The following is a 64,093-nucleotide window of genomic DNA, read 5'->3' on the forward strand; positions in this document are numbered from 1 at the left end:
AGGAGAGGTGGTGGTGAGGGCAGAAGTAAGATAAAATTCTTTTTGCTGTTCACCAACATTAACTTCTTCATACCTGGAATTTCTCGACTTCTTGGGAGGACGACCATTTCCATTTCAAGTAGCGGGAGTATTCCTCTTTCCTTTGTTGTTGAACCCGTTGTTCCTTTGACTGCCATTTCCCTTGTAGTTGTTATGGTTGTCATAATCTCTTGGAGTATTCTTCTTGTGAGGACACTCTCTAGCGAAGTGGCCAAACCTGTTAAAATTGAAGCATCTTCCTTTCCTTGCTTCTTTGAATCCCTGCTTGAACCCTTGACCTTGTCTTCTAGGACCAACATTGTTCTTCCTCTTAGCATGAGCGGAGAAGGCGGTAGGATTGCTTCCATTGGAGGGTTTGTCTCTTTCCATCATCCTTATTTCTTCTTGAGTGCATCTAGCTAATAATTCATCAAATCTCGAAATCTTATCATTGTTGAGGATGGTAGTGTTGAACACATCCCATTCTCTTGTAAGGCTTCCAAGTGCAATAAGAGTGAGCTCCTTGTCACCAGTGACTTCTCCAATAGATAGGAGATCATTCTTGATCTCGGTAATCCTCATGAAGTAGGATTGGATGGATTCTCCTCTCCTCCTCTATCAATCTTGATGTCTTTCAACTTGTTCTTGAGAAAGAGAACTTGATTCGCATTATTCACTTTGAACATCCCAACCAACTTGTTATACATCTCTTTAGATGTTTCCAAATCGGAAATATAGGCAACCGAAGGCTTGTGAATAGAATCAAGAATAATTTTCTTAGCTTTAACCTCATCTTTCTTGTACTTTGTTTATGCAGTTGTGGATGCATTTGAAGGAGGCTCCACTACTCTTCCTTTGACATAGTCCATGGCATCATTTTCTTCCAATGTCACATCTAGAGACATCTTCTATGCATGATAGTCGGATTTTTCCTTAAGCTTGTCCTCATATTTGAAGTAAGATGTAGTTGTCATTGGGACTAGTTCCAAGTTCTTGTCCAACAACTTCTCTTAGTGATTTCTTTTCCTCACTCTTGCTTGGGCTTTGTCTTCACTTGTGCTCTGATACCATGTTAATTTTAGATAACGATGGTATGTTCTATGCTTTAGCACAATTTACTTCAATGTTCCTTATCAACCCAATGACAGTTTCCAATTATTTCTAGTAGCAATCACATTAACTTAAACGCATTGACAGTAAATGCAGATAGAACATAAAAACATGTGCAAAAGACAAGCCAAGACAAGAGGACACAAGATTTGGCGGATGCCAGGGAAAAAACCCCATGTGGGGGAAACCCTTTGATCAAATCTTCTTATTATTGTTCAATAGTTGAATAGAGAGAGGGAGTACAAATATCAAACTCACTTGCCCAAAACAATCCTGTCAAAATCAACAGTCAATTGCAGCCCTAGCTAGAAAGTCAACGTTGATCAAAGCAACTCCAAAATGTCCTCCAAGCAGCTCGGTCAACAACAGAACAATTCGGCCTTTCAAGAGAGTCAAAGTCAGCTCAAAACAACGCGGTCAACCCAGTCAAAGGAGAGATAAAATACAGTGGTAAATTTTGCAGTCAAATTTGAAGTCAACACTAAAGTCAACCTTGGTCAAACTGTCCCAAATTCGAAATATGTGCCAATAAATGTGGCCTTTAAAAATTGGATTTCTGCCCTAAAAAACGAAGTCAACGTTGGTCAAAGGAGCCCTGGCCAACGTTGGTCAACACTGGTATGATTTCTTGAAATTTGGCCAATAAACAAACCCAAAAATTCGTCCTTCTATCACACGTGCGAAGTAGAGAAGGTTGCCTCCAAGCTGTACGAACCAATCAAGAGAGGAGAGAGAGAAATATGTGATGAGATGAGTGATGTCCAAATGAGGAGAGAGGTCACTCCTATTTATACACTTCATTGAGGGTGAGGAGACACATCTATTGGGATTTTGAGCCTACATTTGACTGAGGCAGACCTTGACAATTTGTGCATGAGAGAGAATAAATTAAAAATTCCATTTCTGCTTCTCAGATAGAGATGATCTTTATATGAAAATTGGACCTCTCGAAAAGAGGAATCCAATGCAATAATCATCTCCATCATATGAGTTGTCCTAAGGTGGAATTTGGCCCTAGTTGCCAATTTTAACACGTCTTAGAAGGTGTGACCATCCTCATCTGGTCTATGGATCAATTGCCATATCTCTAAGAGTGTTGAGGCTGACCATGGGCATGCTGGGTCCAGTGTATGTTATCTTGATGAATCATCATATAGCGTGTAAAGTGGCAGAAAATCCTGGTGCAGGAGGTGTCCAAGGGTGCAAATGTCATGTTACTACTGCTCAAAGACCTAAACTCTCAATGCCTCACCTGTGGGTGTCAATATGCTCCTCGAATGCCTTGGGTAACTGTTGGTAAGGTGCTTGAGACTTGGACTGCTGAACCACTTGACAATCACAAAATAAATTCTAATGAAAGCAAACAGACATCAGGTACAATAATCATGTTTGCATTTAAGTGAACCAAACTTGAAAGCAAAGGGCTATTTAACACTTCAAATAAGACTTCCCTTTCAAAATTAAGGCTTTGAACTTGCAATGGTGTTAACTCCCTAGGTATGAGTGGCTAATGGACAACCCTATTAGGTGTTACTAGCCCTTAAGGGAAAGTAACATTTCCTTTTCCACCCTTCAATCAATAGGTGTTAGTGAATAATAATGATGGAACAGAGGGGAGAAGACTTCATGGCCAAGTGCCATGGTCAAAGGGGACAAACATGATGGGGATCTTCATCCTGGGTGTGTAAGTTTGAGGACGGAACAATCGTGGTTGCATGAATTACCAACTCAACCTTTGTTTTTCCACCCCTCTTGTGCGTCTTTTACTTTCGTGATTTTTCTTTGTATTACTGTTCATAGCTCTAAGGGTTAGAGCTTGATTTGAATGATGTATAGCAATTATTACCCCCTTAATAATGAGGCAACTCGTTGCCCATAGGGGTTGGGACATGTAAGTGTTCCTTTATGATGTGAAGGAGCAACATGTGCTCAAGAGCTGGGTGATGGCCACAATATGTGAGGTAAAGCTCATGCTAGGATTTTTCCCTCGTGCTAATGTGTATGTCCTAACCATCTTTTGCATTTTGATATTCTTTTGTTTTACATAGTGGCTATTATTTGCTCTTTCCTTTTCTTTAGCTACATCAACCTCCCTCCGGAAAAGTTCCAGGCCCTACCCAGGTATGAGGATGTATGGGTGCCAATCTTTGAGAACCAATGGTCAGTTGAACTCGAAGAATGGCGGTGGAATAAGGCTTGTAATGTAAAATGGAAGGTTGTAAGTATGGAATAGGGATAGATGGGACTACACTCCCATTGGGCCATTTGGGGAGTTCCCACTGGACTATGATTGAAGAATAACCCCCCATTTAAGGTGAGGGAGCAAGATCATGGTCAAAACCTCTCTTCCTTCTAAGTTGTGCCATAATCCATGTCAAAATCGCAAATAAAAACAAGCATAAGCACCTGATTGCAAAATGCATAAAGTACCTTTTGATTGGAGGCCCACCTTCGTTCATGTGCTCTTGCTAGATTGGTGAGTAACATATCACTGATGTAGTTGGGAGAGATACAAATGGCACATCGTCATCAGCTAGTGGTGGTTGTTAGGGGCTGCTGGCTGGTTGGAAGAGATGATGAGAGACACAAAGGTAGAGGTGTGTTCTCTTTTGGTGCAAATGTCCATATATGATCCACTTTTAGCTATTTACCCATATATGATTCTCGGTTCTCCTCTATTTAGGTTTTATTATTTTTAGTGTTTGCATAATATGTACTTTCTAGTGCATAAGATTATTCATAATATTATCTCCCAACCTTTTGTGTGTATTTAATATTTTTTATTATGTTTTGTTTAATGCCATGTGGAGAATCACTGACGAAACTACTAAAATTTCTTTATGAGAGAAAGGTTGTTGTAAAGTTCAAAGGAAGATACAAAGGTTGAGGTGTGCTCTTTTTTGGTGCAAAATTTATGTATGATTTGTTAATAAATCCTTCTCATTTCAAATACCACATTTCTCCTCCCTCTATCTATTTAGGGTTGATGAGTTTTAATGTTTGCATAAGTTGTACTTTCTAATGCATAAGAATAATAATATTGTTGGGCTCTAATTAAGATTATTTTTAAGGTGTGATATTTGTTACATGTTTTTCAAAACATTTTGTGTGTATTTAATATTACTCATTGTTGAGAAATCTAGGGCAGCTAGGGTGATTTCTCTTACTTTGATAACTGCTCATGATATTTTTTCAATTAACTTTGATGTAATTGTAGTTAACTTCTTCTTTTACTTGATTATTATTGTGTTCTTATCACCAAACAACTACCAAACTATGAAGATCAATGAGACAAGAGGACACAAAATATAGGTTGCTAGCCAGGGCCAAAACCTCTCCCATTAAGAGGAAAACCCACAAGAATTCTTCTCTTATAGAATCTTCAAATGATGAATTCCAACACCTAAGACACTTTACAAAGATCCCTCCCTAACCAAGTCAACCTCTCCTTTTGGTGAGCTTGTCTTTCACAAAGTCAACCCAAGTCAAACTGCTCAAATTGTTGTAACTTTTTCTCTAGATCATAATTTCGGACCTGCAATTTCTTGTTTGCAACTTCAGCCTTAGTGTAGAAACCCTAGCTTGCACGTGTGAGTTGAATTTGGTAAGATAAGTTTCCTCCTTCCCTCGCTTAAGGTGCTTCTTCGTCCTTTGTAATTCGGTTTGCAAACTTGATTCTTTTAGCACCAAATTTCGGCTTCTTGATAGGTGTGCAATTCGGTTTTGCATCAACAAATTGATGCCCTAATCTCTTCACACGTGTGGGAAATGGTAGCCCAAAAACAATCCTTAAATGCTTTAATTTTTCTCTTTATGTTTCCCTCTCCTTCATTGGTTATCCTTGTCTTTCTTGTGCTTCATCAAACTTTCTTTTTTTAGATGCTCTCTTGATGAGGTCGAGTTCTTCCTTATATATAGGCTTTCTTATGATGTTCGAACAACCCTAATGAGGCCGATTTGTCACTGCTAGGCCAACTTGTCTTCTAACAAGCCGACTTGGTCTTGGAGGAGGACATTTGACTCTAAATAAATTCCTTTTACATGATACAACATGCCCAATAGTGTCTTCACATATGACAATGACTTCCTTGACTTTTTGAGTTCATGACAAGGCCCTAGAAGCAATCAATGGGTGCTTTACCTATAAATAAATTAACCTAGAGTAGGAAATCCATGCTGTTGATAATAATAATAAATTTTATTCTCTTTTACATCAAATACATAAAATCAATATTACATAAGACATTGTGAAGACAGAACCAAAGTACATTTTCCAACACTCCCTCTTAACTAGGTAGGTATTCATAATACATAGATGGTACATGGACATTCTTATACTGAAGAATTCTCATAAGAAGATTTGGATTGATAAGCCATCTCATAAGCTATCTATTCAGCTTATATTAGTGCATCTCATCATATCAACCAACATTGTCTTATAGCAGGGCCTTGACCAACAACTCTATCTCTCCACTAGATTAGAGCACAATGCTGGGGAGACAGTGACTTATAAACACCTTCATCATTGTCTCTCAAGGCACATACCCCATTTGGATGCTCAATGTATGTCCTTTTAGGACCATTCATGTCCTGGATTTCCACATCCTCAAGGAATTTCCTCTTCAACTACTCTTGTCTATTGGATGCCCTACCTCATCCTCAAAGAGTATCATAATTTAGATGCTTACCCAATCCTCCATTCTTTCTTCATGACACGAAGACAAAAATGATATGTCTATCTCTCCTTTCAACTAGGGAGGATCTACTCATTCCTATAAAAGGAATATAATACCCAAACTCCTTAAATAGAGGACAGGATCATCTTATTTGCCATGCCTCTTAGAACTACTTTGTTGCCATTAGGAGCTTTAAACTCCTTTTCCAGTGCCTAGTAGTCCATTGTGTGCATTCCCAACGAATACAACCATTGAACCCCCAATACCATATTGATGTCTGCAAGATCTATCACATAAAAATCACTAGTGAAAGTATAAATACTGAGTGTTACACTCAAATCTGGTATCATTCGGGTGCAATCCAAATTGTATCCATCCGCAACTATTACATTCAAGCCTTTGAATTCTTCGGTGGGGAGTTCTCTTTGTAGCCACTAATGCTACATCGATGAAATTGTGTGTGGCTCCTCCATCAATTAGTGATGTGATGTGTTGCCCCTTGACAACTCCTCTGACCCTAAAGGTATAATACTTGGGTGTGTTGGAAGGGGTTGCATTTTGACTTGTGGTCAAGGCTTCTTCTCTCCACTGGTATTTTCCTTTTCTTTCGCTTCTTCTTGTGGTGGTTCTTCCTTGGAATTACTAGGTCTTTCTTCTTCCTTTGCTTCTTGTTGCGGAGGTTCTTCTTCATCATTTGAGATGAGTTCTTCTCCTTCTTCCTCATTATCAGAGGCTACTTCTATGTATTGGATTTTCCCTTCGCCATTGTAGTGATGTCCTGGTTCCCATGGCTCCTTGCACGTGTAACATAGCTTCTTTCTCCTAAGTTCACTTCGGGTTTCGATATCCAACTTGTCTCTTTGAGGCCCATCGCGTTGGAAAAGCCTTCTTTCCTTGTCCTTTGGGGGAATAATAGGCTTGGGTGGAATCTTAGACTTTATTGATGCATTTCCCATATCTCGAGTCTTTTTGATAGCCTTTTGAAGTGTTGTGTGATTGAATGCCTTGACCCAACCCTATAGAGGTTCGGCTAAGGCCTCTGTAAAGAGCATGACTAACCTTTCCTGAGATATATCTGTTACCTTGAAAACGGTTCGTTCAAATTCTGTAATGAATTCCTCTGGCGTTCTTGTCTGTTTTATTAATGCTAATTCCTTGAAATGTATGTCTCGATGCTTCTGATCGAATCTATCTATCAACTATTAAGTGAAATCCTTGAAAGAAACAATATTTGCATGTCCTAGTGAAACTAATCCATGATACCGCCATTCATGGGCTTCCCGTTCCAGATGTAACGTGGCGAATTAGATTGCATCTGTCTCTAACATTGGGTTGAGCCTAAAATAGGTGTCTAGTTTTTGCACCCAAGCTCTTGCTGAACACTTAGATGATCTGTCAAACGAAGGTAGAGGAAGTTTACTCACCTTGCGTGCTAGTTCCCAATTAAGCTGCCCCCGGGGTCTATTCCTGTACTTGAAGTTTCTGTATTCATTGAAGGTCATATCTGCTGGAGTGTTCTCATCCATTCTTGCATTTTCCTGAATATACGCGTTAAGAAGTTGATTCAGATCAACTGCTTCTTGGGTTGTCACCCCTTGATTGTTTGTGAATTGGGGAAGTAATGGCTGATTGCTCCATCTGCTATTTGCATGGTTATTAGGCAAACCAGGATTATGATTACCACTACCTTCACTGGTGGTTCTATTATTGGCAACAACATTTTGCTGTCATGTAAGATGAGCAATTAGTTGAGCAAGTTGTTGCTGTCCTTGAGCCAAAACTTGTGCAATCTCTTGCTGCCCTTGAATCATTTGTTGTCCTTGTTGTTGCAATTGCTGGTTCATTTGATGTTTTCCATGGAGTAATTTGTTCAATAGAATACCAGGGTCGTGTTCTCCTTGCCCTGCTCTATCCCCCATGTTTGAACACTGAGTACCCTTCTTTCTTCTTCCAATGATGTTGCTTGTATCCGCAGGAAGCATACAAGGCTCATATACTCACAGCTGGCAGGATGCTAGTGCTATGATACCATTGTAATGTACTAGGGTAATTTTTCCCTAGGTTTTCTTGCACATTTAGAGTGTTATTTACAATTTCCCTTCTAATTTGCAAAGTAGCGTTTAGTACAAAATTTGAAACTTAGTATACACGGTATGACGAAGTATTTCAGTTCAACCAAATAAACAATATTAATTACATTTACTGTTCAAATAAGCTAACAAGTCCAACACAATTTTTAGTTCCCAAGTTCTAGGATTCAACAGAAGGAACTACAAATCCATCAATACAACAATACTTCAAAACAATCCAACACAACAAAGTTAATTGCATTTACTGTTCAAATAAGCTAACCAGTCCAACACAACTTTTAGTTCCCACTTTCCCAAGGTCTTAGTTTTTTCTTTGTAGTGCTTTTGTTTCTATTGACTAAATAGTTAGCTCTTTCTCTTTGTGTAATGTGCTAGGGTAATTTTGCCCTAGGTTTCCTTGCACATTCAGAGTGTTGTTTAGAATTTCCCTTCTAATTTGCAAAGTTAAAGTAGCATTTAGTACGAAATTCAAAACTTAGTATCCACAGTAGTAATATGACAAGGTGTTTCAGTGCAACCGAACAAATAGCATTAATTGCATTTACTGTTCAAATAAGCTAACCAATCCAACACAACTTTTAATTCCAAAGTTCTAGAATTCAACAGAAGAAACTACAAATCCATCAATACAATAATACGTCAAAACAATCTAATTGCCCTGGCTTTGCGTGGGTTTTGAGCCCTCCGTTCTATCCAATTCACTTGCCAGGTTAAGATACATGGCAATTCAGGATCCACACAATCCTTGGTGCAAGAATTCAACAGAGGAACTACAAATATTTCAATACAACAATATGTCAAAATAATCTAATTGCCCTGGCTTTGCCAGGGTTTTGAGCCCTTCATTCTATCCAATTCCCTTGTCATGTTAAGATACGTGGCAATTCAGGATCCACACAATCCTTAGTGCACCTGGAGTAGGGGTTATGTTGCCTCAAACCTAGATTTCGGGCCTCTGTGGTTCTGCTACAAATTTTGCTCAATATTCGTACACTGCTCTACTTCAACGAGGGTTTTTTTGATGGTTCATTCAGCTCCCAAGTGGTCTCAATCCACATCCAGTGTCCAAAATTCTGCTCTCTGCCACAACGAGGATATTTGGCTTCTTGGTTCTGCATTTGCCTACAATAAGAGCCTCTGAACAGATATTTTTGAAACCCTAGGTATATTTTGCTCCTTCAAATAGGTGATTCCCTGCTACAGAAGGCCCATGCAAGGGTACGTAATTGTTCAGACTTCAAAAAGGGAAATCTCTCATTAGGGGCCTTGCGAGGTTGTCCTTGAGTGCACAAAACTTTGCTTAATCAACAGAAACATCCACCAAATTCCTGTCCTGTCTCAAAAGCATAGAGCAATTGATAAAGAGTTGATGCAAAATTCCGTTGACTGTAAGAAACGAGTTTCTGTGGCCAGAACAAGAGAATAAACAAGACAAACTTTGTTGCCTCTTCAATTAGTCGTTTTGTGCCCAAAATGAAGGTTCAGGGAGGGTTTTGTATTCCTTTTAGATATTCAAGTGCCAGACCAAAAATCCAGGCCATAGGAAATTTCGCTGCCTCCTCAAATGTTTTCCTGTGCCAAAATCAAAGTGAAGAAAGATAGAAATGTGTCAACTAGGGTGGAATCTTTCACCACCGAAATTGACAAGGATCAAGGGGTCTTAAAACCCTCAGAGCTAATGCTCAAGAAACAGTAAGACGATCCACACTTGATGATCCAAAATGAATTCATCTCTCTCATATTTATAGATTTCCTAGAGGGGTCCTTTTAATATGATTGAGTAATATTTATTCCTAGCCCCAATTTTGGGTTCCTTTGCCCGACTGACCCAAAAATCGCCCAACAATGGGATTTTTTTTGTGGTTTTCCCCTTTTTGGAGGACTATAGCCTACAAAGATTGATAGGCTACTTTGTCACATTCGTCCTCAATTCGTAGGGGACGTTACACTTCGTTTAGTATAGGCAAGAGCTGCTTTTGTACTCCCACTCTGCATTTTTACATAGGATGGACTTTTGAGGCCCATTGACCAACTTGGTGGTCACTTGTTGGATATTAATAAAATTATCTTATCCTATCGCGTAATGCACAATTTACATCGAACTATTGGCAGAGCTCTCATAGCTCATTAGCCACATTACCTCATTCCAGGTTTTTGCAAACCAAATTATAAGTGCTAATCAGATTCCAGGTCGTGAATAGACTGCATTTTGGTTTTTTTTAATTTGTTCTAAAATGCTTTCTTTAACTATTAATACAAGCATGAAATGCCCGGTCGACAGTTTATACAAAAAAGGGCCTCCAAATGCAATGACCACAAGCAGTAGCTAGGATCAAAATCAGGTTTGCCAAAAGTGCCCTCTAGACTTTCATCAGTTCCTTGCGCATACAATAGTGGCATAAAAAATCCAATATGACCCGCAGTCCAAAAGAACAGAAGTCCAATATCATTAAGCAACAGTTAGGATGAGGCCAACATTGGTGGGTGGATCATCATGATCCTCTAAGGTTGGCCCCCAACCATCTGCAGTGGGTTCAGGATCAGTGTCCATCAGTTGTTGGCTATCATTATTGGGGTCTAATGGCTTTTAAGCACCATAGATTGTGAGAGCAAGCGTGGCGACATTTTGGCGTTCTTGACGGAACTCCCAAATTTGCATATTACTGTCCTACATGTAAATAATTTGGAAAAACTGACAATTGGTTAAAATGCAATATTTATCGAAGCAATACGAAATAATTTAATAATTCTTGAAATGTATTGAAAAACTTATCTACACGTTAATGTTGAGAATTATGAATACTTAAAATTGCTATAAGCATTGTTGAATCATGTCTATCTCCCAAAAGGAAGCCCATGAAACCATCTCTCCAGTGAGTTGATTATGAAGATTTAGTGGTTTAAAGCAAATTTTCTAGTATCAGAGGAGATGTGGTGATTACTTGAGTGTGGATTTTGCAAATTTTCTAAATTTATTCATATGCCAGACTTGTTTCTTTTGTAGAGCACACTATATTTACCTTTCATACAATGGATAGAATTATATTATGACATTTTTTTCTCTTCTAATGAACAACAAGTGGCAATGGATTGCAACTTGAGTTTTTGGAACCATACTAAGTCCACTATCCAAATAGAATTATCGCACCCTCATGAACAGGGGCTTGCACATTTCTTAATGAGCCTCTTCTAATTGCGAACATTCAAATCCATTCAATAATTCAAATCCATTCAATGATAGGACCGCACTTAGTTCTCTTTTTTTTTATTACCTATATATGTATGTATGTATAAAGTTCCATCTTGTACTTCATTATTTAAATATTGAAGTTAGTAGCTATTGTGCAAATATTTGGGTGTAATGTAAATTTTAAAGATAGTGTTGAAATATGTAACTAGGTCTGGTCTTCATAATGACATGTGTAATTATGATTTTATGTAATTAATGAAAAGAAGGAAAATAAAATTATTTTATGCTTGAGTCACGGGTTTCATGCTCAAGGAATTTTATTTTACATTATTATTATTATTATTATCATCTAATTTTAAGGTCAAGGCCAAGCCAGACACCACATTGGTATACGAGACCCCTTTGTTTGTGGGACAAGGGACCCACCTCCGCACAGTGATTTGACTACTAAGTCTACGAAGGCATACATACTCTACCCCCCTCTGGTTTTGAACCTGTGACCTCTTAGGAGGAAAAACTTGCTTTTAGCCATTAGGTCCACTCAAGTTGTATGTAGATGAAGCTCCCATAGTGAGCTATTAGGTTTGGCCATTAAGTCATAAAGTCAATTGAGTCAATCTCATGTATTGGAGACCCATTTGGGCATGTTACACATTGTAAAAGAAAAATTATTTGAGTCATTAGAAGAGTCAAAAGCCCTCCAAAACCTTGTCACAAGTACCCCATCAAGTCGACCTTCAAAAGATGTAGGTCATTCTAGAAAGAGATGTCGGCCTAGGCATGAGGACAAGTCAACTTATTTTCATGGGCAATCTACTATATAAAGGAGGACTTGCCCTCACTTGTAGAGCATTCATTTAAGCATCAAAATTAGAAGAGGAGGTGCGATAAAGACAAAAGAAGAGCCTCTCATCAAGCAAAGAAGGAAGAAGAAGAAGCTGAAGTGTTTTGGGTCTGTTTTGGGGCAAATATCTCTCACACGTGAGGAGGATTAGTACAATCTCTTGCAGAAGAAGTTGAGTTATCACAGTCATTCTAGGAGGCCGAATCAAGGAAGAAATCAAGTCCCTTTCAAGACAAATTGTAGAAGAAAGAGACACTATCCAAGCAATAAGGGCATCAAAGGATAAAATCATTGATTATCTCTCACACATGCTACAACTAGGGCTTCTGAAGAGGCCGAGAATTGCAGGTCTATGACAATAGGCTGAAATCTGAAGAGAAGCCGAGATCTATGGTGAAGCAATCAATTTGACTAGCGTTGATTCAAAGAAGGAGGATTGTTTCAAGGAGGCCTTGTGACTTGATCTTGGAGAGGTTGTTAGGTCAAGGGTCTTGGTCTTGGAATTCATCAATTGAATATTCTATAAGAAGAAGAAGAATTTGTTTAGGTTTTCCTCTCAAGTTGGAGAGGTTTTGGCCTTGATTGATTGCCTACATTTTGTGTCCTTTGTCTCCTGATTATTTATGATTTGGTAGCTGCTTAATGATAAAAAACATGAATACAATCAAGAGAAGAAAGAAGCTAATGAAGATTAAGTAAAATTGCATCACAAACAATTATCATTGCAAGGGAAATCACCTCATCTCTCTGCCCTAGAATTCTCAACATGGTATCAGAGCTAAGGTGACAAGTCAAGGAAGGGCAGCTCGATAAGGGACATTCAAGCACTCAAACACTGAAGTTCTAGAAAGACATCAAGGGCATCAAAGAATCAAGAAGATCTTCTCATCTCCAAGAAGACAAGGGCTACATCATCATCTTGAAGGAAAGTGTCAAAACCTTAGATCATTTAAAGAAGAAGCCTACATTAGAAGCATTCTTGGATCCTCGCTCAAATCATCATCACAAGAAAGGAGAACTCAAAGACCCTATCTCCAAGAACTACTATCCGAAGCATATTAAAGTATACTCATCCAAGGGAAGCAAGAAGAAAGGAGCTGTTGGCATCATCAAAATATTCAAGGTGATCTCCCTGTCTTCGGAGTCAAGGACCACTTTTGAAGAAAACCATATTCATCAAGAAGAAGTTTTCTATTATCTATATCATCATCAAATTCAAGAAGGCAGCAGGGGTTGAAGGAGCATCTTCACAAGTAAATATATTTATGTCTACATCTGAATTTGTCAAAATGTCTTTTTGCAAGGAAAGTAACAAGTTGGTTGGGGCTTCAAATTTTATTGCATGGAAGAAATCACAGATTTGAACCTCATAGAAAATGAGGTCATGGAACATGTTAAAGTTGCAAGATATATGAAAGGGGAAGTAACAACCCAAAGGATTCTCATAGAATCCATCAAGGATCCCCTCATTCCCTATGTATCAAAATTAGAAACATGAAAAGAAATATATGACAAACTTGTAGAATTGTTCTCCATAAGCACTGTAGGAGAAGTAATCTCGTTAAGGCAAGAACTCTACAAGATGAAGATATCAAAAGAAGAAGGAATAACCTCATACTTTATGAGCATATCAGAAATAAGAGATCAACTACAAGGATTGGGAGAGAGAATTTCGGACAAAGAGGTGACTACCATATTGCTCAATGCACTACCGGAAGAATGGGGCAACTTCACGTCAAGTATCTATGGGAAGAAGGAAGCTACTCCATTTAATGATTTGTGGTCACGATGCAAAATTGAAGAAACCAGGTTGAAGGCAAAATTTGACGTAGGATGAAATGAGCAAACTCAAGCATATGTTGCTATGGCAAAAAGAAAAGGGGAGTTTGGGAAATTTTGTCCTCAGAAAAGAAAGAAGAATATGGCAAAGGTTCAATCCTACAAATGTCAAGAATATGGGCACTACAAGAGAGATTGTCCTAAGCTTAAGAAGGACAACAACAAAAGAGGAAGGGAAGAAGCCCATATCACTGAAGAGGCGGAGGAAGCTAAAAAGAAGAAATCCAAGAAGCAAGAAGTAAAAGATATCTACTATGATTGAGATAGTCTTCCTCACCTTTTCCAAGTTTCTGTTTTAAGTTTTTTTCAGTTGTGGTAGGAATCATTAGAAGCATGATAGGATGCATCATGTTAGGAGATGGCATCAAGAAAGCATATGATTAAAGCAAGAGCTCGTGACATCATCATAAGAAGCTTGACAGATAGCTGAAGTAGAAATCTATAACAATAGAAGAAAGTAGCTCTCAATAACCTCATTGGAAGCATAAGTAGTACTTATGTATAAAAGAAAGTCATCTAGTATAGAGCTTATCATACATCATTCAAAAAGAGCATTTGCATAATGAGGATGATCAAGATCCTCCGTTGGAATCTTCATTAGAAGGTTCACCTACTGGAACCTACTGGAAGGAACAAGTGTCTCGCTGGGACTTCCAACTTGTATGGGATTTATGGGATAATAGTATGATGTCAAAAAATGTGAAGCAGGTCAAGGGATTCAAGTTCTTTAATCAAGGAAACTGCTGAAGGAAGTCTAGGTGACAAAAAGAAAGAGATGAGGTATGTGTGCTTCTATTTGATAAAATAGAGTCATGTCATATGGTTGCAGATATCATGAATAAGTGCTCTACCTCATGAGCATGATAAAAAAAAGGATTTCCTCCTTTGAAAGGATGCATGAAGGCATGGTTCACACATTGAATAGATGAAATCAACATAATATGTCCTCATATGAAATATGAGGTGGTTTACAAAGTTGAAGAAACTATGATTGGAAGTTCCTGGGAGGAAATGCGTGAAAAAAAAAGGAAGAGATCGTGAAAAATGCAACTATGGAGAAGGAAACCAACATCTAAGGACTAAAAGATTTGACTATGATATCTCCATGGGAAAGATATGAAGATCCTGATAAAGTCTGAAAAAGAAAGAGACTCTTGACATTGTATATATATTTTTTTGGAGATGTGTCAATATATATGTAGGATGTTGATGCAAACAAGGAGATGTCATGATGAAAGACCATCACAAAAGTATTTTTGAGTTAATGTTCATTTTTGTATTTTTGAACAATATCTGGATGGGCTAATGCCAAGGGAAGATCTGTAGATGTTATCTACAATTGACACTTGTGTGGTAGGATGAAAGATCTTGAGGGAAACATGATACGAAGAAGGTAGCAAGGCATGAAGGGAAGGCCATATATGAACTAATAGATCACTTTCCAATAAAAGAAAGGATGACATGACTGACATGATTGATGAATGAAAGTGATGGATGGTCGGTTCCCTACGAAGAAGTCCCAAATGGATGAAAACTCCTGAATAGAGAAAAAAATTCATGACATCGAAAGGAGGAGCTCGTCAAGCAACTGGTTGTCCCATAATCTCCACCTAAAGAGTTGCTGGAAGCAAGTCCTTGGTCAAGAGGGAGCTTGGTCAAGTCCCTGATTAAGAGGGAGCTTGGGTGCATTCCTTTTATAGGAATGGGTACATTCCTTCACTGGAATAGGCATATCCTCCTTAATTCAGAGGGAGAGATAGACACATCATTATTGTCTTCACCTGGGAAGATAGAATGGAGGATTGGGTAAGCATCTGGCATCCAATACTCTTTGAGGATGTGGTAGGGCATCCAAGATAAGAGTAGTCATAGAGGACTGATATTCTTTGAGGATTGGGAATCCAAGATAAGAATATTCCTGGTGGAACATACTCTGAGAGAACCCGGGTGGGGTATGTTCTGAGAGAGACAATGATGAGGGTGTCTATAAATCATTTGTCTCGCCAACATTGTGCTTTGATCTTGTGGAGAGATAGAGCGGTTAGTCAAGGCCTTGCTATATGAAAATGCTGGATGATATGATGTTAAATAGATGGGTTACCAATCCAACTCTTCCTATGAGAATTCTTCAGATTGAGAATGTCCAAGTACCTTATATGGATTATGAATACCTCCCTAGTTAAGAGGGAGTGTTGAAATATGTAACTAGGTTCAATCTTCATAATGACATTTTTATGTAATTATGATTTTATGTAATTAATGAAAAGAAGGAAAATAAAATTATTTTATGCTTGAGTCATGGGTTTCATGCTCAAGGAATTTTATTTTATTGATAAAGCAACTATTAGGTTTGTTCATTAAGTCATAAAGTCAATTGAGTCAATGTCATGTATTGGAGACCCATTTGGGCATGTTACACGTTGTAAAGGAAAAATTATTTGAGTCATTAGAAGAGTCAAAAATCCTCCAAGACCTTGTCACAAGTACTCTGTCAAGTCGGCCTTCAAAAGAAGATGCAGATCATTCTAGAAAGAGAAGTCAGCCCAGGCATGAGGACAAGTTGGCTTATTTTTATGGGCAGACTACTATATAAAAGAGGACTCGGCCTCACTTGTAGAGCATTCATTCAAGCATCCGAATTAGAAGAGGAAGTGCGATAAACACAAAAGAAGAGCCACTCATCAAGCAAAGAAGGAAGAAGAAGAAGCTGAAGTGTTTTGGGGCAAATATCTCTCACACATGCAAGGAGGATTAGTACCATCTGTTGCAGAAGAAGCTGAGTTATCACAGTTATTCTGGGAGGCCGAATGAAGGAAGAAATCAAGTCCCTTTCAAGCCAAATTGCACAAGAAAGAGACACTATCCAAATGAGAAGGGAATCAAAGGATAAAATCATTGTTTATCTCTCACACGTGCTGTAACTAGGGTTTTTGAAGAGGCCAAGAATTGCAGGTCTGTGACAATAGGCCGAAATCTGAAGAGAATCCTTGTGACTTGGTCTTGGAGGGGTTGTTAGGTCAAGGGTCTTGGTCTTGGAATTCATCAATTGAAGATTCTATAAGAAGAATTTGTTTGGGTTTTCCTCTCACGTTGGAGAGGTTTTGGCCCTGGCTGATTGCCTACATTTTGTGTCCTTTGTCTCATGATAATTTATGATCTGGCAGTTGTTTGATGATAGAAAACATTAATACAATCAAGAGAAGAAAGAAGCTAATAAAGATTAAGTAAAATGGCATCACAAACAGTTATCATTGCAAGAGAAATCACCTCATCTCTCTGCCCTAGATTTCTCAACAAGAAGCGCGTGTTATATTTGCTACATCTCATTGTCCTATGAACTTCATCATAAAATTTGAAATTGTCAATCTAAGACACTAGGGCTGATTTGGGGCAAAGCCCAGTTGGACACAAGGGTCAAAGCTTATCTGTTAGTTTGTGAAGTCTTCATGCTTGATCTGGCAAAGACTTGGCAAATGGAAAATACAAAAGTTACACATAATTTCCAGAAAAATATATAATTTGCATTGAAATTTGATATGGAGGTTTACACTGTACATAATGCAAAAATGACCATGGCATGAAGCAAATGAAAAAAACTAATAAATCATTGGATGCAACAAAGCTTTGAAAATATTTAAAAAATTGCTGCTACAGTTAAGAAAAATTAAGCTTTGAATATAAGTTCTGATCTTGTGCTCTAGCTGACATTCTGGTGAAAAATCTCAAAATAAATTCTGAATTTTGAAACTGTATTGCAGCTGGAAGCTGCTCTAATCTTGAAGAAATGAGTTAAGGACTCCAATACTGTAAAAATCTATGTCCTAGCTGCTAGCTGGTGAAAATCACACTGAAAAATGGTGCAAATTTGTGCCCTAGCAGCTAGCTGGTGAAATTTAGTCTGAAAATTGGTGCAAATTCAGGCTGATCTTTAAAAGGTCTTATGCATATTTTGAGGACATGTCATCTAAGAAGACCCCATGATGAAGAATACCTAGTCTGGAGGTAGTTAGTTGTTTTAGATGGAGGATGGAACATCCACTTGAAGCCCTTACAGCCCTTAAATCAATTTTTTTTGGAAGACCCTTGATTGAATTAGGTTCAATACAAATTAGGTCTGAAGTAGAAGCCAGTATTCTGGTGTCAAAGCAACAAACCTGCATTTAGTGTTTCAAATGGCTTTAAAGGAAGTGCCATTCCAGTATTCAAGAGGTATGCAAGCAATTGTACCCAGATAGGGAATAAAAATAATGATCTGGTATATGGATTGAACCTGGTTGCTAAGGCCTCATAAAAGGCCAACCTTCCCCATAACCAGGGTCCTTTATGAATGACACACTCTGTCATTTTTGGAGACGAATTCTAGGATAAAAAATCCGTTGGCATGGGTGGATCACCATGGATTCCTGCAGTAAGCCTTCCCCATGTATCAGTTATCTAGGCCTGAATATCTATCAACTTCTTCCCCATGTATCAGTTATCTTGGCCTGAATATCTATCAACGTTGGCCGTACATTGTTGAATATGCATATTAGTCCTTGCGCATGGTAATAATCTTTTTCCATCTTGCCCATGGATGGATCAAGACTTACCACTGACACCAAGGCTGTGGACTTTGGTACAGAAGTATGTGATTGCTGGATTCCTCGGATTAGAAGTGAATCCGTTCAGTAAAATTTTTGTGGGATAGACAGTTTTATATGGATATGTATTATTTGTACTTTTGTTTACGCTGTATCCAGATATATTGTATTTAAAATTCATAAAGGGTGTATTAAGATTTCTACGTTTGATAGCATTTGCATTGCATGTTCATGTGTCTCTTATTCCAGCCACGTTATATCCAAACTTCTCTAATATATTCTTGTATCTGTATCTTGTTGAAAATAGTAGCGATAAAATGATTCCTCTAATATATTCTTGTATGTGTATCTTGTTGAAAATAGTAGTGAGAAAGTGATTCCTTGATTTGTGTCTTAATTCAATTCAAGTAGTCAAATTCGAGTTTCTTCTTTGTCATACTTGATTTCCTAAAAATTAGGAGATTCCCTATAAATTAGGATGAGTTCCTATAATTTAGGATGAGTTCCTATAATTTAGGAATTAGTCCCTAAAAATTAGGATGAGTTAGTTTGGAAACTGAAGAACAAGTGGAGTTAGCCTCCTAAATTTTAGGAGGATCTAGTTAACTAGTTCTGTTGACTTTTGTTAACTAGAAAAGCTCTAGTTCAATTCCTTAATTAGGGACTTGGTTCCTTGGGTTTGCGCTAGGAATTCGTAGCAGAGGAGGAGCAAGGGAAGAGGGCAGCATGATCAACATTCTTACAATGGTTTCAAACTTAGGATAAGCAGGGAGAAGGGTGTATTCACCAAGTGAAACAATTGTATTTGTAAGAGTTTAATTGCTCAATTTCTATCAATAAACAGAGGGTTTTCCCAGTTGGTTCCCTATAAAAATTGTCTTGAATTGTGTTTATTTTTGCTCCTATTCCGCTGCAAAGTTTAGTAGAGAAATTTTGTGTTTATATGAGAAGAAATTATATTTCAGGTTGCTCATATTAGCAGATCAGAATTTTGTGGGTTTTCTACATGGTATCAGAGTAGTGAACAAAATCTAGACCAGCACACAGAGAATGTTGTCTTGAAAGTTTTAGGTCAGCAGTTCATGGTCCACGAGTGCAATGATCTCTCAAGGAGTGGGTATGCATGAGTTCCGAGTTCTGTCAAGTATTTGACAAAGAGACCTTAACTAGTTCTGTTGACTTTTGTTAACTAGAAAAGCTCTAGTTCAATTCCTTAATTAGGGACTTGGTTCCTTGGGGTTTGTGCTAGGAATTTGTAGCAGAGGAGGAGCGAGGGAAGAGGATCACATTCTTGCAAGGGTTTCAAACTTAGGATAAGCAGGGAGAAGGGTGTATTCACCAAGTGAAACGATTGTATTTGTAAGAGTTTAATTGCTCAATTTCTATAAATAAACAAGCAGAGGGTTTTCCCAGTTGGGTTCCCTATAAAAGGTTTGTGTCTTGAATTGTGTTTACTTTTGCTCCTATTCTGCTGCAAAGTTTAGTAGAGAAATTCTGTGTTTATATGAGAAGAAATTATATTTCAGGTTGTTCATATTAGCAGATCTTAATTTTGTGGGTTTTCTACATGGTATCAGAGTAGTGAACAAAATCTAGACCAGCACACGGAGAATGTTGTCTTGAAAGTTTTAGGTCAGAAGTTCATGGATCCACGAGTGCAATGATCTCTCAAGGAGTGGGTATGCATGAGTTCCGAGTTCTGTCAAGTATTTGACAAAGAGACCTAGATGTGCAAGGGCAACAAAGGTTATGGAGAGATACTGCTAGGTGGAAGACTGTCCTAGTGGTGCTTGGATAGACATTTGAAGCAGCCTAAGAACAAGAAGTGTATGGACTGTTAGTGGTTGATTTGCAAGCCCTAGATCAGTTGAAGAGTTCACTGTGTGTGGGCAGTTTTGGAGGCCTTGAGGAGAGTGATAATAGGGTGATCAAACAGGGCCAAAACCTCTCCCACTTGAGAGGAAAACTCGAACAAAATTCTTCTTCTTATAGAGACTTCAATTGACGAATACCAAGACCAAGACGAAGTGATTCTTGCACTTCTTTTCTCACTTCAGACCTTGACCAAAATTATGTCCTTGAGTGAAGTTGAGCTGCCCTATATATAGTGTTTTGTCCATCACAAATAAGACTACTTGAACTGGTGCCTAGGCGGACTTGTCTTCTCTGGAATCATCTTATTCCTTCTAGTAGGCCGACTTCAAGGAGGTGCCTTAACTTGGCCTTGGAGAATCTTTGACTCTTTCATTGATTCATATACAAATGTAACATGCCCAAGAAGGGTACTTCATACATGACATTGACTCAATTTGACTTTATGATCAATCCTAAGGGCTCACAATGGGAGCCATAACTAAAAATAAAATTCTTTGCTCATGAAACCTATGAGGCAAGCATTACAAAAATAATTTTATTTTCTTTACATAAAATCACAATTACACATGTCATTATGAAGACCAAACCTAGTTACACTTCTCAACAGTATTGATATGCAATCCATGGTAATGTTAAATTTTTAAAGTAAAAGTGACATTCTCCTTTATCTTTCATTTTCATCCTTTTACTTAAATTTTTAACATTACCATGAAATGACTCAGGATGTTTGACAGTGGTTTCAACCTCATTGGATTTCATATGGTGGAGAAAGTATAATTTTTGATCTCACTGGTTCTGACCTCATTGGATTTCCTATGGTGGAGAAAATAGAATTTTAGATCTCATTCAAAATCCAGTAGACTTATAAATTTTTCAAGATGTCAGGATTGGGGGAATTGCAATGTTTCCATTGGGTTTTGTCATGTACTAGGGTATGGAACTCATATTTAATCAAGAGCACCAAGCCCTCTATGGACCTTGATGTTAGTGACATTGGTTGTTGAACTCCTATATCATGACCCTACTAAAAATCTGCCCATCACTCAAACAAAGCCTTGACTTGACATGCTACATTTTTTCTATCTTATGTCAATGCTTAGAGGGTGATATTAATGACAAAGATCCCAAGATAGGCAATGATTTTGATGATATGTAGGTATTTGTTGTAGCACGATTTTTTTGGATTTTAGAGGTCATCTGGAGCCTATTTTTTTATGTATGTTCGGTTCAGAGATGGATTGCACTCGATGCTATTTTGGTTATGTGCACCCTTACATGCTATATAAATGAGAACTTGTAATTTGTAGACCTGTGATTGATGAAGATTATAACTACTAGATGAATGATGTTATATGGTTTAATCCATGGTTTTTATGTTTTTTATCACTAATTCATTATTCTACATGCTTTTGTTGACATAAATGAATCAAAATATATAAAATTATATATTATATAAAATTCGCTCCCGACCGGGGAGATTTTGAAAATGTCGCTCCCCACTCCCGCTTCTGCTCTTGCTCCCAAGCAACCATGTTCCATGTTGCCATTTGTTGCGTGAATCATTGCCTTGACAGTCTCCACTCTGATCTATTCTTCCTTTTTGTGAACTTTATTCAGAAGGCTATGGAAGAAAAAATTATAACCAGGAAAAGAATACAAGGACAAGATGCTGGCCAAAAATGAAAATAGTAATAATATTGAAGGGAGTGCTACCTCTCAAACTAGCAGGGGTCCTATAGAGAAACTACTAGGTCAAGTGGCAACAATGGAGCAATAACCCACTGTCACCTCACCTATAACTCCCTGCTCTTTACGGACTTTCACCGATGGGAGGAGACCTGGTATAAGAGAAATCACAAGGATGAATAGATCATTTAATGGATGGAGGGTGATTCTTAGAGCCTATTCATAAGAGACTCGATTATATGGCTTACTTGCTTAAGAAGCAAGGTGATGGGCTCTCTAGGAAGGGCTAAGAGGATACATAAGCCTAGGTTTGGAGAATATCCCTTGACAAGAAGCTTACTAGATCTAACAATCCTTGTGGAGAAATGGCTTCTATGCAATCCTTGTGGAGAAATAGCTTCTATGCAATCCTTGTGGAATCTGAATTATAAAGTTGCGGGACCACAAAGGACCAAAGCGTAAGCAAACCAGGTCAGCGATATGGAGTTGATCAACACTGAAGGGGTTTGACCTGTTTAGGGAGGAAACTAGGATCAAAGGACAATTTTTCTTTTGAAATACAAATGCGATGAGCCAAGTGAGGACACTAACTCAAATCAACCTAGGGAAAGAGATGGTCTTGTGGCTAGGGTTTGCTATATCTCAGGATTCCACTGTCAGATTTGCCTCAAACTTGGAGGAATTGTTGAGAAAACCTCAACACACCAGTGGACCAAAATTCAAGGGTTTTGGATGTCTACAAAGGATTTTGTTTGATTCCCTAGGTGACCTACTAGGGTTAGGCCTAGAAAGAGGGGAAAATGCGAGAAAAATATTCGTTTGAATGACCACCAAGAGGCTAGATTAGTGCCTTGCCCTAGGAGAGATGGAGTCAAGGTAATTTTGAAATTTGGGGAGACTTTTACCCAATCAAGGAGTCCTTAGGCAACTTTGCATGGCAAGTTAGGGCATGAACTTGGCTACCAAAGGATTTTATACTTTGATGTGCAATAATTGATGACTAAGTTGCATCGGAACGGATATAGGAACAGATACAGATACGGGGCTTGAAATGGATACGGAAAATTTTCAAAAACTCTGGATACTTAATGAAATTATATATTTTTCTAATGAATTTGATAACACTAACACAAATTCAACATAGTGAATTTGAATTTGTAAATAGAATGTTGCACAGTATCTTGGTCTAGACACTAAAGGAGTCATGACATAGAAATATTGTTTAGTATCACCAAATATGATGTAAATTTAATCATTGTAAATAACAACACCTACACATTTTAAATTTCACTGTATTCTAGTAGCTACAACAAAAGATGCTCTGAAATTCATAGAAAGAAGTAAGCTGGATTTATTTATTCACAACCTAAGATCACATGACCAAGAATCAAGATGCCACAATTAAGCAATTAAGTATTGTGAAGTATGATACTAGTAAAGAAATGTTGAGAAATTTAGCCTAACACAAAGAAACTACTTCCACCAGTCAACTTTGTGGATAACAATTTTCCTTCTTGATTTCATAGATACCTTATGAGTTTCCATTCCAAATTTCAAGTTTCCATCCTTTAGATCTGGCATTGTTGAAACCTTGTTGGCAAATACCTCTATCATGTCATGAATACTTTTTTAAGATAAATGTTCTCTTTTAGATGAGCTGTAAGCAGTGGATATAAGGTTTGCAAAGAATTCAACTGCATATACTTGCTCTAGACAAACAAACATGGAATATATTCTTGCAATAAAGTGCCTAGAACATTGGATACTTGGAAAACTGGAAACCTGGAAACTTGGAAATGTATCCAAATTTTTTGGAAACAGATCAAATTTTCTTGAAACTCCTTTGAAATGTTTCCGATCTTAGGCCAGTTGTTTTCAAAAAAGTGAAACATGGCAGAAACGTTTCCATGTTGTTTCCAAGCCGTTTCGGACGTGTTTCTGTATCCGAAACACCTAACAATGTTTTCGGGAGTTGGGGGTAGCGTTTCTGGTAACTTTGATTGATGACTTATCAAGGTGTATTCAATGAAATCAAATCTCTATGAACATTCACTCGTTATACATGACAATGTAACATATGCAACACTTCAAAAGTCCAAAATTTCCACAATTTTGCATAGGTTAGGGAAAATTTCAGATCTAGACAACAGAAATCCCATACATTATTCATGTGATAAGATAAATGTAAAGAATGACATGAAAAAGAGCACTTACATGTACAATGAGTATATCCAATCATCAAATCAAAACAAATTTGAAGCTCTAAGACCAAGAGAATAGTATCCAAACATCAAAATTCATCCATGAAACCAAACTCGTTCTCCAAAAGGGAATGCAAAATTCTCACAAGAGCTACTAATCCAATCCAAGTGATGATGAGAGTAATGAATGAGCCTCTCATCTATTTATATCCTTCCTAAAAAGTTTGATTTGCCTAATTTGGCCTAATTAAGCCCCAGACAATAAAATAATGTGCAATAATAACATCCATTGGTGACAAGTGCAACAAGATAGCTCAATAATACAAAATTAAGCTTCTCAAGAGGGAAAAATAATAAACATGATGAGTTGTTGGGCCATTGAGGAGGCGTAGTGGAGTCCAAAGTATGCCAAGTTGAGAGAATGGGTTCCAAACACAGTGATCAAGGGGTTGGACCCTTGATATCCATGCAAGTCACATGTGGTGTCCCCAAGTGGGTGTGGAGGCACAATGACATCCTCATGGGTCTCCAAGTAGATCGACAATGCCTATAAACCATCTGTAAGGGTTAGAATGATGACATAAGCCTCCCTTTGTCTCCCATGGTGAGACACATCCTCGTCTAGGCCCTGGAACATCAACCAAGTGTATGGTACAACCATGAAGCCAACTGGGCGTGGTGATCCAGGTGCATCATCCTCATTCAAAAAGGTGGAACACGAGCAGTCAATGAATGGTGTTGGGGATCCATGAGGTGTTCTCTGTTATGGTGGAGGCCCATGGCTCTCAAACCCTCACCCTACAAGTGCCAATGTGATACTCTGGAGGGCTTGGACCTCGTAAAAGGAGACCAAACCCCAATTGGAGACCCATCTGCAATCCTGCATAAGATCCAATGCGTCCCCTTGCCCTCTAGTACAACAAACCATTAGAGTACTCAAGTAAAAGAGCTTACAAATCATCGAATCAAATTGACACTTCATGGTGGCATGCCCTTCCATAGTGGGCTTTTGCATGTATATGTGTCTCCAAGCTCAATAAGAGGGTTAACTGAGGACCCTATTAGGTGGTTTCAGCCTTTAAAGGGGGTGACATGTCCATGGTACATCCATCAAGTGGTAGGTGGCATTTGATATAACGATGTAATGAAGTGGGGATCAGGGGAAGGCTCCAAGCCACATGCCATGGTACAAGGGTAGCTGTAATAGGGGAAGCCCACACTTGGGTATATGAGTGTAGGAGGGAGCAATCGTGGTACATGAGTTACCCCGACCTTTGTTTTTCCACTCTTCATATGCCTTTTTCCTTTGATTGATTTTTCTTCATAACTATTCAAGGCTCTAGCGGATGAGAGCATGATGTGTAGGATACTGCAATAGATACACCCTTTAAGGTGGGGCAACTCATTACCCACTAGGGTTGGGACAATCATGGGTTCCTTAATGTGGAGGGGGCTCATCTAGGGCCCATAGGAACCAGGGTGATGGCCATAGATTAGGGGTAGAGCTCATGTTTGACTTTTGCCCATGTGCTAAGTTTGTATGTTCTGACCATATTTTGCATTTTGTGGTTCATTTCCGGTTGTAAGTGGCCAAATTATGCTTTTTCTTTTTTTTTAGCTGCATCTACCTTTGGGGCATTGTTTCAGGCCCGACCCAAGGTGTGGGCAAGGGGCAGGGGAGGCTAGCCCTATGTGTACCCAGATGGGAAAAGTGATAAATAGGGTTATAAAATGGGCGGAGGGGAGTGATGTATATGGTGTCGGGAAGTGGGACCACACAACCAAAATTGGGATTTCCCATGTAGTGCCATCCCTAAAGCTAATAGCCAGTAAAGGAGATCCTGCAGGACTAGGATACAAGGCTAATGCCAAAATTGGGCAGAGGAGACAAGAGGACAGACCTAGCCCACTCTTTCTGCCGAATTCCCCCACCAATCCATTCCCAAAAGTATCCATGTTAAGTAAACAAAATTACTCAACTACACCAATGAAAAGCCATACCTTCGAGGTAGGGAGGCCCACCTTCAAACATATGATCATAACAGATGGGCGAGGGACCACATGGCGGGATCACTTGGCAGAGATAGTGGCACATGAACATCGAGCTATCTGGTGGATGTGAGGGGCTGTTGGTTGTCGGCTGAGGACCATCTAGATAAAATTTTCTCCTATGGATGCTACCCATAGGTGGTGGATAACATGGAGAAAAAGTATCATTGGAAGTACCTATCTCTTGATTTAGGAAGAAAGTGCTGAGGATTGTCAACTCCCTTTTTGACAAATTTGTGACTTCTATTGAGGTGGATGCTCATTGTCATCATCATCAACATTGACTGTTGATGCATGCTGCTTTCTATTCCTTTTGTTTTGAGGACATTAGGAGGCATAATGTCCAAAATTATAGCAAATAAGCCATCTCACAAATTGTAGGTGTAGATCCAAGGGTTCTCTTCTTCTATCCCTCAAGGTAGATTTAGCGCGAGTTCTAATTGGGTATCATTCCCATTTCTAAAACTAGTAGATGTGCCAATGGTCATATGTCATTCCCAAGATGAACTTAAGATCTTTTGGGCACCTCAAAATATTGGTATTTTGAAGGAGAGAGGACTAATAGGTAAATTTACAACTCTTTGGCCTAGTCCTAACTCTGTTGTTGAATGGAATGCTATCATGTGTTTGGAAGCACCACTGTCCACCAACCAAATATCACTATTTGTAATGGAATTTGTGAGTGTGGAAACAAGGACTTTCTCTTGACTCCCTAAACTTCCTCCTGAAGATTTCTAGCGCCATTCAATCTCTCTTCAATTTTGAGGCTTGACACCATTTAGTAGGAGATCTAAAATCGAGTAAAGCTGTTGAACACTTGTCTCTTATGTTGAATTCAATGGCTGCTCTTTCAACAAAGCTTTGATACCATGTTGAATTTTCTACAACGTACATAATAGAATTCTATTTTTTGCTAGGTAATTACTTCCTAATGATTTTGCACATAGTATTCTTTTGCCATTGATATCATTGAGCAATTACACTTAAGAAAAGATCAACAGTAAATCCAATGGAAATAGTAAAGATCATATAACGATAGCCATGCACCATAGAGACAATATTTTTACCATGGAAAACCCAACCTTGGGAGTTTACCATGGGAAAACTAACCTTGGGAGAAAACCCAACAACTTTTCTTTAGGAGACATTATTCTTCAACAAAGTCCACAAATACATTTGTCTAGAAATTTGTGCCAATGTCCAAGTCAAAAACATCAGTCAAACTTTGTCAAACTCCAACAAGTCAACGCTCGTCAAACCAACCAAAATAGCCAAAAGTCAACATTGGTCAAATAGCTTGTGGTCAAATTCAACTTTGTGGTCAAAGTTTGACTTGCGGCCTATGGTCAACTCCTACAGCTTGTGGTTTACTACTGTGGTTGCGGTCAACTTTTGTGTAGCTATGGTCAACTCATGCAGCTTGGTCAAATCTCAATCAAGTATCTCAGTCAATAGCTGTCAAACTCAACCCTCCATCACACGTGTGGCTGCCTAATGAAGAAAGATAGACCTCAGAAATGATAGAAATCTAAGTATAGTGTTGTACAAGCAATATTTTATGAAATATGAGGTTAGTAGTACTTTTAAATTTATTCTTCCATCATCAAATAATTATACTTAAGAAATTAATCAACAATAGTAAGTAGAAAGCAAAGATCACAATGCACAATCAGCGACACCAGATCTTAGGTCCAAGATTAGGGCAAAACCCCACAAGGGGGAAAACCCAAACAACTTATCTTAGAGAGATCCTTCAACATTACATCTAACCAGAAGAGGGCTTCCATAAGTGCTTCGGTCTCCAATGCCATTGTTTGCAATGCTTAGTAAGATCATGAAGAAAAGAAGAATCCTTTTTCCATATCCAATGGATAAAGCTCCTTATCAAGTTTGTACTTCAATCCACAAGGACTGTGATGGCAGGCTTGAAATTCAGACATATAACAAGTTTGAGGTCACTTTGGACTTCGACCTCTCCATGGTCCTGAGATCAACCAAGCATACTTTGAATTACTGTTCAGATTTAGGGCTTCGTCACTAGGTCTCGACCTAGTCATTCTTCTAACCAGCAAGAGATTATAAGAAGAACATTGCTCAAGGATACCTCTAGGTCTCGGCCTAGAATCATTAAGATCTCCGCAGTAGTATAAGCTCAGATCACTACTATAGTAGAATATAGTAGCATAAATTGGACCTCAGTCAAGTATAAGCTCAAACTTCTGCACTTACTCTTCAACTCAGACAGAGAGAATAGACTAGGATTAATTCGGACCATCAACCTTAGTTATCTTAGACCAGAATTAACCTTTGACTTTAGACTGTAACTAGAAGCCCTAGATTGAGAATTTAGACCTTCATTATGTGCCATGGAATTGCACTTCGAGAAAATTTCGGATTAGGTTCTCAGAGATGAATGTAGGATCTTGGCCTTGCAAACTTGGATCTATTCATTGGCCACAAAACTTTGGACTTTAGAACTTCGACCTTCCTCTTGGAGAGAATAACATCATGAGAGAGAGATAAGACTTCACTTGTTGATGCCCTTAATCTTTTGGAAAGCCTCCTCTTGGAGGAACAAACCTTATCTTAGAGATCATCGAATTGTACTTAGAGAGGAATGGATGATGCCACTAAATAGTTGATGGAGTGATCCAAATGGGTGGGTCTTTAGATAAGCCGACTTGACATTATTTGAAAATTCAAATTTTACATTTTTCCCTCTTTACTTTGGAGCCAACTTAGCCACTTTTGAAGTCGGCCTAACACTTGTGGAGCCTCTTGTTTATTTAATAATTTTCTTCCTTTCATGCCATGTAAAGTATGTCTTACAAAAATATATTTTGATCATTACAATGGCATGAAGAACATGCTACAAGAATAATAATTTGTTTTTCCATAAAACATTTTATGAAGACCGACTATAGCTACATTTTGAACAAGAAAAATCTGATTTCTTCTTGTTCAGACTTGCTCTTGCTTGAGGGAGAAAATGAGAGGTCACAATGCTTATTTATACAAGTAGAGTCAAATGGGATGAAATACCCCAACTTCCAAGGGGCACGCCCCTTCATGAGCTGGGTCGACTTGATGCTCCAAAAATCAAAATTTTAATTTAATATTTCATAATTTTTTTAGGCCGACTTGTTAGAAAATCCAAGGAGCTGGCAGTTAATTTTTTTTCCTTATTATGACATTAACTTGTGATGTTCTTGTTATTATTATTAGATCTTTCAATTCATCTTTTCTTATTATGAAGACTAATGCCAAACAATAAATGGAAGAGGACACAAGATGTAGGCACGCTGCCATGGCAAAACACCCCTCGAGGGGAAAACCTAGTGTCAAATTTTTCCTTCAGTAGATTCAAAAGATGAGATAACCAAGACCCTTAAAACTCGAGACTACCTCCATAAGTCATCCTTCTTTCACTGTGTCACTGTAGTTGTACCGAGACTTCATCACTATTCATCACGATTTCATTACTGTAAGGATACTGAGATCTTCACCATTGTGGTTACACTGAGACTTGTGATAACAATAGTACCGAAATTCTTACTGACATTTCACCGAGAGTGTGACACTGTGGTGAGCCTTCATCACTATGTTATTACTGAAATAAGATAGTACTGAAACTAGGATAGTAGTGAGACTGTGATGGCACCAAAATCGTTATCACTGTAATAGCCCGAAATTGACACCGTAATAGTCTGAAATTGACGCTGTAATGGTCCGAAACTTCTACTCTGAGATGGCACCGAAACTCCCTTCTGAGATCCGAACTTATCACTGTAAAGATACTGAAATATGCATCTCTGAAATCTTATCCGAATTGTTCTGAGTTGATGTAATGTGAAGTTCCCAGGTTTGTATATATAGTGGTGCGTCCATAGTAAATGAGCCGACATGATCATCATGAACAATTGTGTCTCCATTTTATGATTAGGCCAACTTGTGGATAATCTATTTGAAGCTGACTTGAATACTTCGAGCTGGTGACTTGCTGAAGAGGATGACTTGATGGAAGAGTCTTTGACCCAACAATAAATGACTTTGACAATAACCTAAAGCCTACAATGGAGGCTTGACCTATAATTGACCCAAGCATGAAACCCATGCTTTAATAAGTCAATTCAAAATAATAATAAAATTCTTTTCACTTTCTCTTGACAAATATTTTGACTTCAAGTACAATAATGAAGATCGAACCTAGTTACGTTTTCCAACACTTCCTCTTAACTAGAGAGGTATTCATATTTACATATAATCAAAGAGGTACATGGAAGATCTCAACACATCATCTATGAAGAAGTCTAGGCACAACAATGCCATGGACTAGATTCCTAACCAGGGCAATCTATTTGGGTGAGATTAAGATGGACTCAAACTTTCAACGTCTCTAGGTACCATCAGGTTTACTTGCTAACCGTCAACCCAGAAATCCAAGTGCGTGTCAAAGCTCAATGACCAACGCCTCCCTTCCAACTTCGGGACCTAGACATCAACACAAAGTGTCGGCTAGAAGTCTTCCTAGGCAATGCTTCACTCACAAAGCCTATCCTTGATCTAGCAGATCAAGGACAACAAATCTCTACCGATCAAACTGCTCAGTAACCAACATGCTATCAAAACCTTCGAGAGATTTACCTGTACAAAAACAACCCCAATCAATAATATACTTTATCATGTACATAATCAAATACAAACCTTCGGGGTACTTGATGTTGCTTCTCAATTTTCCATTGTAGGACTATCAACTGAATCTTTGACAGAAGATTCCTCAATCATACACTTTTCTTTCCTACTTCATATGCAACAACATATTCTTCAATCAGATCTTTCTTTCCTTCTTTCAGCAACACCTCAAAATGCATTCTCCAATTTCCTTCTCTCACTCATGGCCTTCACTAGAACTTACAGTTGTTAGTCCTGGTCTAGTGCATGACACATGAAGTAGAGAACCATATCTGTCACTTCCTCTTAATCAGAGAGGATCTAATCAATTACTGTACAAAGAACCCACCACCTTGTTTGTGGGACAAGGGACCCACCTTCGCACAACGATTTGACTGCAAAGTTTACGAAGGCATACATACTCTACCCCCCTCTTGTTTTGAACTTGTGACCTCTTAGGAGGAAACACATGCTCTTAACCATTAGGCCCACTCAAGCATGAAGTTAGCCATATCAAAATCTTATAACAACGAAAGCATTTAGACTTTACAAACATAATCAACGATAGACTATATTTCAATACTTCAACTTCTTGCCCAGGTTTAGTTACAAACCTTAACTCACATTCATAGCTCATCAATCAAACTCATTATATCTAGGGTTTCAATATTCTTTTAATGATTAAATTCCTTCATATAAAAAACCCTAGAAAAAAATCAAATCAATGAATCTAATAACTTTCAGAAATCATATGTTAGACTCCTCACTAAGATTTCATACATATCCTAGATTTCATACATGAGCTTCAACAATCAAAACCAATCAACATCATGACTAGCATCTACTAGGGTTTGAAACAAATCAAATCAATGAATCTAATAACTTTCAGAATTCATATGTTAGACTCCTCACTAAGATTTCATACATATCCTAGATTTCATACATGAGCTTCAACGATCAAAACCAATCAACATCAGGACTAGCATCTACTAGGGTTTGATATTCACCTAGGGTTTTCTCATTTACACAATCTTAACAATCACTATGTAGATTCATAAATTGTCTTATCACACATACTTAGAAGAGTTAAGTATTGCTAGGGTTTATTTGCAAGACCCTAGATTTTCAAAACATCATCCTAGACCATCAAACTTTGACTAGGGCTTGTTTCCAAACCCTAGGACTCATGACCATTAACACTTAGGTCAACACATATATCTAGGAATTCATCAGCATATCATAAGCACATCATATGTCAGACACTATTAATATGTTAGACATATATCGACCTAGAACACGTTAGGGTTTCAACCATATGGACACATACCTAGGGTTTCAATCATAAGACTCTAAATACATAACAAGGGTTTTGCTTATAGACCCAACCAAACCCTAAAGATCTAGGGTTTCATAACATAACAAAGCAAACCCTACTGTACCATAGATTTCAAAGGTTCGGGTCTCAGACAAACATCATCCAACCTTAACAAGTTAGGTTTTTCATGATCATACCGAAATCCCAAACATGACATCATCAACAAAAACGTCACATAGCATTTCCCAAACCCTAAGCAATTTTAGGGTTTCAAATATTGACATTATCATACCCTTAGGTTAGGATTTTCTAGAGAGCTTGTCTAAGGTTCTACAAGGACAATTAATGATGTAAGGAGGGTAGATTTATCAAGTGAGGATTCACCTAAAACAAGAATCATTATGATTCAAGATAGCTAGACATGACGATGTTAGTAATGTAATGCAAACTTCAAAAATAGGATGATCATACCTTTAAGAGAATCTTGTCAGGAGTATAGTTTGAGACATACCTGGAGATACTTCTTGGCAAACCTGATAAAAATTCCTTGAAGTGTTAAGCCATCATCTTTTATACCTGTAGAACATACTTACAAGCACAACATGTGATACCAAAGACATAATTTAATTTCTTAAATTAGATCTTCTACATAATCATGGAGGAGGGAATCTTTCAAACATCAGTGGGACCTTTTATTTGATATCCTAGAAAACCCTAGAAGATAAGGATATAAGCTATCTAGGGATTACAATCTTCATCCTAGTCTAACTATAAGCAAGAATCATTTAGAAGAACATACGTACCTTGTGATTACATACCTCTAATTTGGTAACTTGTTGTAGTAACAATACTTACTTGGTTCCTTGTACTCGGATCCTCAAAGAGTTCTTTCAAGTTGGTTCCTTGGACTATCAATTTTATTTTTCTTAGGACAAACTTTGAATTCTTTATGTGATGACACAGTTCATTAAGGTGTCTTATTTTGTGCTTCGTTCCTATGATGACTAAGATTTCTTCATTGTGGTAATACCGAATTGAAATAACACCGAACTGAGGGAGAATACTATCGAATGGGAGCATAACATCGAACTATGGAAGCATAGAGATCATCTTTCCACCGAGCTCTTTGTAATGACAATGAAACATTTTATTCGAACTGGTTATCTCTGTTATTTTTCTTCACGAGATCATATCACTTCAATGGCATTAAGTACGAGATCTTTGTCACTGTGGAGGCAAGCCTAAAACATTTAATCTTCCACTGATTATATTACACTGAAACTTCACCAAAATGCATCTACTATGACATCGAATTGAGGTCACTTAATTCCACCGAAAGTCATTTGAGATTATATAGCGAAGTTATATCTTTATTGTGCCTTTACTGAAATGTCCATACTGTGCCTTTACCAAGAATGTTAAGACTCCATTCTGGAAAAGGTCCGAACTTCTTTCTCCTTCATACTTGATGTCTTCAATATGGTGAATGGACTAGCTCACTGAAATATGGTGAATGGACTAGTTTCATCCTTTCAAGTTACCTCAGAATATTAGCCCAGAAATATCCTTGGGATCTTGATATTGATCTTCAATGCAAACATATCTTTTTATCAAGAATACTTCAAAGTGATCTTCACACTGCCCTTGATCATAGCTCTGATTCCATGTTGGAAAACCCAAGGAGTTGGCAGTTAATTGATTTCCTTATTATGACATTAACTTGTGATGTTCTTGTTATTATTATTAGATATTTCGATTTATCTTTTCTTGTCATCAAGACTAATGCCAAACAATAAATAGAAGAGGACACAAGATGTAGGCATGCTGCTAGGGAAAAACCCCCTTGAGGGGAAAACCCAGTCACAATTTCTTCCTTTAGTAGATTCAAAAGACGAGACAATCAAGGCCCTTACAACTCGAGATTGCCTCCATCAAGTCATCCTTCTTTCATTGTGTCACTGTAGTTGTATCGAGACTTCATCGCTATTCATCACGATTTCATAACTGTAAAGATACTGAGATCTTCACCATTGTGGTTACATCGAGACCTGCGATAACAATAGTACCGAAATTCTTACTAAGATTTCACCGAGATTGTGACACTGTGGTGAGCCTTCATCATAGTAGCGAGACTGTGATGGCACCAAAATCGTGATCACTGTAATAGCTCGAAATTGACATTGTAATAGTCCGAAATTCACACTGTAATAATCCGAAACTTCTACTTTGAGATGTCACTGAAACTCCCTTCTGAGATCTGAACTTATCACTGTAGAGATACTGAAATACGCATCTCTGAAATCTTATCCGAACTGTTCTGAGTTGATGTAATGCGAAGTTCCCAGGTTTGTATATATAGTGGTACGTCCATAGTAAATGAGCCGACATGATCATCATAAACATGTGTCTCTCCATTTTATGATTAGGCCGAGTTGTGGATAATCTATTTGAAGCTGACTTGAATACTTAGAGTTGGTGACTTGCTGAAGAGGATGACTTGATGGAAGAGTCTTTGACCCAACAATAAATGACTTTGAAAATAACCTAAAGCCTACAATGGAGGCTTCACTTATAATTTACCCAAGCATGAAACCCATGCTTTAATAAGTCAATTCAAAATAATAATAAAATTCTTTTCACTTTCTTTTTGACAAATATTTTGACTTCAAGTACAATAATGAAGATTGAACCTAGTTACATTTTCCAACACAACATAGGCTTGTGGGAATGCCTTTCAATGCTATGAAAAATCAACAATGGATGTGAGGGTTCTAAGTGAAAACTTAGCAATCACAATAGCCCTCTTGCAAATCATGTGAACCATCTCAATAGGGGTTGGCCTTGATCCTTAGTACAAGTCAACTCTATCCTTTCCTACACCCCTATTCTTTGCACACCCAACTACAAGTTGACTTGAGCCCCTTCAACACAAGTTGGCTCACCATCCTTGTTTAGATTAAACATCTAAGGTAGTCTTAGAAGTGTTAGGCCATGTTGGCCCTACAAATTCTCTCTCAACATTATATATATATAGGCATGAATTCTGTTGTATTTACAAATGGCAATGTTCCTTTAATGTGGCCATGCCTTCTTTTATTTTCCTTGCTGTATCTCCAACACAACTTGTGTATTCCAACAACATGTTCTTTAGAATATGAGTCCATTTGATTAGTAACCCTACATCTAAACAAAGAGTCCAGTGTCGGTTTGTATTTGGTAGCGAAGAGAACCTTTCGATATAACTCATTCTTTGTATTTGGTAGCCAAGAGAACCATGTTGAGATTTGTAGCTTGGGAGGTACTCCAAGCCCTAGGGTTTGAGGTTTGGAGGAAGGAGCACCACAAATGTGCTTTGTGGGCTTAGAACCTAGGCTTGGGTTTTTGTACCCAAAGGTGTGGGGCCAAAACCATGAAGAATTTCATTGATTTGACTCTTGGAGATGGAAGAGGACTCTTAGAGAAGAAAGAGGCAACTTCAAGCACCAAGATCAGAGCTCTAGAAACAAAGATATTATTTTTTATATAATTCTGTTGGGCTAGAGGCATTAAAAGTCAAGTCGGCTTGCGTAGATTAGTGTCCTCAAGGCATGTGTTGGAGCCCAAGTGAATGTGTATAAATCAGTGTTTTTAAAACCGGAACCGGTGACCGAACCGGTCCACCTAGCTAACCGGTTTACCGACCGGAACCGGTCTAACCGGGACTGGTTTGGTCTAAACGAACCGGTTTTTAAAAAATACATTAAATAATTAATTTTTAATGAAACAAAACTATTTTTAAGATGTAAAACCATGATTCCAAGCCAATAGAGACAAAATATGCAAAGTTTGCTCATTTATATACCATGCAAAGGTGAATATATCAAAATGGCACCGAGTGCAATACATATCATCGACAAAATAGCAAAATACATAAGAAATGAGGCTCTAAATGGCCTATAAAGTCCAAAAACAATGCTGCAAGCTATGAGGCCATTGGCCTACTACAAGTCTACAGTGTACACATGATCAATCATCAAGTCCATCACCACTACTAGACACAGGATCATCATCAGGAGCTACATAGACATCATCTGGTTCAGAGTCTGAGGATGCCTCTGCCTCATCTGCAACATCAGTATCAATGCCACCAATGACAATAGAAGTGGACCTAGTGGAAGCACGAGTTTGTCGACCTGCACGACTAGTGCCTTCCATTGGTTCCTTGCCTTTCCTTGATGCCGCTACTGATCCTGGTTCTGATGCCGCCACATAATTTGCCTCATCCTCCGCTAAAGCCATGTCGATATCAAAATCAGCCTCAAACACAGGATCTTCAGTCTCCTCCACCCATTCTGATGTTGGATCAATATCGTCCAACACAATGGGATCTAGATCAGGTGATTTGCTCATCATTTGGTTCCTCCTCAGTCGAAGGTTGTATTGCACAAAAACAAGATCATTTAACCGTTTTTGTTCCAAACGGTTTCTCTTCTTCGTGTGTATGCGCTCAAAAACAGACCAATTGCGCTCACAACCTGAAGCACTGCAAGTTTGACTGAGGACTCTAATTGCAAACCTTTGCAATTGAGGACACTGGCCACCAAATGACTCCCACCAATGTGCTGCAAAGAAAAAGACAATAATTAGTAACTTAGTTTATAATTTGAATTGTAAAGAACGTAAACAATTTTAACTTGAAATGAAAAACAAAATGGAAATTGGAATTGCTTACCTGGTTGGTCCACATCTCTTGCCATCTTTGCCAAGTTTTTGCCAAAAGTACCACTTGCTTGATTGAAAATAGTAAGCTGTCTATGTATATCCAACTGGTCTACATGGTTAGGGACCATGCGCTCCAAGCAATCAATCAATCCAGCTCTGACCTCCCCATCATGCTGATCTCCTAGCCGATTTTTATAGTGATACCTTGGGTTCAAAAAATACCCGGCTGCATGTATAGGACGATGGAGTTGATTGTTCCATCTGTTATCAATGATCTCCCATATACGGCCATATTTAGCTAACCTGTCATTGTAAGCTGCCCGTATCTGCTCCTTTGCCTGATCCATAGCTTCATAAATGTAGCCCATGGCCAATCTTTCCCCATCCACCAACCTTAGCACCTTAACAAGGGGCTCGGTAATTTTCACAAGCTCTACAGACCTTTTCCAAAAATAAGTGTCTAACACTTTCTTTTTGGTGTCTTTTCCATCTGGTCTACGAGCCCACCGAGATTCAGACCATTCATCAGAGGAAAACATTTTCTGCAAGTTTCTATGTTGACCATTGAGACATTGCAACGTGAGGAAGTGAGTTGCAAATCTCGTAATTGCAGGCCTAACAAGCTCTTTGCCTCCAGTGTGTTTCCTCATTAGGCTCAATACCCATGAGTGGTTGTAAATGTATTTTGTAATGCACTTGGCATGCTCTACAGTGTTTTTTACCCACTCCACCTTGCCTATATCCTCAAGCATGAGGTCTATGCAATGTGCAGCACATGGAGTCCAAAATATGGTCTTATATTTGGCCTCAAGCATCTTTCCAGCAAGAACATAGTTTGAGGCATTATCAGTGATGACCTGCACAACATGCTGCTCCCCAACTTCCTGAATAATGTTATCCAAAAGCTCAAATAGAAGGCTTGCATCCTTTACCCTATCAGATGCATCAACTGATTTCAAAAACATGGTTCCTTGAGGGCAAGAAACAAGGAAATTAATGATAGTGCGGTTCTTTCCATCGGTCCATCCATCTGACATAATGGAACAACCTGTTTTGACCCATGACTCTCTAAACTCAGTCAAATACTCATCAATGGAAGATATCTCTTTTTGCAAAAGAGCTCCCCTCAAGTCATGCATACTAGGGCCTTTGAAGCCCTTTCCTGCAGCTATAACAGAGTCCCACATAGCTTGGTAATAAGGTGAGCGAGCAACATTAAATGGGATATCTGAATCATACCACCATCTAGCAATGTATTGGTGAGAAGTTTCTTTGCATTGTTTTTTCCAATGCTGATCCAAAGTGGGTTGAGAACTTGGCTGGGAGGAAGTGGGATTAGATTTAGAAGAAGCAATGGTGGCAGAAGATGAGAAATAACTTTGGATGTTTGGTCTCTTTGGTCCTTTTGATGGTTGGCCAACTCCAACAGAAGGATGAACATAGTGAAAGGGGTCATTGGTGGAAGGGATAGAAGTGGAGTCTTGAATCTCATAATCATCATACCCACTCTGTTTCATAAGATTCATGGTTTCCATTAATTCCCTCTTCCTTGCAATTTCATCTTGGATGGCCTTCTCCCTAGCCTTATCCTCATAAAATTTTTCAAGCTTGGCAATGTATTCTGCCCTAATAGGACCTAACAGTTCTTTTGGTGCATCACATGGCTTTACTTGGCCTCTTACCCCAGCCAAGTGTTGTTTCAACCTAAGAATACCCCCACCTCCAATAGATTTATGGCATAATTTGCATATCATTTTTCCCTCAATTACATCACAATGAGCCCATGCACTGTCCTTTCCTTTTGGAGCCATGTTTGCTTGAAATAATAACAATTTGCAAATAAATCTGCCATTTAAAAAAAAAATTGCAGCTAAGGAACATGGAAAACCAATGATAAATGTAGGAAAAAAAATGCACATGCAAGCTACAAAATTTGATAGCATAGAGCTAGAGAGTTCATAGGCTTAGCATAGATGATAGATCATTGAAGTGAGAAGTTTATAGCACAAAAAAAATAATTCATGGACAGCAGACCCAAATGAGGAATTATCAAGTGCAAATCCTTACCTGGAAATGCAAAGTAGCTCCCTTAGCCTCCTCTTGATGATGGCAACTCCACTGACAGCTACACACTATCTCCAAAATAGCTCCAACTCCAACTCCAAGATGACTATTTCAGCAAAAACTCCACACTCTCCAAGCTCACAAACAAACTCACAAACACTCACAAACACTCCAAATCAGTTGTGTGAGACAAATGAGAGTGAGAGGGGTGTCTTATAGCAAGTGTGAGGGTGTTTTTGGAGGGAAAATCCCTTTCCCTCACCCCCAAAACCCCTAAACCGCCCTCAGTTCCAAAAAACCGCTGCGCTTTTTGCTTGACCGGCGGCCTGTCCATAAATCGGCCGGTTTAGGACGGAACCGGCCGGTTAGCAATAAACCGGCCGGTTCCGCCCTAAACCGGCCGGTTTTTACCGGTTAGGGCAATTTTCCGGGCAAAGGGTGCTGTAAACCGGGTTTTTTCACCGGTTCTGACCGGTGAGCCTCCCAACCGGCCGGTTAGGCCGGTAACCAGTTGGACCGGAACGGTTTTTAAAACTATGGTATAAATATAGGTGACGTTGGAGCTCATTAAGCAATCCAAGAAGCAACAAAACATAAGATACATTTTTGTTCTGGGACACAGATCAGGAGCAGACCTTAAGCTAAGGAGAGAAAACTTGTTTTGTATTTCTTGTGATTATTTGAGGGCTGAGTTGATATGAGTGCAAGCCGAGGCTGGAAGGAAGGGTTCTGGGCAGTTTGGTGTGGTTTTTGTGTGTGGGCAGATCTCCAAAAGGAGTCGCAGACCTGTACTCTTGATTGGAGAAGGGGTGAAGCCCTATACCTCAAGTTGGAGGGGTCTGTAAGGCCTAAACAAGGGTTGGAACACATCAACAATAGCGTATGGGAGTAGGTGGCTAAGGGAGGAAGGCCGCAACAGTAGGAGGCCTGTTGGAGCTTGCAATTAGGGTTGACATGAACTGTAGGTTTGCCCTAACTAGACCACAGACTTAACAACAATGTAGACCAACTCAGAAAGGTATGTTGTTATGTGTTTTATGTTAGTTTGTTGCTAGTGGATGAGTGGTCTAGGTTGGACAGATTTGGTTGGGTGTTGCAAGGTTGTTGGAGGGCAGCAAGGAGGTGCTCAAGGTAGCCCTAAGTGCAGTGCAGGGAAGGACACTTGGATTGTTAGGAGAGGTAGGTTGTTTTGGTAAGCTCATGATCGATTCTTGAAGGACAAAGGAAGGAGGTCAAGGGAGTAGATTACATTGGCCCAAGTTCATTGTTGGAGAAGGACATCTTGCAGTGATAGGTGGCAACCCTCCAACCCAAAGTTTGTCTTCATTAGAGTAGCGCAAGAAGGCATTAGAGGGAAGAAGTCCCAAAGGAGCTGAGGAGCAACAGTGGGCAGTTGAGAGTTGTTCACAAACGGAGTTGTGAATAACTTAACACGAGTCTCTATGTGTTGATGGACTAACGATCAACTAGAGCGAAGTTGGAGAGCTGTGTTCCTTGAGCTAAAGGAGTAGGATCATTGATAGAGGCAGGAGTTGCAGATTGGGAGCACAAGAACCAATAGTTGTGTTCAGGGTACGATTGAGGAGCTGTGATGGTGCACAACATGAACTAGATGATCAGTGTATCTTGTTCTTCTATTCTTGTATCAATGGATGTGTGAGGGCCATTATACTTGGTACAAGAGCCCTAGAATGTTGGATTAAAGTTGTTAATATAACAAGTTGGGTTATTGAAATTTGTAAAAAGTTGTCTATATTTGTGCACATGTTGATTTACTGTTGTTTATATTCTGTTGTGCAAAGTAGTTTGTTGTGATACTTGGATTGGCAGTGTCAATGATTGTCAGATTCTAACCTAGACTCTAGTATCGTGGAAAAACAACATGGTATCAGAGCTACTTTGAAGAGCCAATTATTTAGAATGTGCAAAACGAAGTACAACTTAAGAGGGAGTTGGTCACATTGTTGTTGAAGGGCTCACAACAATGTCGAAGCTGCAAGTAGGTCTTCGGTATGAGGATAGGTTGGAAGGCTTGTTCAATTATAGTCCATGGAAGGAACAAATCAAGTTGGTTTTGATGGTGAATAAGATCTGGGACTTTGCCGAGAAAGAAATCTAGAAGCCAACAGACCCTAAGGAGCTGGAAGTGTACAAAGAGTTGGATACGGAGGCGAATTTGAGCATCCCAGATGGCGTCAAGGATTCCTTAATACCTCATATGTCTGGGAAGAACATTGCGCATGAGATGTGGTAAGCTCTTCAGAATCTGTTCCAGAATAAGAACGAGAATTGGTATTGGTATTACAAGATATGTTGAAGGCCATCGAGATGACACAGGGTGAAGGGGTGACTTTGTATTTGATGAGGTTGTCTCAGGTTCAAGATGAGATTGTTGCCATCAATGAGACTGTTTCAAATTCTGAGATTGTAAGGATTGCCTTGAAGGGGTTTACTCCAGATTGGAAGCTGTTCATCAAGGGGATCATTTCCATGGACAAGTTGCTAGACTAGAACAGGTTGTAGGATGACTTCATTCAAGAAGAGTTGCGAGATGAGGATTTTAATCCGAACAAGAAGGCTTATGATGATGGTGTGGCATTTGCAGCAAGAATGAAGGGGAAAAAAAAGAAGGACTTAAGTAAGATCAAGTGTTTCAATTGAGGTGAGTTTGGTCATTTTTCGACGAAGTGTCCGAGCAAGAAGCAGGGAGATGATGAGAAGAAGAAGGGGAAGCAGGTTGTAGGTGTCACCACTTCAACTGAGATTGATCATCTCTCCAGGAGATTGGAGAGTGGGGACTTTGAATTGATCTCTCATTTCTCTCAGGGTACCATCGACGAGGCTGCATGGTATGTGGATAATGGTGCGTGGAAGCACATGACGGGTTCACATGATGTATTTGAGACTCTAGTTGAGTGGAACTCGAAGATGCACATGGTGTTGGGCAACAAGAGTTAGAAAGAGATTAGGGGATCAAGCGTCGTGCCATTCAACATGGAGTGATGTCAAGGGATGCGAGTTCAGGATGTACTGTTTGTAGCAGAACTGAGGTATAACGTGTTGTCTCAATGATAGAGTAGAAGGGGTTTGAGGTGTTGTTCCAGGGTGGAAAGGCGAGACTCAACCCAGAGGCTCTAGCTTTGCAAGTGTTGTGATTGGGGTTAGAGAGCATGGATAGGTTGATGGGAAAACCTATAGATCATGAGAAGAAGAGGGAAGAGGAGGTACAGGTTCTAGAGGTTCAAAGGGAGCCAAGTTCTAGTGGGAGTTTGCAGGTTCAGAGGGAGAATATGCAGCTTCAGAAGAGTGCGTGGTTAGTGGGGAGCAAGGGTGTTTCTACATTTGGCAATAAGGAATCATGGAATGGTCTGAAAGCATTTCAGGAGAGGAAGAAGAAGCAAGAGGCTTCTAGTGACACAGTGACACTTTCGAGAAGGGCATAGTTCATGCTAAAGGGTTTGTTGTAGTTATGAGTGCTAGGAGTCGGGCTAGTGTTGTCAACAGTGACAGTGATAGATGAGTTACTTCCTAGTCTTGGAAGTACCTCCCTCGTTAAGAGGGAGTGTTGAGATTGGTAGCTTGGGAGGTACACCAAGCCCTAGGGTTTAGGGTTTGGAGGAAGGACGACCACAAATGTGCTTTTTGGGCTTAGATCACAAGCTTGGGATTTTGTACCCAAAGGTGTCGAGCTAGAACCATGAGGAGTTTCATTGATTTGACTCTTTGAGATGGAAGAGGACTCTTAGAGAAGAAAGATGCAACTTAAAGAACCAAGATCAGAGCTCTAGAAACGAAGATATTTTTTATATGATTCTGCTCTGTTAGAGGCACTAAAAGCTGTTGAATTTTGGTAGCATTGGATGTGCTCTAGCCATGAAAATTGGTGGAGAGGCAAAGGCACATGAGATCTCCAAAACCCAAAAATCGTTTGGGGAAATTTCACTCTGATGGAGAGATATTAAAATAATTAATATTTTTAATGAGACCTTAAGTCTAAACTTAGGAAAATTAAAATATTAATGTGTATTAATATAATATGGGTGAGAAAGTTCTAAATAACAAGGATCAAGCCAAAGCTAATCTTAGCCTTTGATTAGGGACTTAATCTCGACCGTCGGATCATCATCGGGAAAAGTATAAGAGGAGGCTTGAGGGTCAGTTGGAGACACCAAGAAACTTGAGAGATCAGTCAGTTCGATTTTCTGGGGCGTGGTTTGATCCAAAAATGGATCTTGGATAAACATCTAAGTCTAAAAGACTTCATATAAGAGGTAAAAGGTGCCAAATGGCACAGATCCTTTGTAAATCAGAGGAAAATGAAAATCGTAGGCTGCTCTCGGAAATAGTCTCATTGCAGAGATCTCCTCATTTTGAATCCAACGCAACTTGAATGGGCGAAAGCAGACTTCAAATGAAGAAGTTATCATAAAAAGAAATTCCCCTTTCTTCTTTGGGAAAGAGTAAAAAATCTGAAGAAATAAGGCCTATCGGAGGCTTAAGTCAACAATAAACAGGAGCCGTCAGATCTGGCCAATCAACGGTCTAGATCCGATCAGCAAATCGCATCGGCGGTGACAAGCGGAAGCAATTGAAGGCATAACATGCGATGGGATCGGGCCGATGCAATATCGCGATCGTTGAGGACCTCAAGGCAATCCAAAGCACAAGAGGTTTGTTGTAAGAGGTTGCTTAAATAAGAGCTCTTTATTTATCTTGTTGAAGTTTCTTTGTTCATTGGCATAATGACAATTTCTACAAGTGGGTCCTCAAATTGTGCTCTCTTCACAAGATTCTTTGATGAAGACATGAAGCAAGAATTGTCCACCATGATGGATATGGTGAGAGAAATGTATGAGGATGGAAGGAAGAGCAACATACTTAGAGAATAGTTGAATTCCATGAAGGAAGAGAAGCATTTGCTTTCTGACAAATTGTAGGAAATGGAGAGGCAACTTCATATTGCAAATATGAACCTGAAAAGGATGCATGAGTTGGAGACACAAGTCTTTGTTGCCCAAGAAGCCTTAGTCAAGTATCAGCGTGAAGAGGAGGTAAACCATTCCAGTTTGTCCTCAAATTCCTCTAAGGATGCTTATATTGGTTCTTTTGAAAAACATACTAAAGGCATAGGTTCCAAGCTAATGTCCAAGATGGGCTTATGAAGGGAAAGGCTTGGGTAGGCATGCACAAGGTATTGTTGAGCCAATAATGATTGAGGAAAGGCCTAAGTATTTGGGTCTTGGCTATGGACAAGCTTATGGAGAAAGTTCCAAGGCTACCGTGAAGGCCATTGAAACAACTCCAAGAAGGAGTTGCATTACAGAGTGTGAAGATTGTATTCAGGAAGAATGCAATAGCTTGAAACATCATTTGTAGGATGCGTGTGTTCAGAAGCACACGCTTGAACCAGAGAGTTGGGGAGACTCTAACAGCCTTGAAGAGATTGATGGTGTTCCAAAGGGAGCCACTTCTTCATTTGATTCACCTCTTCATGAAGGCAATAAAGGTGAAAGAGAAAGGTATAAATCTAGTTCTAAACATTTTCCTTTTGATTTGCAAAGCATGATAAATTTCCACATAAGTATGGGAAAAGAATTGCATGTTCCTTTTGTGGGTTGGATAACCATAATGTTTCTAGATGTTGGAAGAGAATGGCCACATACATGAAACTTTTGAAGGAAAAGAAGCAAGAAGCCAAAGGTCCATTGGATAAGGCAAATCATGCTGTCAAGAGGATGCACATGTGTTGCACTTACTGCCATAAGCAAGGACATCTTACTGCAAAATGTTGGACTTTGAATCCAGCAATGCTTCCACAAAAGCTGAAGAAAGTGGAAAGAGAAGATGGCAGAAATGGAAGTGAAGATTCCATGAATGATGTGTCTTAGAATGATTCACATGATGATGCTGATGTGCAGACAAAGGTAGTACCTTTGAAAGGGATTGGTGAGGAACGGTTAGAGTTTTTATCCAATTAAGATTGCACGTCTATTGATGCATCTACATTATATTTCATTTTAGCTTCGAAAGTACAGTGTGCTTAAGTGAAAGTTGAAGGATGAAATGCATGCATGAGTATGAGATGCATGAACACAGGGATGTTGATGATTTCCTTGTTTTTGAACATGTATGTGTAATTAACTTGTAGTGTTGATTGCTTTGACATGCATGTGATGCCATGTTGACTTGGGAGAAGTTAACTTGATCTCCAAATGGTGATAATGATGAAGTATTTCATCTTTTGAAAAAGAGTCCTAATGGCCTTTTTCTACATGCTTGACTTGAAGGGTCATTTGTTTAAAGGCATGTTTTGTGGGCTTGTTATCTAGTCCATCATTTGTATGTAGATGTAAGACATGGAGGTGTTCACAAAATGTGAAATCTGTTTCTTTTGTTGAAGCAGGAGTTTGGTCCATCCAATTGTTGTCTGTGTTTCTGTTGTTGTTAACAGTTGTTGTTGACAGCTTTTCAAACAAGTGCAAATGAAAGTTTTTTGATGCAGATGAACTTCACATTTGTTTGAGCCACCTTGGATCAATGATCAAGGCAAAGAAGTTCAAACCACCTTCTATGACCATTCAGCAGAAGTTTTGCAGGAAGGCAAGGAGGAAGACAGTTCTTCCCAGGAAGACCAGCCCATCCAAGAAGGGAAGTGGTCAGAAACTATTGGTTCAGAGGCACTATGCAAAGGAAAGTGTAGGGAGGCTGAAACAAGAGGGTGAGTCACTCTCATTTACTGCTCAGATCAGTATATCATTCTTTTGGAGACCAAAAGTTCTTTTAGTGGGAAGGCGTGATCCAAAAATGGATCCTAGATAAACCTCTAAGTCTAAAAGACTTCATATAAGAGGTAAAAGGTGCCAAATGGCACAAATCCTTTGTAAATAAGAGGAAAATGAAAATCGCAGGCTGCTCTCGGAAATAGTGTCATTGCAGAGATCTCATCATTTTGAATCCAACGCAACTTGAATGGCCGAAAACAGAGTTCAGATGAAGAAGTTATCATAAGAAGAAGTTATCATAAAAAGAAGTTCCCCTTTGTTCTTTGAGAAAGAGGCAAAAATCTGAAGAAATAAGGCCTATCGGAAGCTTAAGTCAACAATAAATAGGAGTCATCGGATCTGGCCGATCAACGGTCCAGATCTGATCGGCATATCGCATCGGCGGTGACAGGCAGAAGCAATCGGAGGCATAACATGCGATGAGATCCGGCCGATGTGATACCATGATCGCTGATATCAACGGATCGCAATCGGCGTTGGCATAGACCATACTATATGGAAAGGCCTCGGGTTGATGCGATATGTGATTGCGACAAGTCGCATTGCAATATCGCATCGACGCATTACAGAGGAGCAGACATATGTTATATATATATGCGATCCGATCGTCGGACCCGATAGCACTTTAAAACGATATTACATAATAATTCTGTCAGGCCAGGGTAACTCCAGAATGAGCGGGAGAGAAAATTGATGATATTATTCATTAGCTAACTTATATTTATATACATAAATACAACAGATCAGTTCATCTTCTAGATGACTGTCCAGTTCACCCATCCGTTTCGGATTAGGTGTCAACATTCCCCCCCTTAATCTGAAGGGATGTTGGTGAGTCCAAGCATCGTTCTGAATCTTTCAAGCTTTTCTCTTCCAAGCGCTTTGGTGAAGATGTCTGCAATTTGCTCGTTTGTGGAACAATGACGGAGATGGATTGTTTTGGCCTCAACATGATGTCGGATCAGATGATATTTAGTATTGATGTGCTTAGTACGATCATGGAACTTTGGGTTCTTGGCCAACTTTATTGCAGATGTGTTATCAATCATGAGTGGAGTTGATTGTATTTGTTTTACCTGCAAATCTTCAAGAATTTTCCTGAGCCACACAATTTCTTTCGTTGCTTCAGCTGCTGCCACATATTCTGCTTCTGTTGTAGAATCTGCTGGTACTGATTGTTTGCGTGATCTCCAGGAGACAGCTCCCGATCCAAGACTCATAGCATATCCTGAAGTAGATACCCCAGTTTCTTTGTCTCCATCGAAGTCTGAATCAAAGTATCCAATCAAGTTGAAGTCGTCCACCTGTGTATACTTGATTCCAAGGTCTTGAGTTCCCTTCAAGTACCTTAGAACTCTTTTTGCAGCAGACCAATGTCCCTCACAAGGCTTTTGCATAAACCTGGAGAGGATTCCAACAGCAAATGAAATGTCTGGTCTGGTAGTAGTGAGGTAGATGAGACTTCCTACAAGCTGTCTATACTTTGTTGCATCCTCAAATTCCTTTCCTTCAATATATGTGAGCTTCAAGTTTTGTTCCATTGGAGTAGAAAGGGGATTGCACTCTGTCATGACAAATCTGTTTAACAAATCTCCAATGTATTTCTTTTGAGAAAGAAATATGGACTTTGGATGTTGGGTTACTTCAATGCCAAGATAGTAATGAACATAGCCCAAATCAGTCATTTCAATTTTTTTTCCTAATTCTTTCTTTATGGATGCAATATAGCTTTCATTGTTCCTTGTCATTAAAAGATCATCTACATATACCACAAGATATACAACTGTTTTGCCAACTTTCTTGACAAATAAAGTTGCATCATCAAGATCAAAATGATTGAAGTTGAGTTTCAGAAGATGCTCAGTTAGTTTTCCATACCAGGCTCGTGGTGCTTGTTTGAGGCCATACAAGGACTTCACAAGTTTTCATACTTTGTGTTCATGTCATTTCACAGCAAATCCTTTAGGCTGGGACATAAAAACATTCTCTTTTAGATCTCCATTCAAGAATGCAGTTTTTACATCCATTTGATGGACTTTTCAACCGTTCTGAGCAGCTAGTGCAAAGAGTGTCCGGATGGTGGCCCATTTTGCTGTGGGAGCAAAAGTTTCCTCATAATCGACCCCTTCCTTCTGTGCAAAACCTTTTGCCACAAGCCTAGCTTTGTGCTTGTCAAGTGAGCCATCAGCTTTGTACTTGTTCTTGTAGACCCACTTGCAGCCAATTGGTTTTGTTCCAAATGGAGGATCAACCAGCTTCCAAGTGCCATTCTTTATGAGGGCATCATACTCCTTCTGCATCGCTTCTTTCCATTCATCATGAGAAGCAGCTTCTTTGAAGGAAGTTGGTTCAAAATCTGTAGACAAGTTCAATTCACAATCATAAGTAACATCCATATCAACAGGTGAATTAGAGTTATCTACATCACCTCCATTTTGTCGGTTTGTATTTCTGGTTCCTGTTTTTCCAATTTCATCAGGATGAACACTTTCAAGTGTCTTTGTCAGCCATTTTGGGGGACCTTTCTGAGATGGTCCAGGCTGCTCTGTTGATTGAGTTGGGTCTGAATCAAGATTGAGTTTCCCAATTCTATCAATTACATCACTTAAAGCATCATCCGTTGTTGGAGTGTCATGCAGGGGAGATTGTTCTTCAGAAGAAGATTCCACATGTTGATCTAGTATAGGAATCCCCCCTTCAAGATGTGGAATCTGATTATCAAACTCTTGAAATGATTTCGGTTTTGTGAATTTATCCAAGCGATCAAGTTGCCGCTCAACAACACTGTCAGATTTGGATGATTCAAGAAAAATGACATCTCTAGATAAAACAAACTTTTTATTTACTTCATCATAGAGGCGGTATGCTTTAGATGTGTTTGAATACCCCAGGAAGATACACTTACGACTTCTAGCACCAAGTTTGTTTCTATGTACCTTTGGTATTAAAGCATAACAGGTGGAACCAAAAATCCTGAGATGTTTTACCGAAGGAACATGTCCATACCATAATTCATAAGGAGTCTTGTTTCTTATAGCACTAGATGGACATCTATTCTTTATATATGCAGCATATAGAACAACATCAACCCAAAACATTGTCTTTACATTTTTGAAGAAAAGCATGGATCGTACCATATTCAAAATTGTTTTGTTCATTCTTTCAGCTACACCATTTTGTTGAGGATTATAAGGCACAGTTGTTTGATGTTTAATCCCATGTTGGCGAAGATAGTGTTCAAATTCATTTGATGTATATTCTTTTCCATTATCAGTGCGAATAGACCCAATATGAGATTGTGCATCATTTTCAATCCACTTATGAAAATTCTTGAATGTTTGAAAAGCATCAGATTTGTTCTTCAATAAGTAAACCCAACACATTCTGGTGTAATCATCAATAAATGTCATGATATATTTATTTCCATTTGCAGAAGGAACAGGCATTGGACCACATAAATCTGAATGAATAAGTTCAAGCTTCCTATGTGCTCTTGAATGTGAATCATGAAAACACTGTTTGCTATGCTTTCCTAGAATGCAAGCATCACATTGTTTATGTTTTCTAGGAATTGTAGGCAAACCGGCAACACCATTTTTCTTCAACAAGCGGAGACTATCATAGTTTAAATGTCCAAATCTAGCATGCCATAATAAACTTGATGGAAGTGTACCTTCTTCATGATGAGAAATATATGAAAAATGTTGTGCATGAGCAGAGGTTCCTTGCAGTTTAAGAAGTCTTTCTTCTTCTATACCCCTCATGACAAGTGAATGGTCAGATGCCTTTCTTACCTCAAGCTTTCCATCAAACATATGAATGGAGTGACCTTGCTAGCAGATGTGGACCAGGGACAGCAAGTTTCTCTTGAGCTTTGGGAGATATAGAACATGATCCAGAAGAAAGTCTGGAAGACCAGGCAGTTTAAGCCTGATTGTGCCAAGCCCTGATGGCTTGATTTTTGACTGATCTGCAAAGTATACTGCTCCATCAACATTATCAGTGAAATCTTCAAAAAAATCTTTCCTATGAGTCATATGACAGGTTGCTCCTGAATCAAGCAACCAGTCATTTTTCGAAGAAGTGAAGCATTAAACAAATCTTCATTTACTCCAATGTTACATTGTGCCTCAATATAGTGAGCAGATTCAGGTGCTTTACCTTTGTCTGTGTCATCAGTTTTACCTTTCTGCTGATTTCTTCTCTGCTCAATCTTGTCCCATGGTAGCTTGCATGTAGAAGCATCATGTGATCCATTTCGTTTGCAGCGAATGCAATGCAGATCTGCCTTTTCTGCTTGAGAATGTCTGCCCCCCTGCCTCTGAAGTATCTTCCTCTTCCTCTTCGTCCACCTCTTCCTCTTGTAGAATCTTGAGCAGGATGCTTTTCTTTATGAGCAAGGCAAACAGTCTCTTCAGAAGATTCAGGGATTGTTTTCTTTCCAAAGGCTTTCTCTCTTTCAGCAAACTTTTTCACAAGAGACTCAAAGGTTATGTCTTTACGATTTCCACTTGCTTGTAAAGACTCAAGATAATTGGAGTAGGTAGGATAGAGTGCTTTGAGAAAGGCAATAAGAGAGATATCCAGCTCAACCTTAGTGGATTTAATATCATGCATTATAGACTTTATTTCAGATGCAAGAGCAAGGGGATCATTATTTTTCAGTTCAAGAGTGAAGAGTTTAATCATGAGCTGAACAACTTCAAGTGCAGAATGTGAATCATAGAGTTCTTTCAGCTTTTGTAAAGCTTCAAAGGCAGTGGAATAGGATGAAATATGACGACTTACTTCTTCATTTACAGATGCTGCGATCAATGCATAGGCTTTGCTGTTCTTGTTTTCCCAGATGACAAGTTCTTTATCTGATGTAGGCTGCACAGGGTCTTTGTCTTCTTCTCCGACACACACTCCTTTCCACAGCTCATTGTAGATGAGAGTGTGTTTTACCATCCGAGACCATTCTGAATAGTTCTCCTTGCTAGTGAGAACTATTCCTACCATAGAAATGATTGAATGCATTCTGTAAAAAATATCTCTGCTAAAAAAAACTTCTATTGATAAAAAAAACTTCTGCTGAAAAAAATCCTTATGCCACAGCCTTATGCACTTTATTTTCTTCTAACATTTTCATCAGCATTTCTTATATCAGCAATATTACTATGTTTTGAATGTATTCACTTCAAAAACGCATAAAGGATATATTACTTCAATATATATTACTTCAATATATATATCAAGCAATATTACAAAACATTCTGGAAACACAACAATGCTTTGAATCATATGAACTGCGTATATGAATTCAACGAACTGCTCAACCACTATGCAAAAAACGCATCTCCACCCTATACAAAAATGCCATATGAAGTTTAAAAAATCAACTGCATAATACCAACGCCCTTGCAGTCTTTGTAATACTCAGCGTTACTGGCAACTGTTGCGTTCTGCGAAAATGTCTTTGATTGTTCGGCGTCGATCCTGGGACATCCCACTCTACCGTTTGTAAAGATAACAATCATGTAATTGAGAATTTTCTCACCAAACAGCATTTGCAAGCTCTCAAAAGCAGCTGCTTCTTTTGCAGTAAATCGATTTCTAACAGACAGTACAAAAAGAACTCCATGGAGACCATCCTTTGCGAGGTCAATGCATTTTACAATTTCTTGCCAAGAAAGTCTGGAATGACAGTAGGGTCAAAGAGACCTGGCGTATCAAAGAGAACTGTACAAAAGACTACGGGGATTCTTCGCAACTGAGGCTGCCAAATGGTCGTTGCAGAGACGATCCAAAGGATTTAAAACTCACCCACGACTGCTGGGCTCACTCCATTGAATACAACATCGATACAAGCAATCTGAGGGCGTTGATGGTCATGAGTGATACTTCGACAAATTGCACGGAATATTAAATACAGGGGAAACAAGGGGGCAATTCGTATGAGAAGAGTTGTCGAAATTGTGTGTTAGCAATGTATGGCAAGGGCAAGGAATGATAGGTTGACTCGTCTTTGAAAAAAATGGAAATGTTTGTGGAGTATAGACGGCGTGCGGGAGGTTACAACATATGGAAGATGAATTTGGAATGGTGTGACACTATTGGAGGTTGGTCGATTTGGAACACTTGGCGATAGGAGGCGTGGGGAACGAATTGTGGCTATGTTGTAGGGTCAGTGGCTGCACTAAGCGAGAAGTTGTGACAACGTGAAGGAAGTTGATTGAGGGAAATTCGTTTGAATAGGATCGGTGGGTCAACTTGTGCGTATGTGGTTGTGTTCATATTGCACAAAGTCACGGTGGGCATATCAATGAAGCTAACAAGTGTAGATGATGTGGTTGGCGCAGTCAACAATCAGACACCGGGGGGTTGCGAAGGTCTGATTGTTGCGGTGACGGTGGATTAGTTGCTTTGGTGACAGGGCTTTGTGGCAGTGGCGCAGTCGGCTATTGTGGCAGCTGTATAGCCTGTTGTGGGATGGTAGCATTGGATGACAATGGTGGCTGCAGGTAAGTGGTATATATATATATTTTAAATTATTTTCTTTGAATTTTTTTTTTATTGTTTTTGTTTTCTTTATTCTGCTTTTTTTCTTTTTATTTTTCTATATATATATATTTTGTTTTTTCAGATGTATTCTCTCTATAATAACTTTCTTTTTGTTTTAAATGGACAAAGGCTTGACAGAAAAATGGAGAATGTCCAAAAACTTTTATAGCAAAACACTTTCAATTTTCATGACAACAAGGTTGACGCAAGGTTGATGGCCAAATGCCAGATCGGACTGGTTCTCTGTAACAGTTAAGTGGCTAGAGTATTGAACAATTCTGATACCAATATAACGAACAAAGTTTGTATACTCGGAGGAATTCTTTGATACCAATGTAACGAACAAGGTTTGTATACTTGTAGGAATGCTCTGATATCAATATAACAAAGAAAATTCTTATATGCAGTAATAATCTTCAGAATACTTCGAAGACAAGAACATCTATTGTAGGACAAGTAATTGTATATTGAATATTATATAAGGAATTGATGAGATGATATGAATGTCACCAATGAGACCTTCTTATATACCTAGGCAGGTGCCTCTTCATGAATGGTTGTCTTTTAAGACATGCCTTTTCATTACTAATGACTATTTAGTTAACCTTATTATGATTATTATTGTTTACATAAATTTTATTATTTTATATAAATTATATTCATAACAGCAGCCTAGTATGGATAGGCTGCAACCTGATCTAAGGGATTGTCTAGCCTCGCAAGGCCTTTTTGGCCTGCCTATAACAAACTCTAATGCTTCGACCCCCTCCTGGTACAAACAATTGAAGTTTACCCTCTTCAAAATAACAGAGAAACCTTAATTTGACAACCCTTTAACCTCACGTCTGGCATACAAAAGCTCGACCTCCCTAGGGCACGAATCCAAATCTGAAATAGACCATAATCTTCCTCTCCTTCCATTTGCAATGACCCTTGAGGATCTGCAACTCTCCTTCTTTGGCTTGTATTTGCACAAGAATGGTTTGCAGTAGAACATAGCCACAGTTCTTCAATCTAGGTCTGTGGCTACTCCAGGTAGACACTAAACTAGCCCTCAAATGCCTTGTGCCTTCTCTCAAACAACTGTGGCCTCAGTTAGGGCTTGCGCCAACCCTCTGCTTGGTCTGTAGCCCTTTCTCGACCTCCTTGGTGCTTCCAAACCAACTCACTTTTGATGGGTTTCCTTCTCTTAGAAATACCTTCTGAGCTACCCAAATTCCAACACCCTAGTTAACATAAACAATGTGCATAAACTATGTACCGTGAAGCCATGGGTGCACTCAATCAACATAAACAAACCATCTGTTGTTTCAATTCTGTGGGTAAGGTATGCTAGATGTTTTCCTTTTAGACACTTTTAATCTCCTCAAATAGGTTGATCTTCTTGCTTGTGTAAAAAGGTATTACATGGGCTTGTTGCTGCACAATCTAGCAGTTCAAGTGAATGGACTCATCGGGAAGGGGCCAAACCCCATGGCAACAACGAGGAAGAGTTTCCATTGTTAACTTAACAACCTTCATCTTGTTGTTTAGTGGGATATCAATCGCAAGGGAGGCCTCCCTATGCCACCTACAAGTCAAGTTATTCTAATATCATGGCTTAAGATTACTTTGTTTGGAGGTCCTGAGAAGAATACAATGGCTTAAGATTACTTTGTTTGGAGGTCTTGAGATAGGTAGAGGCCTCGGTGGGGCCTAAGATGACCAAGATATTCAAAGTTCGGGTTCAAGCTCTATAAGGTTAGACCAGTGACAATGTTGCTATAAGTTAGGGTTTGAGTGATGTTCAATATCAGGGCATGCAATGGCGTATAGCAGCCTTAAAAAAACCTTAAAATGATATCCAACAAGAAAGAAACAAAGGGTTTCCATTAGAGACTAATGCTAATGCAAGTAAAAGGGCTTTTGGCCCTTGGGTTGTTAGATATGTGCTAGAGATGAAGCCATCCCTTCTAGGCTGTTCAAAACAAATTATGATGCTAGATTTTGCCTTACATGGTTTATGTAAATTATCCTACAGCCACCCCCATGTAATAAAATAACACCTTACACTCAAATCTATTTGGAGGTACCGATTCCAAATTGACCTAGAACTCACCCAACTGAGGTGATGAATGAACAATATCTTCCTTTTTTAAATTATCAAGAACACCAAGCCCAATTCTAGACCTAGAGAGATATATCATACATGGAGTATTGTTGATGAAGTTGATGAAGCTACTGAAATATTTAGAGAGAGAGCAATTAGTGTGGTAGAAGCATAGATAGATGGTGAGTTCTCTTTCATTGCAAAACACTTGTATGCTTTACTATGCAATGTTCATTTCAATTATAATGATGCTCCTCCCTCCGTAGCTATTTAAGGTTTGTGATTTTTGGTCTTTGTATAGAGTGTACTTAGTTTTGCTTAAGAATTTTGGCTAGTGTTTAAGATTTCTCTTTACATATTTCAATATCTGTTTTTGGTTATGTTCTCTATTTAATATTTTATGATATGGTTTTTGTTGGGTTTTGTTTGTGGGGAAATTAAGACAGGTCTTAATAACCTAGTTTGTGGATTTATGACTATCCTGTAAATGTACTGGGTGAACCTAGTTTGTGGATTTATGACTAATGCACATCCTGTAAATGTACTGGGTGAAGGCGCTCATGTGGTATGTATGGTTCTATTTATGTTAATTTAAATTAGAAACATCTTACATTATTCATCATTTATTTAAATGTTGAGTGCAACACAATGCAGAGGAAGTAGCATGGAGGAAAATTGATGAAACTATTGAAATATCTCTGTCAGAAACACTATATTATAATGAAGATGTATAGGTAGAGGTGAGTTCTCTTTTGGTCAATCCACACGATTTTCTACGAAATCCTCCTCATGATGGCCTCTGTTTCATATTCTCATAAGATATTTGCTGTGTATTTAATATTCCTCATAAGATTTGATGATCTCAATACTTGGAGGAAAATTGATGAAACTATTGAAATATCTATGTCAGAGACACTATATTATAATGAAGATGTAGAGGTAGAGGTGAGTTCTCTTTTGGTCAATCCACATGATTTTCTATGAAATCCTCCTCATGATGGCCTCTGTTTCATATTCTCATAAGATATTTGCTGTGTATTTAATATTCCTAATAAGATTTGATGGTCTCAATTTAATACGTCTCTATTTTTCTGGTGTGCAGGATGTCCTTGATTGGCCATGGATGCATTTTGGGCTTGTAGAGGAGAGTCCATGTCTATTACATCTCTTTGTTTATTTTGTTTTTGTTATTTTTGCTTCTTTTTGCTATGATTATTTGTATCTTTTGCTTTTGCTTCTTGTTCTTTTGTTTTTGTACAATTATAGTTGTATTTTTGTTGCATTTGTGAGCATGGCCATGCGAATTTGTGGTTTGGTGTTTTGTTTTTTGTGTTTTCTTTCTCTTGCATTTCTTACTTTTGTTTCATGGCTTTTGTTTGGGACTTAATGGATGGGGAAAGTAAGGCAGGTGAAGATATCATGGATGTAATGAGCACAGGTGAAGGAGGTATGTATGCAAGAATTTATTTGTTTATTGTTACATAATTTTATGGCTCTATGTTGTTTTAATTGAATTCTTTTGGTGCTTCTTATATCATCTGTGTCCATGTAAATTTAGGCTAAGCAGCAAAACTTGCCTCTAATTGAGTAGCATTTGTAGATATGGAAGAAACAAAACAAAATTTTCAAGCCTAGTTATAAACATATTAGTTTTGATTTACAATTAGGAGGGGGATTGGGCACTTTGTGCCATTGGAGGGTGTGGGTTTCTCATTTGTATTTAAATCTCAACAATTTCATTAAAACATGAGGCATTTGTCCCTCATCTCCAACTTTCTTCATCTTACTTAGATGGTTGCCTCATGTTACTTAGATCCTTCTCCAACTCCCAGATACACTTCTCTTCTTCAGACTTCACCTGGATAAGGAGCCAAAAATATCATGGACTCCCTCCATCACCCTATGATAGAGGAATGCACAGGAATGCAAAGGAATGCACGTTTGACAAGAACTTACCATAGTAGGGCAATTAGATCCTTCTTCAACTCCCAAATACACTTCTCTTCTTCAGACTTCACCTCTCAATCTTGGATAAGGAGCCAAAACATCATGGACTCCCTCCATCACCCTATGATACAGGAATGTACAGGAATGCACGTTTGACAAGAACTTACCATAGTAAGGCAATAAAATGAGCAGAAAAAATTTGGCCTTCCTAGAATTCTGGGAAAGAGTGTGTCCAACTTTTCTTAGAGACAAGCATGGACTTCAACCTCACTCCAATAACTTCTTTTAGACCTCATCCTACATACATCTTTTTGCTGTTCTTCAATTCTTCAATCAACTTCAGAAGGGTCTAAATAGTAAACTCAGCTTAATTCACAGACAAAGGTCCAGTCTTGGGACAAGGCCTCAGACCACATCCTACAGACATTTTTTTGCCATTATTCAATCGACTTCAGTTAGGAGGTCCACCCATTAAATTTTCTTGAGACCAAGCCTAAAAAAACCTAGGAACACAAACTAGATAAAACCAAGACAAGGTCTCTAACTAGACAGTAAGGAGATGAAAGTGAGTCTCAAAAGAAACAAATGCATTAGAAGATTGAAGCCATGGCTTTCTCTTCATTCTCAACACCTTATTTACCTGGAACTTGCTATGGTTCTTCCATCTTGCCACTCCACACAATAATGGGACTTCTAGCAGCTCATTCTGGCTTCTGAGGGTGAAACAATTTCTGATCTTTCTTTACTGGTTAAGATTCATCATTGTCAAGTGCATGTTTTTTCACCCTAATTGGTCATCCTGGTTTGAGGTGGAAGTCCCAAACATATTTACCCTCTCATATACATAATAGGTGTGACCACTTGCTGATGGCCACTTGTCCAACCACCCTGGTTTATAATGTTCTCATTACACTTACCAATGTGCCAGATTAAATCACTTTCTCAAATTTTTCATTGTGCTAGATTAAGCCGCTTTCTCAAATTTTCAAATGTGCCAGATTAAATCACTTGCTCAAATTTTTGCTTTTTCTTATTTCTCATTGAAATTTTCGTTTGACTCTTTCAACCATCGTGGTTTAATAAAAATTGGATGAGGAAATTCCTTTCCTGCACTGAGGCTTTGTTGCAGGTATTCTCACTTCAATATTTATTGAAAATAATGATGGCAAGGAAATAATCTCTTGAACGAAATAATGTTAAAAATAATGATGGCAAGGAAATAATGAATAATCTCTTGTACGAAATAAGAATGTATCTAGTGTCTATGATTTTATCACTATATGTACAAGAAAGATGAACTTTATTTGAAACAATCTGAAGATGTAAAATCTGAAACCTGAGATTGTGCATTGTGGTTCAACAACCCTGGCTATATTTGGTGAAATCTAGTACTAAATGAAATGTCATTTATAATATACCTGAAATCTAGTACTAAATGAAATGTCATTTATAATATACCTGTTGTTACGTAAACTGTGGCCAAGGTTTGTTTCAAAACGATATCATTGTTGTCATATTGTTTTCACCTTTGCATCGATGATACATATATGTACTTCACCAAGCTTTTCTTGCACTGGTAATTTTTGTGCTGTATGGTTCCTTAATTCTTGTGCTGTAGGGTTCCTTTAAATGTTTGAAGCATTGTTCTCCTAGCTAAAATACTTGAATCTGTTTATTATTGACAAGTGTTTCTTGTCTGCAGCTACAACATATGTACAGGTTGTTTGCTGTGAGCTTGGCTGTTTGAAGTACTTTACAAATGTAAAGGCTTTGAGAGAACATGTGCAACAGAAATACATGTTTGTTGTGATGTTTGTGAGTCAACAATTGAAGCAACAGATCAAAAGGTACATGTGATTCATGAAAGCCAAACATGCGTGTAGAGGATAAAGCGTCAATTCAACCACTTTCAAAGATTTACTAAAGTATGTTATTGATAATTTTAACAATTTTTTGGTTTGTAGTCTGTTTATTAATTGCAAATTTTTCTTGTATGCAGCTACAACATATGTATAGGTTGTTTGCTGTGAGCCTGGCTGTTTGAAGTACTTTACAAATGTAAAGGCTTTGAGAGAACATGTGCAACAGAATTACAGCCATGTTTGTTGTGAAGTTTGATTGATTTTCATAGTTCTTCGTTGCATAATTTCCTGGTCTGTTTTATGCTCAAGGATGGAATTTGGTGTTGATATCCACTGTTGAGAAATTTTGGCTTTCTGAAGAAAGCAGATTATAATTTATGCCTTCCATCAAGGATAGTCCGATACAAACACAAATGGCTGTTGTTGTTCTAGATGGTGCCTTAACAGGCACGGGCAGTGTATTCAACAGTGCACTGGACAAAGAAGACAATGTGTACACACTTGAAAAGAAGATGCAGATGACCTTGAAGCTTGAATGTACCCACTGAAGAAAGTTCTCTCACATTTGGTGACAGTGTTGAAGAATGATTTGAGTACCGTAGTGAAGATCCAATCCCTATTCGAGGTGTGGTCTGTACACTCTTAAAAAGAAGATGCAGATGGCCTTGAAGCGTGAATGTACCCACTGAAGAAAGTTCTCTCATATTTGGTGACAGTGTTGAAGAATGATTTGAGTACCGTAGTGAAGATCCAATCCCTATTCGAGGTGGGCTGTGTGGGGCTTACTTTTTCAGAAATTACAGAGGTGGAAGTGTTGCTATCATAAAACCTTTGTTCCCAACAATCCAAAAGCCTTTGTTTGCAAAGTTCTGGGGCAACCTGGTTTAAAGAGATGCGTTAGAGTTGGAGAAAGATGTATTAGAGAAGTTGCAGCATATCTTCTAGATCATGATCGGTTTGCAAAAAATGGTCCCCGTACTGTGCTTGTGAAAATAACACATTCAATTTTTAATGTAAAGTGACTACAAGTCAGAAAGGAAATAAGAGACGAACTATTAGTAAGATTGCCTAGTTTCAGCAGTTTGTCCCACACGATTGTGATGCCAATGACCATGGAACATCTAGTTTCCGAGTGGTTGCTGTACATAGGATTGAAATACGAGATAATAGGATACTTAATACTGACAGACATGCAGAATCTTCTTGTGAAGAATACGAAGATATCCCTGAGTTGGAGGAGAAGCCATTGATAATACACGTATATCATGGTCTTTGCCTCCCAGAAAATCTGGAGGATCCTTACTGCGACTGGCAACATTGGCCTCAGGCTTCTATACCCTTCTCAGAGGATGAATTGGAATATATTTGTATCCTTGATGCCATCAAGGATGCAGAAATGTTGAGACGGGAGCTACCCATAGTACGAGAGGCTTGTATGAGATTTTGAAATATGTAATCCATTGGAATTATCACTTTTGTCCAGAAATTAGCCAGTTTTATTTCCAAATGTAGTCTTCCTTATGCAGGTCACAGCCCAGTTTTATCTCCAAATGCAGGTCACAGCCCAGGATGTGTCTACCATGCTTCGACAAGGGCAGAATATGATCATTTTTCTGATTAGTAAGAGGATACACTGTACATATTGACAATCGCGATGTACAATATAGAAATGGAACTACACCGGTTTAATAGATGCATTTGACAACGGCGAAGGGAAATGCTGGACTGTCAAGGTATTTTTTTTATCTATCTTCGATTCTTCATAGCATGGCCAACTTTTTTGCAAGGGCTTCTCGTTTCGTTTGTGATATGGGAGTATTTCTGCATACACTTTTGTGTTAATATGGTTGCTTGTCCTTTTTGCCATTTGCTTTTGCCCCAGCTTTTAACCAACTCATTTTCCTCGAAAATTACACTATCGTAAACCTGAGGGGACTTTCTTTTTAATTGGCCAGGACTCAGTATTGTATTGGCAGAGTGTCTTTCTAGTTTTATCCATCTTGAGTTATCTGTTACACTGTTGACATTACAAAACTGTCTGTCAACAAAGGACAACAACCCATGGTACGAGAGGCTTAAGGGTTTTGATGCTGTCCACTATTTTCCTAGAAAAGGTTGCTGAAGCCGGTCTTGTCTTGCAGAAATCAGTGCGATGATGAGTCCTGAGTTTCATGGAGTAGAGGAGGAATCCAGTGAGCTTGAAGAGATTTACATGACTGTTGTTAGTCAAGTAAAGTTGGAGGTTGATCTAAAGATGTGTGATTAAATCTGAGGGAGACGATAATAGTTCAGAACCTTCTTCAGAAGAGGAACATTTGCCAGAACATTTTTAATTTGATATGGATTATGAAGATGGTGAGTATTTCAGTTACATGAACTCTGTTATCAGTGGTTGGGTGAAGGAGTCATGTGGCAGTTTTAATAGCAGCCCGACTTCCATGGGAGGAAATGGTTTTAACAAGTTTCTAAATGTGCCTGACTTCAGTGGAGTTCCAGCATTGTTTCCTCATTTTTCTTTTAACAAATTCTGAAAGAAACGATCTGCAAATTCCTCCTGTTTCATATGGGACACCTAGAAATTCTCGAGTTGGTATCTGGTCTCCATGGTTACTGCATCAATGCAGCCTGAATTGAAATGCGTGGTCATAATTTCCTTGGCGCCCATCCTGCCAGCCCCAGACAACCCAAATGAAGGAAAAACTGTGTGTGCAGCTTTCATGGTTAGAGGAGGAGGAGGTTCAGTTCAGCAGCAGCAGCAGATACCCAATCCAAATCCCAGAGAGCGGGCAACCCAAATGAGGGAAAAACTGTGTGCAGCTTTCATGGTCAGAGGAGGAGGCTCAATTCAGCAGCAGCAGATACCCAATCCAAATCCCAGGGGGCCCTTTCTCAGCAAGAGTAGAGGGCGCGTTTGATTAAGGCCTGCTGCTATCTTGTTTGTGGCTGCACTGACCCTGGCAATCTGACATTGGACGCCTTATTCTGGATTTGATAGCAGTCCCAACGAGGATGAGGATGACAGTAAAGTTGGCTTGTATACTCTGTATCCAAAGGACAAACCTGCTTTGAAATGGGGCGTTTGTGGAGAGAGACACCATCAGAAATAATGTGTCACCTACAAGTTCTACTAGTTCTTCTATTGCTTTTACAATCCAAGGCAATGTCTATCCAGATGGACTTTATTATGTGTCAATGCTCACTGGGAACCCACCTTGATGTTGATACGGGGAGTGATTTGACTTGGATCCAGTGTGATGCTCCTTGCAGAAGTGGCAAGGGACCACAACCTCTGTACAAACCCAGAAAAACCAACTTGTATCCCGCAGGGAGTCGATGTGTGTGGATGTGCAAGCAGGTCACAGCTATGAATGCACGAGTACCTCTGAACAGTGTGACTGTCAGATAGAGTATGCTGATCATGGATACTCTAGACGAACAAATTTTGTGTTTGGATGTGCATATGACCAGCAGGGTTCTTTTGCAGTTTCGCCTGCAGTGACCGATGGAGTATTAGGCTTTAGCAGTGCTCAGGTTTGTCTGCCATCACAATTGGCTAATCAAAGCCTGACTAAGAATGGGACAATATTAGAGCGTTACTGACAAATGGCTCTATAGCTCGAACAAATTTTTTGTTTGGATGTGCATATGACCAGCAGGGTTCTTTTGCAGTTTTACCTGCAGTGACAGATGGACTATTGGGCTTTAGCAGTGCTCAGGTTAGTCTGCCATCACAATTAGCCAAACGAAGTCTGATTAAGAATGTGATTGGTCGTTGCATTACTGGAGATGAAAGAGGTGGGGGGGTATATGTTCTTTGGCAATGATCTTGTGCTTGGTGGGGAATGACGTGAGTTCCCATGCTTGGCAAGCCTGAAATGAAATTATATCACGTGGGCAATGCAAATATGAAACTCAGAAACAGACCTCTTGGTTCTAATGACCTAAAAAACAACCTAGGAGGGTGGTTTTTGCTAGTGGTAGCTCCTTTACATATCTCACACATATAGCTTGCTTCGCTTTTGTCTCAGCAGTTAAAGAGAACCATTTTGATGGGGGGTTAGTACAGGATATGCCAGATAAAACTTTACCATTGTGTTGGCGGGCGAGACATCATATCAGGCCTATAGCAGATGTGAACAATTAACCCTGGGTTTTGGGGGCAACCCATGGCTTATTAAGACCAGACAGTTTGACATTCCCCAGAAGGTTATTTGGTCATCAGTTCTGAAGGCAATGTTTGTCTGGGAATCCTCAGTGGCAGTGAAGTGAACAATGGTGCCATAAATATAATTGGAGACATCTTTTTGCAAGGATAGAATCAGATTTGCTGGGCCCGTGAAGATTGCCACTGGCAGTGAAGTGAACAATGGTGCCATAAATAAATATAATTGGAGACATCTTTTTGCAAGGATAGAATCAGATCCGCTGGGGCCGTAAAGATTGCCACAAGCCACCTAATAAGATCAAGGCTTTCCCCCTTTTTGTGTAGAATAATGCGGCAGGAACTTGTTCATGTTTTGTAATGAGCGATGCAAAATTTGAACATCTTGTCAAATGCACAGAAGACAGTTGTTAATGTGCAAGTTATATCTTATAGATTCATTATTTACAGCCACATTTTCCCATATTTGGAAGATCTGTCGAGTTATCAACCAGTTATTTCTAAAATGTAATGATTGAGGTGCATATTTGTAAAATGGTCATGGGAATTTTTATCTGTCTTTCAGTTGACTGTTTGTTTGCGATATTCTGAAGGGCACATATATTGATTATATCAGTTTGATACATAAAATTGTAAACAAACCTTTATTCAATTTTGTGTATGAATGTTGTGTACTGTATTCTGTAATTTTTGTGTACATTTTTACATAAATTGTAAACAAACCTTTATTCAATTTTGTGTATGAATGTTGTGTACTGTATTCTGTAATTTTTGTGTACATTTTTACATAAGAATGTAGTGACACTAAATTTGGGAATCGATATATATACCGACTTTCTTTATTGAAATACATATTTTAATTTGGGATTCGATATAGATCTAGGCCTTTTATATTGAAATATAGATTTTGTGTACATGACACTAAATTTGGAAATCGATATATATATACCGACTTTCTTTATTGAAATGCATATTTTAATTTGGGATTTGATATAGATCCGGTATTTTGTAGTTGTTTACTGTCTTTTGTTTGATTCAATTTTGTATATGAATGTTGTGTAATAGCAAAAGCGACATGTTTTGGGTAAATACTTTCTATATTGAAATATATATTTGTATATTATCTTTTGTTTGATTAATTTCGTATATGAATCTGGTGTAATAGTAAAAGATGCCTGTTTTGTCTACATGCTCATCAGTGTTAGTAGATAGAATCTTGTGTAATAGCAAAAGATGCATGTTTTGGGTACATGCTCATCAGTGTTAGTAGACAGGATGATCGGATGTTTTTTTAGGAGATTTTGGATTAATTATCCTATTAACATAGGAAATAGAGGAGATTTTCGATTAGTTATCTTAACATAGGAAATAGAGAAAAGTAGATGAATTAAATGTATATCTTGTTGGAGAATGTAGTAGGGTAACTATTTAATTGATTCTCCTTATCCTTCATTATTGCTTGTGATCTTTAGCTAGCTTCAAAACAATTACCAAGAACATGAACAATAAAGACAAATGACATGAGAAGTAGGCTCCAAAAGAATCTCTTTTTTATTAGAATCTTCAAATGAAAAAACCAAGACCAAAATCCCTAGACCAAGTTGTCTTCCAAGCAGCAAGTCAGCCTTCTAAGAGTCTCTTCCAATTAGGGCAAAAATCAGCGAAGTCAATAAGAGTCTAATCTACTTCAACTTCTAATCTTAACTTCGGCTGCTAGCTCGAATTTACAATATCATCTTGCAACTCTTGGCCCCTCTGCAAAAACCCTAGCATCACACGTGAGTAGAAGTCAAATTTAG

The 64,093-nt window shown here is 38.7% G+C and overlaps 1 protein-coding gene, 1 long non-coding RNA gene and 1 pseudogene across 2 annotated transcripts; 2 read left to right on the top strand and 1 right to left on the bottom strand.

Moving 5' to 3' along the window:
- Nucleotides 1–5,996: 5,996 nt before the first annotated feature.
- LOC149242077 (uncharacterized) lies at nt 5,997–39,008 on the bottom strand. The gene is made up of 6 exons (XM_089370755.1): nt 36,856–39,008; nt 36,350–36,745; nt 32,656–32,720; nt 7,229–7,528; nt 6,864–7,003; nt 5,997–6,081 (listed from the first exon to the last, which is right to left on the bottom strand). Exons 1-6 carry the CDS (start codon nt 38,786–38,788, stop codon nt 5,997–5,999), a joined length of 2,919 nt encoding a protein of 972 aa, XP_089226881.1. The 5' UTR covers nt 38,789–39,008.
- Nucleotides 39,009–55,436: 16,428 nt separating this feature from the next.
- Nucleotides 55,437–60,408, top strand: LOC149242078 (uncharacterized). The gene is made up of 4 exons (XR_016246624.1): nt 55,437–55,770; nt 57,973–58,117; nt 58,270–59,865; nt 60,088–60,408. It is a non-coding gene; the product is annotated as an uncharacterized LOC149242078 (long non-coding RNA).
- Nucleotides 60,409–60,550: 142 nt separating this feature from the next.
- Nucleotides 60,551–62,429, top strand: LOC149242079 (protein ASPARTIC PROTEASE IN GUARD CELL 2-like; annotated as a pseudogene).
- Nucleotides 62,430–64,093: the final 1,664 nt, after the last annotated feature.

The sequence above is a fragment of the Pinus tabuliformis genome, chromosome 8 (assembly GCF_031772625.1).
Source record: "Pinus tabuliformis cultivar Carrire ecotype Pingquan chromosome 8, CPIR1, whole genome shotgun sequence".
In the NCBI taxonomy this organism is placed as follows: domain Eukaryota; kingdom Viridiplantae; phylum Streptophyta; class Pinopsida; order Pinales; family Pinaceae; genus Pinus; species Pinus tabuliformis.

Coding starts and splice junctions, on each gene's coding strand:
- LOC149242077 (XM_089370755.1), bottom strand. CDS start 38,788: ATGCTATCAAATTTTGTAGCTTGCATGTGCATTTTTTTTCCTACATTT. Junction 32,721..36,349: donor AGTAGCGGCATCAAGGAAAG/GCAAGGAACCAA, acceptor TATGTTCTACAG/GTATAAAAGATGATGGCTTA. Junction 7,529..32,655: donor TTGCCAAGAAGTATCTCCAG/GTATGTCTCAAA, acceptor CTTACATGACAG/CAAAATGTTGTTGCCAATAA.